The sequence below is a fragment of the Cannabis sativa genome, chromosome 1 (genome assembly GCF_029168945.1).
Source record: "Cannabis sativa cultivar Pink pepper isolate KNU-18-1 chromosome 1, ASM2916894v1, whole genome shotgun sequence".
Classification (NCBI taxonomy): domain Eukaryota; kingdom Viridiplantae; phylum Streptophyta; class Magnoliopsida; order Rosales; family Cannabaceae; genus Cannabis; species Cannabis sativa.
Genome location: NC_083601.1, coordinates 69814437 through 69886525, shown reverse-complemented (window position 1 = coordinate 69886525; position 72089 = coordinate 69814437). Strand labels below are relative to the sequence as shown.

At 38.1% G+C, this 72089-nt stretch overlaps 2 protein-coding genes across 3 annotated transcripts; one reads left to right on the top strand and one right to left on the bottom strand.

Annotated features, from left to right (window-relative positions):
- Nucleotides 1–15253: 15253 nt before the first annotated feature.
- On the top strand, nucleotides 15254–57166 carry LOC115708062 (peroxidase 4). 2 transcript variants are annotated; one of them, XM_030636234.2, is made up of 4 exons: nucleotides 15254–15584; nucleotides 16096–16287; nucleotides 16583–16748; nucleotides 56539–57166. In XM_030636234.2, the coding sequence occupies exons 1-4, from the start codon at nucleotides 15360–15362 to the stop codon at nucleotides 56928–56930; spliced, it is 975 nt and encodes a 324-aa protein (XP_030492094.2). In that variant the 5' UTR covers nucleotides 15254–15359; the 3' UTR covers nucleotides 56931–57166. The 2 variants fall into 2 exon arrangements, with proteins under 2 accessions (XP_030492094.2, XP_060964703.1); XM_061108720.1 differs by lacking the exon at nucleotides 56539–57166 and adding an exon at nucleotides 34285–34423 and having other exon boundaries at nucleotides 15259–15584.
- On the bottom strand, nucleotides 18068–19286 carry LOC133033689 (uncharacterized). The gene is made up of 3 exons (XM_061108721.1): nucleotides 18672–19286; nucleotides 18418–18592; nucleotides 18068–18318 (listed from the first exon to the last, which is right to left on the bottom strand). Exons 1-3 carry the CDS (start codon nucleotides 18770–18772, stop codon nucleotides 18220–18222), a joined length of 375 nt encoding a protein of 124 aa, XP_060964704.1. The 5' UTR covers nucleotides 18773–19286; the 3' UTR covers nucleotides 18068–18219.
- Nucleotides 57167–72089: the final 14923 nt, after the last annotated feature.

The following is a 72089-nucleotide window of genomic DNA, read 5'->3' as shown; positions in this document are numbered from 1 at the left end:
GATAGAATTCTCTTACAACAACAGTTATCAGAGTACAATAGGGATGGCTCCCTATGAACTGTTGTACGGTAGGAAATGCAGATCCCCTATCCACTGGGATGAGACAGGGGAGAGGAAATACCTAGGTCCAGAGTCAGTTCAGCGGACCAATGAGGCAATAGAAAAGATAAAAGCTAGAATGCTTGCCTCACAGAGCAGACAGAAGAGTTACGCAGATCCGAAACGCAGAGATGTTGAGTTCCAAGTAGGGGAACATGTGTTTTTACGAGTATCTCCGATGAAGGGGATTAAACGTTTCGGGAAAAGAGGCAAGTTATGCCCTAGATTTACAGGACCTTTCGAGATTCTCGAGAAGATAGGTCAAGTGGCATATCGGTTAGCATTGCCTCCAGCCTTATCAGCAGTGCACAACGTATTCCACGTCTCAATGTTGAGAAAATACGTTTCAGACCCTTCTCATATACTCAGTTATGAGAGTCTTCAGCTTCAGCCAGACATGTCATATGAGGAACAGCCAGTGCAGATCCTGGATAGAAAGGATAAAGTCCTTCGGAATAAGACCATAGCATTGGTCAAGGTTCTCTGGAGAAACAGCAAGGTGGAGGAAGCCACCTGGGAGCTAGAGTCAGATATGAGAGCTCAATATCCAGAGTTATTCAGGTTAGATTTCGGGGACGAAAACCTTTTAAGGGGGGGATAGTTGTGAAGCCCGCTTAGTTAATTTGGAAATTAGCAGTTGTTTATGTTTAATTATGAAATTATGTATAGCTATTTAAATAATTTATGATACTGTTATTTATGGAATTCAGAAATGCATGATTATGTCATCAGTAGTTTTTATATTTCGCATTTCCGGTGTCCGGTATTTTGGAACTCGGCGTTTGGCTCAGTAGAAATCACAACTTAGTATGTTGGTAATTTGGGGACGGGTTTAGACATTGGGAATGTCGGGAATGGCCGGGAATTTAGAATGTCCCAAAAATACCCCTTTAGTATGATTTTCATGATTTTAGGGTGGAGGGGCAAAATGGTCTTTTTGCCCCATTAGTGTTTTGTCTTATGTGAGTGTATTATTTGAAAAATAAATATTTGTTTAATGTTTACTTGGCTGAAATGAAGTGTGATAAGTGGGTATTTATGTTTAATTCTTTCATTTTTACAAAAATTAGACTAAGTGTTGAAAATAGAATTTTTCCAAAGAAAACACTCTCTTTTCTCTCTCTCTCTTTTCGGCCAAGGCTTGGCTGTGCAAGGGCTGGGTTTTGCTTGGTGATTTCAAGTGGTTTAGCTAGATCAAAGTGAATTTTCATTGAGGTATTTCTTGGCTTTAGTTTCTTACCTTGTTTTTCTTGAAATTTATGATGAAAATGGGTGTTGCATGCTTGAATCTTTGATGTTGTTGCTGCTGATTATTATTGTTGTTGTTCTTTGTTTAAATGTTGAAATAATTAGGTTTAATGAGATTGTATAGCATGCTTGAATCCTTGTTCTAGTTGGTTAAATGCTTATGTGAAAAAGTTATGATTTTTTTTGAAAGAAATGGTTCATTTTGTTCTGTGAAGTTGCTGGATGTTCTTGTGTGTTTTCAGAGGTGTTATTATGCTTAGTTAAGTAGAATTAACTAGGTTTGGATGCATGTTAGTGGATTTAACCAAGTTTGAGTTTTGGAACTCAAAGCTTGGTCTTTAATGGTGAATTTTGCCTCTGTGTTTTCTGGGTAGTTTTGAGGCCTTAGATTTGTTCTTTGGGGTGTTTAGAACAGGTCTGGAAAGTTTGGTACCAATTGGGGTTGAATTGGTCGAGTTATGAGAATTTTAGTTGGCTGCCTGCGAGGAACCGGAATTCCGGTTGTGCATCCGGAATTCCGGATGAGGGTTCTGAATTTTCCAGAACCGGAATTCCGGTTGGGCAACCGGTCTACCGGTTGGGGAAAATTCAGGGACCCTAGTTTTCCTCGTTTTTATGTTTTTAGGGGTATTGCCATGCTTTTTATCGATAGGGAAACTTTTAGTTCCAAGTTTTAGTCCCCGGGAAGTGATTTAGCGTGTCACTTATAGCGTTGTGATTTTTATGGTTTAGGAGCCAGTAATCCGCCACTCAGCTTCAGTTCCCAACAAGTTGACCGCACACCCGAAATCGGAATCCGTGTAAGATTAGTATAACGGTATGCATATGTAGATTACATGTTTAGCGTGCATGTAGGAAGCCGCTAGATTACATTAGTTATGTATTTAGGCTTCGAATCATCCAACCCCGTCACGTCGGTACAGACAGCCGGAGTATGACCAGCAATGAGTATGACCGGTTCGACCGATCAGCCGACACTTGGTTGGTGGTTCGGGCTATTGACTTATCCCGTCTGGTACATGTGCTGGAGTATGACCAGCCGGAGTATGACCGGTTCGACCGATCAGGAGGATACTTGTCAATAGTACCGTCCCCTGAACGTTCAAAACTCAGTACCATGTTGGACATGGCAGTAGTGGCTCAGTACCATGTTGGACATGGCAGTAGCGGGACTCAGTATCGTGTTGGACACGGCAGTTAGTTTTATGTATGATATTATTATGCTTTTCTTACTGAGTCTGTCGACTCACAGTTTATGTTCATGTGTAGGTAAAGGCAAGGCTATAGCTGATGGACCGTGAGCGAGCTTATGAGATTGTACATGTCGGGGCGGTTAGGCCTGGAGCGTACGATCCTCGGGACAGCAAGGCTGAGATTTTTGTAACTGTCGTTAGACGACTTTTATTTTGATGTAATAGTTAAACAGTTAAACTTTTGTAAATATTTTTATAATCGGGATCCCGAGTCTTTTGTAATATATTTTACAAGTTTAATCAAAAAGCAAAATTTTAATTAATCACGTTTTTCCATAAACCTCGTTGATTAGCAACGAGCTGCACAGTACGTTTAAAAATCACGTAATACGCCTAAGGTAGTTAGGGTGTTACAACTTACTTGAAGGATTGTAGTGTTGTTATTTTTAGGTGCAAGTGGTGGGACAAAAACGGTAACAGGACAGAAAGTGATGATTTTTTTCACTAGTGTCTGTGTTTCCCGTGAATGGTACCAAAATGAATCATTCATACTTGTATCCCAAGCAAATTTATTATCTTACATTACTGACCTGAAGAATGGAGTTGATTGGAATCTTGTCAATGTTTACACCCCTCGCAATGTCTGGGATTTCTCATATGAGGATGATGATGAGACAACGACTATACAAGAATAAAACTCTTCAGGAATCCCGTTAGTCATTCAACTTGCACAATTGGACGATGTCGAATATATCTGTGATGATGTTGACCCAATTGAAGTGACTAACAGGGATCGTGAGCAGCCTAATCGTGAAGATTTAGATTGTTTCAATGTTTTTAGTGATGATGAAGACACTAGTGATAGTGATAATGAAAATCATGTACCTGTTAATGATGATGATGATGATTATGATGACTTGTAGACTATAAAGTATTGTAATATTTAAACTGACCATTAAGTAATACAAATACAAGTCTCTTTTGTTAATAGTTTGATTAATTAATTATTTGTAGCTTGTATGTGTAGAATTGTTGATGCAGGTGCAAGTGGAAGTCAGAAAAAGAGAGTTAGGAGAAAGTAGAAGGGAAAAAATATTGAACAAGAACTAGCCAAGCAGCCTGCAGGTCAAAAATTGAACTTTAGATTTCATATGGAGACTGGGGCCCCAGTAGATGACTATGGCAACAAGTTTAATAATTATATCAAGTTTCATGTTCGCAATACAATTCCTATGAACCAGTTTGAGTTCGAGGACGTTAAGGATACGCTCATTCAGACTATATGGGATAGAATAGCAGTAACATTCTAATTTTTATTATAATAGATCAAACAAAATCATTATAAAAAGTTAAATATATATGACTTTAATTAATGTTTTTTCTAGACCAAGTTTGAGTTGCCAACTAATAATCATATGTTTGCGGATTACGTCACCAAATTGATGTCAAAAGGATTACGTGACTATAGAGCAGATACGAAGAAGGCTTGGAAAAAGAATATTTAAAAATATGGGGAGGAAGAAGCAACCAGGAGATCACGTCCAGATATAGTGACACCACAGGAATGGGCAGAGATTATTGCATACTAGAAAAACCCAAAATAGCAGGTATGTATTGAAAGTTGTAATATTTAATTTTTATTAACTTACGATTTTTTTCTCAATTTGTTAACAATAATTTAACTTTAAATTACAGAGAAGAGCTGAACAAAATGCAAAAAACTGATGACAGATGAAGATTCAAGGTGGATGAGGATCTGAGACCATTGTTGGTCACATTGTGAGCGGGGTTTATATTTTCAACATAGTAATATTTTGTTAATAATGTTTTTCAAATTTTTTATATTGTTTAAAAATAGGCTGATATTCAGACGGGGGAACTTCCCAGTGCTGTGGATACTTTTGCAAAGTTCCACTGCAAGGACAACAAATGGTGCGATGATCACACACAACAACTGCATGTAATTAAGTAATTTTATATTTTTAATAAATTTGTTGTATATTTTAATTTCTATTTAACTTTAATAGTTTCATAAAAAATTTTGAAGGCCAAAATGGTTGAGATTCGTGAAACTCAACCAGCATCAACTAATGTCCCGCGCCAGCACAATGTCGACCCTATCCAATTTCCTGCAGATATGCATGTTATGACACAGTTATTGGGTGAACGGTCATGCAACTTGAGAGGACTGGGCCAGTTGCCGAGACTTAAGACGGGGGCAAAAAGAGCAACTCCCAGGGCAAGTCCCTCCAGGCAGCCCACTATCACTCAAGAGGAATATGAGGTACTTAAGCAAAGGGTGGAAGAGCAAGAAGCATGGAACGAGTGGCAACAATAAATGATGATGACACGGAATCAAATCATGAGTGCATTCCAACAACAAATGATCCAATTGGCCAATGTCTTTTTAGGATTTAACATGCCTGCGATGCCTCTGATTCTACCGGTTCCACCATTTCAACCTCTTAGCTATGGTACTAGGTCCTCGTCACAGACTGCCCATCCCGGTGATGAAAACGATACTGCTGTGGATGTGTAATTTTTTAGTTTTCAGTGTACATAATATTACTATTTATGAACTAAAAATATTTTTATTTAGTTTACGATGTTTTATGTAGTTTTGTAATTACAATATAAATTTTGATTTTATAATATTTGTTATTATATTTATTCTTTATAATTTCAATTTATGTTTACTTTTAGTTTTAAATTTAATTATATATTATAAATATTTAAATTAAAAAATACTTTTGCCGGCGTACATTAACTCGCTTGCAAAAGTGTATAATATTTTAATATTATTTATTTTGCCTGCGCATTAACTCGCTAGAAAAACTATTTATTTTTTTATTATTAAATAATTTTGCCAACGACTTAATGCGTTGGCAAAACATACGCAGTAAATTGGATAACTGGCGCCAAATTCGCGCTAAAAGTTTTGCCAGCGCATTAACCCTCTGGCAAAATGTCGACAAGGACACCTCATCCGACACCAAATTGCCAGCGATGAACTTATGCCGGCAATTGAATTCGCTTGTGTAAACACTTTTGTCGGCGCAGCTACTAATGTCGCCGGCAAATGTTGATATGCCAACGAACCATTGCTGGCATCATTTACCAGCGAAAAAAGTCACTGACAAAGCTATGTCGGCGATTTCCTCTCACTTTTACTGGCAAACTTAGTCGCTGGCAAAAGTATATTTTCTTGTTGTGAGATTAGGGATGTCTACAACAACTAGTCTTCCCTTATTTTATAAGTTCCCTTGAACATTATTAACTGTCCACCGATTTAACTGCTCATCATCGATGTATTTGATTCTAAATAAGCCTTAATTTTTCATCTTGTCACTGGCGTTGCTTAACTTGTTCAAATAGTAGCACTAGCCACTGCGTTAGATCATACTCTACCATAACAGTATATTTTGCATGTCCCGTTATAAATGGCCCCATGTCTATAATTTATACACAAATATATATGCATTCGTATTTTTGTTTCCCACAAAATACACCTTGTTCTATTTTAGTAGATATATATTTATATATATATCTTTTAAGGTTCATTTGTTTGAACGTACTGGGAGTCTGAAATTAGTTCATTCAGTACATAGAGCCATTAAGAACATTTATATATATAGTTTTGTTATAAAATAATATAATGTAGATGAGAAGAAAGAAGAAGAAGATGAAGAGAAAGAGAAAGTGAATGAGAATTTTTGAGTTGTTTATTCAAATGGGGTGAACTCCTATCTATACAAATACAAGAGTCAAATATTAAGAAACTAAGAAAAAGAAAAACTAAGAAAAGAGGAATATTGATTACAGTTAATGGTGGTAATAAATAAAAGATTTAGACATCCACATAATTATTAATATTTATAACACTCCCCCTTGGATGTCCATAATAACTGTCTTATTAAAAATCTTGCTGAAAACTTGATCAAAAGAAAAATAGTATAGTGTAAACTAACTCTCCATCTTTTAGGCATTTGCTGAGATCTTCTAATCGACGAATTTCGATCTTGTCTGTCGTCTTCTCAAATGTTGATGTTGGTAATAACTTTAAAAATAAGTTTGCAAGATTGACACTTGATTGAATTTGTTGAACACCAATATGCATTTTCTTGAAACGTATAAAGAAGAATTTGGTGAAATGTGTTCTAATTCTATCTCCTTCAATGCACTCTCCTTTCAGTTGAATGATGTAAACAGTATTATCTTCATAGAGAACTGCTTGTGTTGATCCTTCTTAATTGAGTGCAATCCATATATTTCCCGAATATGCTATGTCAATGATCTCACTCCCACACATTCTCTACTTGCTTCTTAAAATGCAAGTATGTTAACATGATTTATAGTTGCCTCGTTAAAAATCTTGTCAGAAAAGCCCAGTGGGACGAAATCTAAAAGAATACAATATATATTTCATATTCATAATTATTTGCAAGTTGTCTCGTTAAAAACCATGCCAGGAAAACCCAGTGGGACAAAACCCGAGCTAAGGGAAAAATAGTGCAACATGAATATGTCTCCCCCTCATGCACATATGATCCATAATTCTTTTGGTGATAATATATCTCATAAGATTATTGTTATCACTTTTAAATTATCACCATATACAATCTTTGATCATATATTTTCTATAACTCTTCCAGAGTATGTATGGACTTCTAAATTATAGATGAGGGGTTCGTAGAAAATTAATCTTTATCCAACTAATTGTATCATTCATGTTTGTATACAATCTTGTTCATACTAAAATTTAACATTTCAAGTAGATATGAACATAACACCTTAATGATAATATAAATTTTCATTTGTGACAATGATGGTACACCAAGACCATATATTTGTTCCATCTTTTTGTATGATCTTAATTTCCATATCAAATGATCATATATCTATAATTCTTTATTCATATGAAGTACTTCAGGACTTCTCTACTAATGAACAAACTTTATACATTTAATATTTCTCAATATACAAAAGAAATAAAAGTTTGTTCATCAATTAATCAAAAACTCTTCAAGAGTCTATCACAACGTATAATTTACGAATTTATACTGCATAGACAACCATACGTATTTTTCAAACAATAATTTACTTACATGTCTTTATTTCATACAAAGATCTTTGTCATATAGTGCGCGCGACTTTGAATTTATATCACTTAAGACATGTATTAAATTGTCTTCTTGAATTTTTAGATAAGACTTATTTCAAATTCTCACTATATTAGGAGCTCCAAATAAATAACCTTTTGTTGTAAAATTTTTGTGACGCTTATAAATTCTCATAAAATATATTCCAGGCTATAATCAAATCATGATTATATTTTTTCAATATTTAAGCCTTACTTCAATCAATCTCATGTCTATGCAAACTTTGTACAACAAATCATTATGTACAAATACATATATGCAAATTTCTCATTAGAAATATTTATTTGCACACCCTACAGGTCTTACTTTACTTTATGCAAGTAAATTTTCCTGGAACGCGTCATAATATTTTGGCCAAAAATCAAAATTTTTGTCGATAATTCTCGACAAATCTAATACCATGATCCTTGCTATCTCATGTTAGTTTATTGCATATGCAAACATTCAACATCTATTGTCGACAAAAATTTCATTATATGATAGTTTCCTCCCATATTGACATAACTTATAGAGATCTCTTTAAATTACATATTTTTTAATTATGTTTATCATTTATAGGTACCTATATAGAACCACTTCAGGGATTCAATTATAATCAAATGTGTTATGTCTAACTTCTCTTGGGAGTCTCTTCTAGAGTACTGTTTCCATCACGGTTATCATTTTTATCAATACTTTATAACAATAACGTATCTCCATGAGTACCTCTAGATTTAACAACTTCAGGATAAATCAAATAAACAGTTATTAATAATTTCTACATTGTTCATTTACGCTTCAGGCGTTTTCAACTCATTCTATCTCAACTTTGAACAATATTGATTTGTAGTTGGTATATATCATTTTGAACTATATCGTTCTTATATACTTTGTGCAAGGATCATTTTTCAAAAATTATCATCGATCCCAACTGCTTCTCTCCCCGTGATCGAGAGAATGTTTTAAAATTGTGATATCTGATAATATTAATACACCTGTAGGGATTTCAATATATCACAATAAATCAATATCTATTTAAACTCATATATACTATATGACATTGAACTTCAGGTTCAATAAACTTCAGCTTCAAGTTCAATACTTAAGAACTTAATTCATTTCTAAGAATGAGTCATACATATATAATTAGAAATACATAAATTTACACATTTTGTAAATGCATGATCATATAATCTTATCACATTGATAAGAAACTATGCAATAAAAATCTAACAACGGCTGAAGATTCTTAAAGAAATATAATTTATTTATTTTCTATGTGCAAATATATGCACATTCTTCTTTTGAGCCTTATAAATTAACAATGAGAATAATCTTCTGGCTCTTCAATAAAATTTAGTCAAATTCTTTGACAATTTATTGCATATGATTAATCATGTCAAAATAATTCAATTCATGAATTCAGGTTCACTATAATTTGTATTTCAATGAAACTTTCAAAAAGTAATGTAAATTCATTACAACATAATCATTACAAGTTTTACTTTTATATACACGAATAATATAATTATATTATTCTCCAAAATATATACACTCTTCAGGAGTCACTATTATGTTTATCAAACTTTATATTTCTTCAGGAATCACTATCATCAATTCAATGATGTGTATAATTTAAAAGATACATGACAACTTCATCATGTTATTGTAATGGTCAAATAGATATAACTATAATATATCATTCATTTTTCTTGGTATCTTTTTAACAGGTCGTCTAATTTATTAATAGACTATTCATTAGTCTAATTATCATGACTTAATATATTATATATTTAAATGTACAACTAGTACATATAATAAGTTATTTCTTATCACTTTCATAACTAGATAAAACTTATATATCTAGGTACATACAAAGATATATAACTACTTCAAGTAGCAATTGTATGTAAGACTTCTTCAGGAAGCTTTTCAAATAATCATTTTGTGATTCTTTATCACTTTGATTATATGGGATCACTAACAAATATTAGTAAATTATATATCCACTTCTGGGAATATGCAAACTTGAAATTAAATAGTAACTATATATATATACATATCGTGTACCAACAATAGTTTGAAACTATTGATTTCAAGAAATAATAAAATATGTATGTATTAATTTGCTTTTGGCATTACCAATATATGTGAAATCTATATTCTTTGGAATAAAATTTCATGTCTATTCATTCTCTTCAGGGAATGATATTTAAATATTCTAAATATACAATAAATTTGTACAATTCACATTCTATTCAATAATCAAATGTACTTTTATCTTGATTATAAGTGTGTCCGTACTATAGGTACGTGACTACTATTATTCAATTTTACACATGATATATAGATTTCATGCACTTTGATTGTGTGTGGTATCTCATCTTTTGGTTGTTTCCACTTTCTTCTGTAAATATATGAGTAGTAAACAATATTGCATTCACTTCAGGGAATGACCTTGAACAAGTAGAACATTATTATAAATTTCTTAAAAATTTATTACTTGTTCATCCATAAAAATATATGAAATTATTCAAACAATTTTTTTTACGATATTTCAAAGAATATATGAATGCAGTTTTTGCATAGTCTCCAAGATGTATGCAAAATTTGATCTTTAATATATGTCACATGCAATAATTTATAATGTAAATATTACAAGTAATAACAATGTATAATAACATGACTAATTTATAGAATACGAACAATTTTTAAAGTAATTGAATTAAATTCGTATCATTCCCTGAATGATGAACAATAAATACATGCCTCATGTATTTAAATAACATTAGTCATGCTCATTATTATTCTTATACTTTGATGTTTCAATGCAATTTTCTTAGCATTCTTTTTGGGTATTCAAAACACACTATAAAATTTCATCAATAATAATCATTTTTAATGATTCTTTAGTTGTATTCACATAAATACAATCATTTTTTTCGACAAATATAAAACATTTACTTCCGGAAATGTTTGTCAAAATCTATATATCGATATTAGATTACTTTTCATTGTCCTCAAAGGATACAAAAATATATACATAAATATGTATTCATCTCTTTCATAATATATCCGTCAACTATATAATGAATATTACGTTTGCATAATTTTCAGGATATATGCAAGATTTTATTGAGGACGCATAATCTTTAGGATATATGCAAGATTTTAGTGAGGATGCATAATCATCGGGATATATGCAATATTTTATTGATGATACATAATCTTCAGGATATATGTATAATTTATATAGATTTTCTTTACTATATCATATACCCACATATATTGTAAATATTATAAATGATAAGAACATAATATATATATATGAAAACAATAATAAACATATAAATATATATATATGTATATACATATATAATATATAGATATATAGATAAAAAGGAAAAAGAAAAACAAGGATTCTTGAAATTATTTCAGTCAGATAAGTATATATATAATAATATATTTAGTGTATCGTGACCTTGAAATAATTTAAGAACTTTAACAAAATACTTACATTGAGGCTTGGGTAGAGACTCATGCTTGAAGCTTGGGCAGAGACTCATGCTTGAAGTTTGGGCAGAGACTCGTGCTTGAAGCTTGGGCAGACACTCAGACTGATAACGTGTTATAAAATAATATAAAGTAGATGAGAAGAAAGAAGAAGAAGATGAAGAGAGAAAGAGAAAGTGAATGAGAATTTCTTAGTAGTTTATTCCAATGGGGTGAACCCCTATTTATACAAATACAAGAGTCAAATATTAAGAAACTAAGAAAAGAGCGATATTAATTACAATTAATGGTAATAAATAAAAAATTTGGACATCCACATAATTATTAATATTTATAACAATTTTACTTTTTCTAATCACTTTTTTACTCTTAATATGTCTAAATGAATCATATGTGGAGTCTTAAAAATTTTAAGACATAAATTATATTTATTTTCTTTTCTAATTACATATATATGGTATTTTTTTTTCTTTGATAGAACATCAAATCATGTCATTACCATCATATTTCTTCTTATAATACTAAAAAAACGTGTGTCGTCATGATATTATACATTATATTGCTTAATATTGTGTTTATATTAGTATAGTGTAAGCATACCACTAAAAACAAATACAAAATTACTATATTATTTATATTTTTTTATTAATTTACGTTTACTTTTATAAGTAAGATAAATATTATTGCACAACAAACTAGATAAAAAACAGAGCCTACAAAAAAGCAATTACAAAGCTCTATCTGCCAAAACTTGGCAGAACCAAACTCTAGACAACATCATTTTTTTTTTTCTTTTCTCAATCTATCTACAACAGCCTTTTTAACGCTATTAACAACTTTAGAGATCATAAACACATTATGATTCCATAAGACTTTATTCCTGGCAGCCCAAATATGATACACAACAACTTTTACCACTGCTACATACACACGTCTTCTAAATCTGGTGTGCGTATCTCTTTATCCATTAATTAAAATACCATCAAGTCTAAGCTGATGAGATCCAAGACCAATCCATGCAAATCAAACAAGAGTCATTCTAGGTGACTCCAAATCTGAAAATCCTCTCCTTCGTTTGAAGACGACCATCAGCATTAATTTCTCGTTATTTTTTTTTCTGAGAAAAATGTATTTTGTTTTTTTTAGATTTAAAATTTTACAAAATATTTTTGTAATTAAAATCTTTAAGTTGTAATATTGTAAATAAAATATAAAAAAATTATATTTTTGAAAGTTCGTCTTAATTTTAATAGCTTGCATTGATCATAATCTGTATTTAATTATTTAATTATAAGTGTTAGGTTTTTGTTGGTATAAGTCAGAAAAGACATACATATAAGTTAGAATTCACGAACATATTCATGATAACAGTTAACCACGTAAATTTAAAGTAGGATTATATATTAAGCGAATCTCTTGAATAAGAGCTTTTTAAATTCTAGGTCTCCTCTACGTGTCTATGTATATTTCTATGTGGATATATTTGATTGGTAGTTTAAAATAATATATAATACATTATTATTAATTAATTATTGGACAAGTATAAAGTTGTTTAGGCTGCAACAACATGATTTAAGTCAGTTATGACAAGTTCTTATAGGTATCCTTGTAAACTAATTATTGCTATTATTAACACGGTTAAAGAAAGTATATTTTTATTCTACTTTTTTCTAAAAAAAAAAAATTAAAATACCTGTGAACTTTTTAGGTGATTAATATATTTTGTTGAACTATTAAGATTGTTCGATTCAAAAATTTCTATTAAATTCTATTTAATTTAAGTTTACTAACGTAACGATTGTCTATGTACTAAATCATGTTCTCCAAACTTTAATATGTACTAAATCATACATATGAACTTTGACAAGTATAATTAAATTATGTCCTTTAAACTTCATCGACATTAAATATATATCTGCTATCAAGTAAAATTGAACAAAGTTTTTTAATCTAATATTCTCAATGAAGGAAAATTTTTAACTTTATAAAAAACTCTGAAAAAAAGATTAAGTACATATTAAAGTTTGGAAGAAATATATTTTTGTTTTTAGGGAGGAAAAAATCTCTTAATTAGGGAAAAATATTAAAAGCTTCTGGCGTGCATTACATGCAAAGTTACTGTATATAAAATTTTACGACCCGCGTGATGAATTAAATATATATTCTCTTTTATTAGGTAATATATGCTTCTTCTTTTGAGTAAAAGGTAACTTTGAAACATAAGTATTACCAATAATTAAAAAAAGGGATTTTTTTAATAATATACTTAAAATACAAATTAATTACAAAAATACTATAACAAATCTAATTTACAATAATACCTTGCCACGTCTTCAAAAAATACCTTAATTCAAAATTAATATGCCTGAAACAAAATTAATCTAAAATTCTACTTTTTATTTTTAATTTACTTGCGTTTTCAAAAGTAATTATTTGGTTACTTAGTTATGATGTTGATAAGAAACTAATTAGTTAATTTTACATAAAAAAAAATCATTTTTATATCATATAATTTGAGATACAATTTAGTTACTTCCAAAATTTATTTGTAAACATCTTAATAATCAATTAGTTATTTTTAAGTTATATTATAGTATCTTATTATTTAAAATATATTTTGGTAACCTTAAAGTTTATTGAAACTAATGAGTTGTTATGTAATATAATAAGATACCACTTTTATATACCAATTATTTTGTATACCTTTTTGATACTTTGAAATCTATGTGTTTATTTTTAAATCATATTAAACTATTCAGTTATTTTGAATTTTTTACGTTATTTTTTTTTTATTATTTTTCTTTTGTAACAATATCTATGTTACTTTCAAGTTTATTTAATAAACTACTAAATTATAATAATAAAAAAAAACTCACATAATTTATTAGTAAAATTAGTAAACATTTAAATTATTAATTACTTATTTTAAAATTACATTTTTAGTTATCTTTTAAGTTTATTCTAGAAATTAGTCCCCTTTCATACATATAATATACAAAGTAAGCATAAATATGAAATAGTTTTATTTAGTATACTTCATAATTTGAATATTGTTTAATTGTTGGTAAACTAAATATAAAAATAAACTTTTGAAAAAAAAAAGAAAAAAACACTGAAAAAAACTAAAATGCTACCTTTGATTCAGGCTAGCAAAAAAATATATCAAAATGATTATCTTAAAGTGTAGATCACAATGTGTAAGTTTTGAGACCAAATAATTATTAGTGTAGCCAAAAAAAAAAAATTAAATGTAAAAAAAGAAGAAGAAAGAGAAAATATTATAAATCTAAATATTAATTAAATATATGTACAGTAAAAAGAACTAGGTGTATATAAGACAAGATAATTGATACAAACATTGAAATATATTGTACAAACAAAAATAAAGAATGTATGTCACAAAGATAACCAAGAATGTATAAACTAAAAACAAAACTAATATTAATGAAAACGTTACAAATACAAGAGGAAGTTTGATTGTTTTAAAAGTAACGTTATTTCTGTAATTGAGATGGATTTTAAGACTCCACATGTAAATTTCCCTTAAAAAAAATATAAATAAAGTTATTATACCTGCTATGGCTCTCTCTCTCTCTCGTTTTAGTTAGCACTACGGCTAATTAATTAAGAAAAAAGTCAAAAGTTTAACATTTTCATATTGGTCTCATTAATTTAACCATGTACTTGGCCCAATATTTCGAAGAGATCATATTATAAGACAAGTTTCTTCAGCGGGACCCTACTTTTGAAAAATAGTTCACCAGCTACTAAAGTTATGATATGACGACAAATGGCTGTGCACCACATTATGACGTTCACTATTATTTTAACATAAGAACAATATGCTTTTCCAAACATAATTTTGCCTTCTTACTCTTTAAGCAAGCAATCCAATCAAAACACTATATTTAATCTTTTTTTGGTATAATTTATGTTAGTTAATCTATTGTTTTTTGAACGTGTGAATTCTAGCTTGTAAAAAAATATCCATATATATTCGTCTGTGTGTTAGGTGACCTGCCGTGTGCAAAGCCCCAATCACCTTGAGAAGGCCGTCTATATATAAACCTCACTAAGCTCTTCGAAATTATTCATTAGCTAATTATTTACTTGATATATATAAGTATAAATATAGTAATATTTCATATATATATATATATATATCTAAATGGCTTCTACCACCTCATCACTATTCATGGCCATACTGTGTTTGGCTCTTGTAATACTCTTCATTGGGAGTAGCAGAGCTGAACTTTCATCCCCTGATTTTTACTCAAAAACTTGCCCTAAACTCTTCCCCACAGTAAAATCCAAGGTGCAGTCGGCTATTGCCAAGGAGACCCGGATGGGTGCCTCTCTCCTCCGCTTGTTCTTCCACGATTGCTTTGTCAATGTAATAATAGCTTCTCCTGTTCTCCATGCATATATATATAAATATATTCAACATTGTTATTTAATTAACCTACCTATGACTACACTAAGATATCGATATATACAAGTCATTATAAAAAAATTGTACTTATAGCTTTGGCGGTATTTGACACTATTAGTGTTTTAGAACTCTCGTAGTGGTAACTTATAAATATATGTATGTGAGGTGTCAAAGGTGGCACATTTATTTGTGTTTTCTCTTTATTTTATGCACACATCGTTCACTTCTATAGTAATTGATAATTCTGTAAAGATATATAATAGTATCAATTAAATATTTAATTTAATTTAATTAAATATTAAGTATCAATTAAATATATAATAGTATTTATATAAAGACTATTTGCTCTTAAAAGAAAAACTGTAACTTGTGTGCATGTCTCATACATATGTGATTGATACGTGTAAATTGTAATATTATATGTCGTTTTCACAATTCTTATGTCGTTTTTATTCGTATACATATCTAACAGGGATGTGATGGATCAGTGCTTCTGGACGACACATCTAATTTCGTGGGCGAGAAAACTGCTAATGCTAATCGAAACTCAGCAAGAGGTTTTGATGTCGTTGATGACATCAAATCCGCAGTGGAGAGTGTGTGTCCTGGTGTCGTTTCATGTGCTGATATATTGGCCATTACTGCTAGAGACTCCGTTACAATTGTAAGTTAATTATTAATAATAATAGCAATCTAATGATCTTTCTTACTGTAGCTCGAAAAAATAAAGTTAAGAAAAAGTGTATAGGATAATGGTTTATATATATCGATATAATTATTGGGATAGTGAACTCACACCATATATTGTTAAATCATGCATCTAGCTATACTATTAATTTGTTAAGTCAAGTCACGTCAGGATATACAGTATAAATGATGTAATACCTATAATTTAGATGGTAAATTAAAAATATGAATGATTTTATTTGATTGTATATAAAATAAATATAAACATCCAGCTGGGGGGTCCAAATTGGGAAGTGAAATTAGGAAGAAGGGACGCGAAAACCACTAGCAGAGCAGCTGCAAACAATGGCATTCCACAGCAATCTTTCAACTTAAACAGGCTGCTCTCTAGATTCAATGCTCTTGGCCTTTCCAACACTGACTTGGTTGCTCTATCTGGTAAGCTATATACATCCCTTTTAACCTTTCTTCAACACATGATAATAATATATAATCAAATATAATTTATAATAGCTCTCTTTTTTCTAATTGCATTGGTCTATTGATTATTAAATACTGTAACAGGAATATTACACACTTGTAAGTTGTTGGATAAAAGCCTTCCGTTTTGTAACACTTTCTTAATTAGTTTTATGTTTTTAAAATTGAAAAAGTGAAAACATTTTTTAAAAACATGTTTTATAAAACTGTTTTTACTTTTTAATTTTTTAATTGAGAATTAAAATTTTAAAAACAAAAAAAAGTCACTTTCAATATTTTTTTTAAACAATTTTTTTTCTTAACTAATATTTTGGACTTCGATCAGACTCGGACCTAAATCCCCTACGGCCGCAGCGCTGAACTCGACCTCTGACTTGAACCCGAACCCGACCCCAAACCTAGACCCAACGTAAATAAAATCAAAAAATAAAAATAAAAATGACTTTTACAAAACACACTTTTAATGTTTTCTGCTTTTAAAATTTAAAAACAAAAACTGTTACAGAACGTATTTTTATTTTTTAAAGATAAAATTTTTAAAAACAAAAACTTTATTTTTATTTTATAATTTAAAAATTAAAAAACAAAAGTGTTACCAAACGCCACAGCTATAATTTACAATAATTCTCATGTATCTTTTATTGTGATAATAACGATATGGATTTTCTACAACAATAATTGACAGCGTACATTAAGAAATATTTGATCAGATTCCAAGAAACTTCACATTAAAGTTGTGTATTATTAAGCTGTACTAATAACCAGATATAATTTTATATTTTGAATTTTGTTATAAAGACGACCCAACGATGGCACTTACACCTACCAAGTAGTTTTTAAGAATATAAACCTAAGTTGAGTAGCACTACTACAAAAACACCCTTTAGAGGCGGTTTTAAAGCCCTTTAGGTGTCGGTTTTCGCGAAATTCGCTACCGACGCCTATCAGGGCGACGCTAAAGGGTTTATTTGAACCGACGCCATATATACCCCTATGGCGTCGGTTATTAGCTAGGAACCGACGCCATAGGGGTATATATGGCGTCGGTTCCTAGCCAATAACCGACGCCATATGTGGCGTAGGAACCGACGCCAAAACTCCTCAGATTTCAGTTTTTTTCATTTTTTTTTAATTTAATTATATTATTTTAATTTTATATTTATTAATTTATATATTATTTTATTTAATTTAAATTACATATTTATTTAAATTTTAAATTACATATTTATTTAATTTAATTATATATTAATTACATTTTAAATTAAATAGTAATTAAATTTGGGTAAAAACATAATTTGATTTCATAAAAATAATTAAATATTACACAAACATGTAAAATTAGTTAAAAATATTAATAAGTTAATAAATCTAATTACAAGTTAATCTATAAAAATTACATAATGAAGAAAAATTCTTCGACCTTTGAACCTCAATCGTCACCGTGAATCACCGCCATCAATTGTTCGATCCACTTTCGCTGTAGTGGTAAAATTTCTGTTTTTGGATCGTATTGCTTCTTACCCCCAAACTGTTAAAAAAATTAAAAATTTATATTAGTTTATGTATATGTATATTATATATTTGTTATTATAAAATTTATATACTATGATCAATAATTAAAACTTACAGCTTTTTGATCTTCTATGTAACGGTTGGGGTTGGCACGTGCGACGATGTCAGTGATATATTTCAAAACATAAAAACCGCATTCTTGGCTTTTAGGTTGTCTTGGACAGTTTGCTTGTGAAATTCCTTGCCACGGGCCAAGATACTGATGTGCGTCCCCTATATACATGAATGCCCTGTTTGGAAAAATTATATTAGCATTTCAATTCGTTAGTTAATTTAAATTCGTTACATAAGAAGTCATTAAATAATTACCTTCCGATCATTTGTTCTATTTCTTCGGGAATTGGGCGGCCTTTTAGAGGGTTTAAATGGATAATTTTCTTTGGCGCAACCACCACTAGCGTCCAATGCATCCTAGAAAATTATATTGGAATATAAGTAAGATAGTATAAAAATAATTTGAAGACATAATATAGAAATGAACAATTAGCACTAAAGAATTTAATAAAGTTTACCCGATATTCCAAGGAATAAAGAACATTTGGTGGTTGCTGTTCATTAATGATAACCAATTAGCCAATCGTCTTGCCGCATCGTCAAAAGACTGACTCTGTTCTTCATCGCTGATCCCATGCACTGTGAGAAGCTCTGGGTCGTAAAACTTGAAAATTTTTCTCAGACCGTTGATGCTCTCCCATATGTGCCTGCCAAAAAAAAGTGTTAGTGCCTTATAATAATTTAACTATAATTTGATATAAGGTTAATTAGATTAAAGAAGAGTATACATCATTCCAAACAGCATTCCCTGGTTGCCGATGTAGTTACACGTAGCAACCTGCTGCAAATCCTCTCCAGATAAAATGATCTGGGTACGCGGTGCAATGAATCCTCGGGGGACAGAAATTGTGATTATATCACGTTTATCTTTGAGCCTTAGGAATTCATGAATCATCCATTTCAGCGAATTAGGGATCAACGCCATCTTCTCTTCCGTGAACAACTCATCTTCCCGTGCACCACGGCTTTGTGGAGAAAGCATCGGAGCTTTCCCCTTTGACGCATCACGTCTTGAGGGCGGTTGAGCGAGTGGACCCTAAACAAAACAGAACATAATATATATATATCAAATTTTATCTAAATTCTACCGAAATTTCGGCAGCATAACGGTTGTAATTGAATGATCCCAAAAATTTTGAACATGGCTGTATAACGACAAATAACACATATATAACAGTAGTTTGTTCATCCATCCCACCGCAGCACATATATTCGCAGAACCTACTTCACTACGGATGAATATTGAAGATATTCAAACTCCACTAATCATTAATAATTAATTTCAGTTGAGAAGTTACCTCGGTTGTTAAAATTAAGTGTTTAGGCCAAGGAAGGAACATCTGGTACACGTCCCTAACATATCTGAACTCTTCAAGTGGGACTGGGATTTCAGCGTCCTCTTGCAGGATTTCCGAAACCATGATCCGAGCATGTGAATCATCGTAATCCTGGCAGTGAACTTTGATCTTACCCACATGCTCGTACAAATACCCTCGGGCCACAATATTGTCGATGTTGTCAGAGCAGAGATGTACTTGCTGATTAAGGGCCGCATGGTCATCAAAATTGTATAGGATACCTTGGTCGTTGAGGGAAATGAACTCCTCAGCATAAATTTGTGGTTGTACCTCATCCTGAGGAGCGTATGGTTGTGGAACATACGCCTCACCCAGCCACCTCTCCTTCTTCTTCTTGTTCGGCAGCGTTCCTCTGCTGCTTAAGGGATTGGACTTCGGCTTTTAATTGTTCAATCTCCTTCGCTTGCCGAGCCACAACATCAGACACTTCCCTTTTCTTCCTGCCGAACAGTTGAGATGCCCTGGTCAGGAACCTACAAATCATAAAATGCAAATTAGCAACGATTTCATTTGTGTAACTAAATAAATAACATTTGAAGTAATAGCATACCCAGCAGCCCTGACACGTCCAGGATGCTCTGGTGTCCCGAGCGCCTGCGTGAGGATATCGTTTTGGCCCTGGACCTGAATTTGTCCCTGACTAAGCTTCTCCTCTAATTGAGCCTAATGCACGCATATATTCAAGCAATTAGTATATGAATTATATACACTAACTCTAATTGAATTATATATTCAAGCAATTAGTATATGAATTAATATATACTTACTATCTTCTCGGCAATTTCCTTGTCGTAATCAGTGACAAGTTTTCTACTCTTGGTGCGAGATTTAATCCAAACACGGTGGCGGGGAGGATCTGCAACTTCGAGGTCCTTTTTCTACATAACGTTATAACAATGAAATGAGTACCAATTAAATTGTATAGCACATTATAGCACATTAAATTTTTAGTATTACTTACCACAGCTTCCCGTACGTTCACCATTCCACTCCGACCACTTCGATGTCTGGATTGAATTTTTGAGGAACGTTCACGTTGCACCTTACTCAATTCCTACAATGCCAAAAAAATACATTAGATACATGTACTTGTATTTAAGAGTTTATCTTAGTGTTAATATAATTAGCGTACCAGAAATTCAGGAGTTAGTCTACTTTCAACAAATTTGCACCAATCAGCAGCGTCGATCTCCGGGTGCTTTTCAGGGACTAGTGCCAGTCGTCCCAGATCATTCTCTTTCAACGCGGGCATTATGATGTCTTTTGTCATCCTATTCTTGAAGTCTTTCATTAACTTCCCAGCTAGGATGAGACAATCATGTTTGAAGGTGTCCGGCACAATGAACCCCGTCTATTTTGAAGGAAAACAAACACTCTGCTAGAGTCAACATTTGGAGTAATAGAAAAACAAATCAAAATTCTAACAAATAATAGCTTACCTGAATGTCTTTCCAAACTTTATTTTTCAGAGTCTGGTTGACTTCTTTCCAATTTTTATAAGCCAACCCTATTGTGTAACACCCTAACTACCATAGGCGTATTACGTGAGTTTTAAACATACTGTGCAGCTCGTTGCTAATCAACGAGGTTTATGGAAAAACGTGATTAATTAAAATTTTGCTTTTTAATTAAACTTATAAACAATATTACAAAAGACTCGGGATCCCGATTATAAAAATCATTTACAAAAAGATTTAACTGATTAACTGATACAAAAATAAAAGTCGTCTAACGACCAGTTACAAAAATCAGCCTCGCTGTCCCGATGATCGTACGCTCCAGGCCTAACCGCCCCGACATGTACAATCTCATAAGCTCGCTCACGGTCCATCAGCTATAGCCTTGCCTTTACCTACACATGAACATAAACTGTGAGTCGACAGACTCAGTAAGAAAAGCATAATATTACTCATACATAATACTAACTGCCGTGTCCAACACGATACTGAGTCCCGCTACTGCCATGTCCAACATGGTACTGAGCCACTACTGCCATGTCCAACATGGTACTGAGTTCTGAACGTTCATAGGGACGGTACTATTGACACGTAACAACCTGATCGGTCGAACCGGTCATACTCCGGCTGCTGGTCATACTCCAGCCTGTACCGACGTGTTACTATATCCTCCTGATCGGTCGAACCGGTCATACTCCGGCTGCTGGTCATACTCCAGCCTGTACCGACGGGATACGTCAATAGCACGGAACCACCAACCAAGTGTCAGCCTGATCGGTCAAACCGGTCATACTCCGGCTGCTGGTCATACTCCAGCCTGTACCGACGTGACAGGGTTGGATGGTTCGAAGCCAACATACAACTAATGTAATCTAATAGGCTTCCTACATGCTCGCTAAACATGTAATCTACATATGCATACTGTTATACTAATCTTACCTGGATTCCGAATTCAGGTGTGCCGGTCAACCTGACTGGAACTGAAGCTGAGCGGCGGATTACTGGCTCCTAAACCATAAAAATCACAACGCTATAAGTGACACGCTAAATCACTTCCCGGGGACTAAAACTAGGAACTAAAAGTTTCCCTATCGATAAAAAGCATGGCAATACCCCTAAAAACATAAAAACGAGGAAAAACACGGGTTCTGAAAATTCCCCAACCGGTAGACCGGTTGCCCAACCGGAATTCCGGTTCTGGACATTCAGGACCCCCATCCGGAATTCCGGATGCACAACCGGAATTCCGGTTCCTCGCAGGCAGCAACATCAAATTTTCATAACTCGACCAATTCAACCCCAAATCACCTCAAACTTTCCAGACCTGTTCTATACCTTCCCTAGAACATTTCTAAGGCCTCAAAACCACCCAGAAAACACAGATACACAACTTGCCATTAAAGCTCAAGCTTTGAGTTCTAAACTCAAACTTGAGCAATTCCCACAATCATGCAATCAAACAAGCTAGAATCTACTAAATCATGCATAAACAAGCCTCTGAAATCAAGTAAAATCATACACAACAACCCAGCAACAGATTCACAATATTTTCACCAAAATCACATATTTAGCTTAAAAAAATCTCAAAGCTTTGAACAACACAACTAGCATGCATTCCAACCTAACTAAACATAATTAATCCAACATTTTGAACATAAAAACAACAATCACAAGCAGCAGCAACAACAACCAAATTAACATGCATTTACTCATATTTTTCATCAAAAACTCAAGAAATTAAGGAAGGGAGAAGATGAGCTAACCTAGCTTGCAAAGGATCTTAAGATGAGATGAATCAACAAGTAAAAATCAAAGGAGAAAAATCCACTCCTTGCTGCTCAATGCTTGGCCGAAAATGGAAGGGAAAGAAAGAGAGAGTTTCTTTTTAAAAGTTTCTATTTTCAACACTTAGTCTAATTTTGTAAAAATTGGAGAATAAAGCAAAGCCATTTATCTCATTTATTTCAGCCAAATAACAATTAAATAAACATTTAATTTCCAAATAAAAAGTCACTAAAAGACAAAAAGTCATTGGGGCAAAAAGACCATTTTGCCCCTCCACCATAAAATCACATAAATCATACTACAGGGGTATTTTTGGGAAATTCTAAATTCCCGGCCATTCTCGACATTCCCAATGTCTAAAACCCGTCCCCAAATTACTAACATACTAAGTTGTGATTTCTACTGAGCCAAACGCCGAGTTCCAAATACCGGACACCGGAATTACAAAATAGGCAAGCTACCGAATACATAAATAACAATAATAAATTATTTAAATAGCTATAAATAATTTCATAATTAATCACATTCAACTGATAATTTCCAAATTAACTAAGCGGGCTTTACAACTTTCCCCCCCTTAAAAGGATTTCGTCCCCGAAATCTAACCTGAATAACTCTGGATATTGAGCTCTCATATCTGACTCTAGCTCCCAGGTGGCTTCCTCCACCTTGCTGTTTCTCCAGAGTACCTTGACCAATGCTATGGTCTTATTCCGAAGGACTTTATCCTTTCTATCCAGGATCTGCACTGGTTGTTCCTCATATATCATGTCTGGCTGAAACTGACGACTCTCATAACTGAGTATATGAGAGGGGTCTGAAACGTATTTTCTCAACATTGAGACATGGAATACGTTGAGCACTGCTGATAAGGCTGGAGGCAATGCTAACCGATATGCCACTTGACCTATCTTCTCGAGAATCTCGAAAGGTCCTGTAAATCTAGGGCATAACTTGCCTCTTTTCCCGAAACGTTTAATCCCCTTCATCGGAGATACTCGTAAAAACACATGTTCCCCTACTTGGAACTCAACATCTCTGCGTTTCGGATCTGCGTAACTCTTCTGTCTGCTCTGTGAGGCAAGCATTCTCGCTTTTATCTTTTCTATTGCCTCATTGGTCCGCTGAACTGACTCTGGACCTAGGTATTTCCTCTCCCCTGTCTCATCCCAGTGGATAGGGGATCTACATTTCCTACCGTACAATAGTTCATAGGGAGCCATCCCTATCGTACTCTGATAACTGTTGTTGTATGAAAATTCTATCAACGGTAGATATTTACTCCATGAACCCTCAAAGTCCATAACACAGGCTCTCAACATATCCTCCAATATCTGAATTGTCCTTTCGGACTGACCATCTGTCTGAGGATGGAATGCTGTACTGAATTTTAGCTTTGTACCCATTGCCCGTTGCAAACTTTGCCAAAATTTGGAGGTGAATTTCGGATCCCTGTCCGAAACCATAGACTTCGGTACCCCGTGAAGTCTCACTATCTCCCTGACATATAACTCTGCCAACTGATCCACTGTAAACGTTGTTCTAACCGGCAGAAAATGAGCAGATTTCGTAAATCGGTCCACCACTACCCAGATGGAATCAAACAAACCCGTGGTCCTAGGTAACCCGACCACAAAATCCATCGTAATATCTTCCCATTTCCATTCTGGTAGGGTTAGAGGCTGCAACAACCCTGCTGGTCTCTGATGTTCAGCCTTAATCTGCTGACATGTGAGGCATCTCGATACGAATTCTACTAAATTCTTCTTCATACCGCTCCACAAGAAGTACGGTTTCAAATCTTGGTACATCTTGGTGGTGCCGGGATGCAGAGAATACGGGGTAGAATGAGCCTCCTCAAAGATCTCATTTCTCAGTTCCACACTGTTCGGAACACAAACCCTGGCTTTATACAAAAGCATCCCACTTTCTAACACCGAAAAGTCTTTGGCTTGACCAGCCAATACCTCATCTCGGACTTTCACTAACTCCGGATCTGTCATCTGAGCGACTTTTATTCTTTCCAACAGATCAGATTGCAGCGTTAAGTTGTGAAGCTGACCTACCACAAACTCAATGCTGGATCTAACCATATCCTCAGCTAGATGGGGTGAGATCTGAACCATGCTAGCTACTTGCCCGGGACCCTTTCTGCTCAGGGCATCGACCACTACATTGGCTTTTCCGGGATGATAGAGGATCTCACAATCATAATCCTTCACTAATTCTAACCAACGCCTTTGTCTCATGTTCAAATCTTTCTGAGTAAAGAAATACTTGAGACTTTTATGGTCAGTATAGATCTCACACTTCTCCCCATAAAGGTAATGCCGCCAAATCTTCAGTGCAAAAAACCACTGCGGCCAATTCTAAATCATGAGTCGGGTACCGCTGTTCATAATCCTTTAACTAACGGGAGGCATAAGCGATAACCCGATCGGCTTGCATTAATACACCCCAAACCCTGTTTGGATGCGTCACAGTAGACTACGAACTTCTCCTTGTCCGAAGGCAAAGCTAGCACCGCAGCAGTAATCAACCTCTGTTTCAGCTCCTGAAAACTAGCTTCGCATTTATCTGACCAGATAAACCGCTGATTCATCTTTGTAAGCTCGGTTAGGGGCATTGAAATTTTGGAGAACCCTTCCACGAACCTACGGTAGTACCCAGCTAAACCCAAGAAGCTTCTAATGTCTGTCACTGTCTTCGGTCTCGGCCAATCCCTGACGGATTCAATCCTCCCGGGATCCACCTTGATCCCATCTTTGCTTACAATGTGCCCTAGGAAGGACACTTAAGATAGTCAGAACTCACATTTCTTGAACTTGGCATAAAATTTATGTTCTCGAAGCCGTTGCAGTACCATTTGAAGATGTAACTCATGCTCCTCTTCTGATTGAGAGTGCACGAGGATGTCGTCGATAAACACAATCACACAGATATCGAGGAAATCCTTGAATACTCTATTCATCAGGTCCATGAATGCTGCAGGAGCATTGGTTAGTCCGAATGACATAACCAGAAATTCGTATTGTCCATACCTAGTGCGGAAAGCCGTCTTTGGAATGTCCTCCTCTCGGATTCTCAACTGATGATAACCCGAACGGAGATCAATCTTAGAAAAGACCGTCTTCCCCTGAAGCTGATCGAACAAGTCATCGATCCTAGGTAATGGATATTTATTCTTCACCGTCAGCTTGTTCAACTCCCTGTAGTCGATGCACATCCTCATAAATCCATCCTTCTTCTTGACGAACAAAACCGAGGCTCCCCAGGGTGACACACTGGGCCGAATGAACCCTATGTCAAGCAACCCTTGGAGCTGAATCTTTAATTCCTTAAGTTCAGCTGGAGCCATCCTATACGGGGCTTTGGAAACCGGTTCCACCCCTGGTGCCAAGTCAATCACAAAATCAATCTCCCGCTGAGGTGGTAACCCTGGAAGTTCTTCGGGAAAAACATCCAAAAATTCCCGAACCACTCTGATGTCTTCTGGCCGAATGGTATCTGGCCGAGTGGTGTCCACCACCACGGCCAGAAACCCTAAGCAACCGCCGTGTAACAATTCTCTCGCTGACATAGCCGAGATCACCGGGATCCGAGATCCCTGAACTGAACCAACAAATACAAATGGTTCTTCACTTTCCGGTTGGAAGACCACCATCTTCCTTTTACAGTCAATGCTCGCCGAATATTTAGATAGGAAATCCATTCCTAAAATAATATCGAATTCGACTAAACTCATCCCTATCAGATCAGCGCTTAACTCTCTACCATCTATTCTGATCGGCATAGACCTAATCCACCTATTGGAGATAACCAATTCTCTGCCAGGTAACAGGGTTCCAAACCCTGACTCATATCTATCATACAGTCTTTCCAATTTTCTAAAGACTTTGGTTGCCACATAAGACATTCTTGACCTAAACACTCACCCGGAGGATGCCTCTTACTAATGAGACACTCCATTAGGAATAACGGGTCTCAACACTAGCCTGGCGACCGTCTTGATTCTGGTTCCCTCGGAACCTCTTGTTCTGCCTCGAGCCACCGGATGCAGTGGATGATTTCCTCCTCCAGTCCATGGCCGAACCACTACCTCCCCTGCTGAAACCTGACGCAGAAGGGGTAGGAGCCCCGCCACATTCCGAAGTCCTAACTGATTCCACATACATCTAGTTGCGCCCTCAGCTCACCATGCTTCCTCCGCCATCTCAGCTTAGATGGTCTTATCGTCGGTAGTGATCATAAGGTCATACTTGATCTTCACCTTAAGTCCATCGAGATATTTTCTTTCTTACTGAAATCGGTTGGCGCAAATCCCGAGGCTAATCTCGCCAACCGGCTGAACTGAGTAATATATTCCGTCATGCTCATATTCTCTCCCTGGGTCAGGTGGGCGAACTCTTTCCTCTTGGCGCTTCAGACCGCCTCGTTATAACATTTAACGCTGAAGAGTTCCTAAAACCTTTCCCAGGTCATAGTGATAACGTCATGGATCTAAGACACCATGTCCCACCAGACCAGAGCGTCTTCTTAAAACTGAAAAGTGGCACTCACCACTCTGTCGTTCCCGGTGACACCCATAAAGTTCAAGATCTTGGTGATCACCGTCAGCCACTGCTCGGCTTTCATCACGTCCGGACCTCCCAGGAAAACCGGAGGTGCCTGCTTCCGGAACCGCTCGTACAAAGGTTCCAATCTAATGGCCGCCACCACTATCTCGGCCTGGGCAGCAGGGGCAGGTGCCACTGGAACTACGGGCACTGGAACTGCAAGAGCACCCTGCTGTCTCAACCTCTGAATCTCGAGATCTTGCTCTTCTATCCGGGCTTGCATTTCCGCAAACCGTAACTTCCCAATTCTGGGCTTCCTGATTGACTTGGGCAGCCTGCGGCGAGTTAACATCACTCCAACCGCGAACCCTGCCCCTGGGACCTCTACCTCGGCCCATAACACTTGAGGGGAACTGAGCTCCTCGACCTTGATCTGACCCGACTGAGATGCCCTGACTCCTAATATTTCGTCTGGCGTCCATCTAGCCTGAACCGCCTCGAAATCCCGAGTTGGCACTCAGGTCACGATCATCGAGAGCTTACTAATGCCGCTTAATTTGGAAATTTAAAACGAAACATGCGCCTATTCTACTATCAGGCTACTAACATGCTTCCTAACAGGCTTTTCTTTTTCATAACTGAATAAAATAAACTACTAAAGCAATAAAGGCTTACTGAACCGTGAAACGAGCTAACTGCTGATGATGATTGTACATGTCGTGACGATCTTCGGAAGACAACCTGGCGGCTCTGATACCAAATTGTAACACCCTAACTACCATAGGCGTATTACGTGAGTTTTAAACATACTGTGCAGCTCGTTGCTAATCAACGAGGTTTATGGAAAAACGTGATTAATTAAAATTTTGCTTTTTAATTAAACTTATAAACAATATTACAAAAGACTCGGGATCCCGATTATAAAAATCATTTACAAAAATATTTAACTGATTAACTGATACAAAAATAAAAGTCGTCTAATGACCGGTTACAAAAATCAGCCTCGCTGTCCCGATGATCGTACGCTCCAGGCCTAACCGCCCCGACATGTACAATCTCATAAGCTCGCTCACGGTCCATCAGCTATAGCCTTGCCTTTACCTACACATGAACATAAACTGTGAGTCGACAGACTCAGTAAGAAAAGCATAATAATACTCATACATAATACTAACTGCCGTGTCCAACACGATACTGAGTCCCGCTACTGCCATGTCCAACATGGTACTGAGCCACTACTGCCATGTCCAACATGGTACTGAGTTCTGAACGTTCATAGGGACGGTACTATTGACACGTAACAACCTGATCGGTCGAACCGGTCATACTCCGGCTGCTGGTCATACTCCAGCCTGTACCGACGTGTTACTATATCCTCCTGATCGGTCGAACCGGTCATACTCCGGCTGCTGGTCATACTCCAGCCTGTACCGACGGGATACGTCAATAGCACGGAACCACCAACCAAGTGTCAGCCTGATCGGTCAAACCGGTCATACTCCGCCGCGGTCATACTCCAGCCTGTACCGACGTGACAGGGTTGGATGGTTCGAAGCCAAAATACAACTAATGTAATCTAATAGGCTTCCTACATGCTCGCTAAACATGTAATCTACATATGCATACTGTTATACTAATCTTACCTAGATTCCGAATTCAGGTGTGCCGGTCAACCTGGCTGGAACTGAAGCTGAGCGGCGGATTACTGGCTCCTAAACCATAAAAATCACAACGCTATAAGTGACACGCTAAATCACTTCCCGGGGACTAAAACTAGGAACTAAAAGTTTCCCTATCGATAAAAAGCATGGCAATACCCCTAAAAACATAAAAACGAGGAAAAACACGGGTTCTGAAAATTCCCCAACCGGTAGACCAGTTGCCCAACCGGAATTCGGTTCTGGACATTCGTGACCCCCATCCGAATTCTGGATGCACAACCGGAATTCCGGTTCCTCGCAGCGACAACATCAAATTTTCATAACTCGACCAATTCAACCCCAAATCACCTCAAACTTTCCGGACACATTCTATACCTTCCCTAGAACATTTCTAAGGCCTCAAAACCACCCAGAAAACACAGATACACAACTTGCCATTAAAGCTCAAGCTTTGAGTTCTAAACTCAAACTTGAGCAATTCCCACAATCATGCAATCAAACAAGCTAGAATCTACTAAATCATGCATAAACAAGCCTCTGAAATCAAGTAAAATCATACACAACAACCCAGCAACAGATTCACAATATTTTCACCAAAATCACATATTTAGCTTAAAAATCTCAAAGCTTTGAACAACACAACTAGCATGCATTCCAACCTAACTAAACATAATTAATCCAACATTTTGAACATAAAAACAACAATCACAAGCAGCAGCAACAACAACCAAATTAACATGCATTTACTCATATTTTTCATCAAAAACTCAAGAAATTAAGGAAGGGAGAAGATGAGCTAACCTAGCTTGCAAAGGATCTTAAGATGAGATGAATCAACAAGTAAAAATCAAAGGAGAAAAATCCACTCCTTGCTGCTCAATGCTTGGCCGAAAATGGAAGGGAAAGAAAGAGAGAGTTTCTTTTTAAAAGTTTCTATTTTCAACACTTAGTCTAATTTTGTAAAAATTGGAGAATAAAGCAAAGCCATTTATCTCATTTATTTCAGCCAAATAACAATTAAATAAACATTTAATTTCCAAATAAAAAGTCACTAAAAGACAAAAAGTCATTGGGGCAAAAAGACCATTTTGCCCCTCCACCATAAAATCACATAAATCATACTACAGGGGTATTTTTGGGAAATTCTAAATTCCCGGCCATTCCCGACATTCCCAATGTCTAAAACCCGTCCCCAAATTACTAACATACTAAGTTGTGATTTCTACTGAGCCAAACGCCGAGTTCCAAATACCGGACACCGGAATTACAAAATAGGCAAGCTACCGAATACATAAATAACAATAATAAATTATTTAAATAGCTATAAATAATTTCATAATTAATCACATTCAACTGATAATTTCCAAATTAACTAAGCGGGCTTTACATATTGTCTGCCGACATCTGACTCCCAGAGTGGATACGAGCTTCGCGTAGCTTTTTCCACAGTATTGACCTTTATCATTAACTTCGAGGGCCACTCTTTTGCCCTGATCCATTAGTTTGGATATTTCATTCATTTGCGTCGGCCCTCGTGTAGGTATTGTGGTTGGACACTCATTTTCTGCTCCCGAATCAGATCCTGATTCTGAGTTCGCCATGTCTACACCATTAACAAACAAACTTCAAAGTTAGCTACATATATAACAAGTAGTGTATATGAAATATTAAAAGCATAAACAAATTGTTAAGTATTCAGGACCATTCACAACCACAATATAAAGTAAGCTATATATCAAGTTACCAATTAGACACGTTAAATTTCCTCTTCATCACTAACCAAGGAGGAAGATTGTACATAACTAGGAAGACAGGCCATGAACTATGACGACTACTTAGAGATCTATGTGGATTTACTCCATCCGCAGACAGACCGAGACGAATGTGTCTTGGTTCAGATTTGAATTCAGGGTTTATGTAGTTCACTTTTTTCCAAGCTTGGGAATCTGCAGGATGTCTAAGTTTTCCATCTTTCACTCTCTTGGTCTCATGCCAAATCAAATTTTCAGAATGTTCTGCACTACGATATAATCGTTTCAGTCGCGGAATCAAAGGCATGTACCACATCACTTTTTGGGGGATAAGTTTCCTATTCTCCTTACTCTTGTTTACTTTATGGCGGGATAAACCGCAAGTCGGGCAATAATTCATGTCTGCATATTCCTTACGATATAAAATGCAATCGTTCGGACATGCATGAATTTTTTCATACTTCAATCCTATAGAATTTAACGTTTTTTTCACTTCAATCCTATAGTTACTAATTACACAATGTAACTAACTAAGTTTCTCACAATTTATTCATATTAATTTATAAATTACTTAAATTCTCGTTTTAGATTAGTTCATATTATTAGGTTGTTTTGTTGATTAGAATGTTATTAAAATGTTAAATATTTTTAATAAATAAAATTGAGGGGAAAAATTTTTGGTAAAGCAATAAAGGTATTAACTAATATTTTCCCCTTTTAATTAACTTTTGCTCTTTATTTTCTTTGAAAAATAAAAATCCACATTGAACCTCTCAAATGAAAGAAAAAAAAAATAAAAAAAGAAGGATTTTATATGTTTATTTTGTTAATTTATTTAGTAACTAATTATATCTAGTTACTAATTACACAATGTAACTAACTAAGTCTCTCACACAATTTATTCATATTAATCTAAAAATTACTCAAATTTTCGTTTTACATTAGTTCATGTTATTAGGTTGTTTAGTTGATTATAATGTTGGTAAAATTAAAAAGTTTTCATAAATGTGAATATTATTATTTTTTATGTGACCTAACTTCTTATTACTATGTTATAATTAACTATATTATGAATGGTTTTAGTAAGATTTATCCTAATTCTACCGAAATTTCGGCAGCATAACGGCTGTAATTGGACGTTCCCAAAAATTTTACAAGTGCCTAAAATAACAAACAAAACAGATAAACAATACAAAATTAATCCACCCATCCGACCGCAGTACATGTATTCGCAAAACCTACTTCACTACGGATGAATATTTAATGTAAAGCCCGCTTAGTTAATTTGGAAATTAGCAGCCGTTTATGTTTAATCAGGAAATTATTTATAGCTATTTAAATAATTTATCATTGTTATTTATGGAATTCAGATATGCATGTTTATGTCTTCAGCAGTTTTTATATTTCGCATTTCCGGTGTCCGGTATTTTGGAACTCGGCGTTTGGCTCAGTAGAAATCACAACTTAGTATGTTAGTATTTTGGGGACGGGTTTTAGACATTGGGAATGTCGGGAATGGCCGGGAATTTAGAATGTCCCAAAAATACCCCTTTAGTATGAATTATGTGATTTTATGGTGGAGGGGCAAAATGGTCTTTTTGCCCCATTAGTGTTTTGTCTTATGTGGTTTATTAAATGAAATAAATGTTTATACTATTGTTACTTGGCTGAAATAGTATATTAAATGCTTGATAAACTCTTTTTCCTCTTAATTCAACACTTAGTCATATTTTAAAGAAATTTCCAAAAATCACACACTCAAAGCTCTCTCTTCCTCCCTCTTTTCGGCTTGGTGTTGGCTGCTAGGGCAGGGATTTTCTCCTCAATTTCTTGTGATTTTCTTCTCCTCTAAGTGTAATTCAATTGTAGGTAAGATCCTTGAATTTGTCCTTCTATGTTTTCTTGAATTTTAAGTGAAAATGGATGAAAATGCATGTAATTTTGGATGTTGTTGCTGCTGCTTTCTGTGGTTGTTTTATGTGGTTGAAAAGCATGATTTTTAGATGTTAATTAAGCTATTTGGGGTGTGTAATTCCTAGGTTGAGCATGCTAGAATTTTCTATTGCAAAAGTTGGATTTTCTACATGAATTATTGTGAATTTGTGGCTGTAGTTGTTGCATGATCTAGGTTTTGTTTTCTGCTATGTTTCTATGCTTGATTAGATGATTTTAAGCTAGCCTAGAGGCTTGTGAGTGAGCTTTAGCCAAGTTTGAGTTCTAACTCAAAGCTTGGAGCTCACATGGTGAATTTTGCCTCTGTGTTTTCTGGGTAGTTTTGAGGCCTTAGAATTGTTCTAGGGGAGGTATAGAACAGGTCTGGAAGGTTTCATGTGAATTGGGGTTGAATTGTGCAAGTTATGAATTTTTGATGTTGCTGCCTGCGAGGAACCGGAATTCGGTTGAGCATCCCATCCGGATGGGGTCCTGAATTTTCCCGAACCGGAATTCGGTTGGGCAGCCTATTCTGTAGGTTGGGGGATTTTTCGAACCCTAGTTTTCCTCGTTTTTGGGTTTTTAGGGGTATTGCCATGCTTTTTATCGATAGGGAAACTTTTAGTTTCAAGTTTTAGTCCCGGGAAGTGATTTAGCGTGTCACTTATAGCGTTGTGATTTTTATGGTTTAGGAGCCGTAATCCGCCGTTCGGCTTCGGGTTCCAGTCAGGTTGACCGGCACACCTGAAATCGGAATCCAGGTAAGATTAGTATAACAGTATGCATATGTAGATTACATGTTTAGCGAGCATGTAGGAAGCCTATTAGATTACATTAGTTGTATGTTGGCTTCGAGCTATCCAACCCTGTCACGTCGGTACAGGCTGGAGTATGACCAGCAGCCGGAGTATGACCGGTTTGACCGATCAGGCTGACACTGGGTTGGTGGTCCCGTGCTATTGACGTATCCCGTCGGTACAGGCTGGAGTATGACCAGCAGCCGGAGTATGACCGGTTCGACCGATCAGGAGGATACAGTAACACGTCGGTACAGGCTGGAGTATGACCAGCAGCCGGAGTATGACCGGTTCGACCGATCAGGTTGTTACGTGTCAATAGTACCGTCCCTATGAACGTTCAGAACTCAGTACCATGTTGGACATGGCAGTAGTGGCTCAGTACCATGTTGGACATGGCAGTAGCGGGACTCAGTACCATGTTGGACATGGCAGTAGTGGCTCAGTACCATGTTGGACATGGCAGTAGCGGGACTCAGTATCGTGTTGGACACGGCAGTTAGTTTTACGTATGATGTTATTATGCTTTTCTTACTGAGTCTGTCGACTCACAGTTTATGTTCATGTGTAGGTAAAGGCAAGGCTGTAGCTGATGGACCGTGACCGAGCATATGAGATTGTACATGTGGGGGCGGTTAGGCCTGGAGCGTACGATCCTCGGGACAGCAAGGCTGAATTTTGTAACTGGTCGTTAGACGACTTTTATTTTTATGTAAGGGTTGAACAGTTAAATCTTTTTGTAAATGATTTTATAATCGGGATCCCGAGTCTTTTGTAAAATGGTTTATAAGTTTAATTAAAAAGCAAAATTTTAATTAATCACGTTTTTCCATAAACCTCGTTGATTAGCAACGAGCTGCACAGTACGTTTAAAATCACGTAATACGCCTAAAATAGTTAGGGTGTTACAATTTGGTATCAGAGCCGCCAGGTTGTCTTCCGAAGATCGTCACGACATGTACAATCATCATCAGCAGTTAGCTCGGTTCACGGTTCAGTAAGCCTTTATTGCTTTAGTAGTTTATTTTATTCAGTTATGAAAAAAAAAAGAAAAGCCTGTTAGGAAGCATGTTAGTAGCCTGATAGTAGAATAGGCGCATGTTTCATTTCTAATTTCCGAATTAAGCGGCATTAGTAAAGCTCTCGATGATCGTGACCTGAAGTGCCAACTCGGGATTTCGAGGCAGTTCAGACTAGATGGACGCCAGGCGAATATTAGGAGTCAGGGCATCTCAGTCGGGTCAGATCAAGGTCGAGGAGCTCAGTTCCCCTCAAGTGTTTTGGGCCGAGGTAGAGGTCCCAGGGGCAGGGTTCGCGGTTGGAGTGATGTTAACTCGCCGCAGGCTGCCCAAGTGAATCAGGAAGCCCGGATTTGGGAAGTTACAGTTTGCGGAAATGCAAACCCGGATAGAAGAGCAAGATCTCAAGATTCAGAGGTTGAGACAGCAGGGTGCTCTTGCAGTTCCAGTGCCCGTAGTTCCAGTGGCACCTGCCCCTGCTGCCCAGGCCGAGATTGTGGTAGCGGCCATTAGATTGGAACCTTAGTCTGAGCGGTTCCAGAAGCAGGCACCTCCGGTTTTCCTGGGAGGTCCGGACGTGATGAAAGCCGAGTAGTGGCTGACGGTGATCACCAAGATTCAAAACTTTATGGGTGTCACCGGGAACGACTGTGTGGTGGGTGCCACTTTTCAGTTTTAAGAAGACGCTCTGGTCTGGTGGGACATGGTGTCTCAGATCCATGACGTCATCTCTATGACCTGGGAAAGGTTTTAGGAACTCTTCAGCGTTAAATGTTATAACGAGGCGATCAGAAGCGCCAGGAGGAAAGAGTTCGCCCACCTGACCCAGCGAGAGAATATGGGCATGACGGAATATATTATTCGGTTTAGCAGGTTGGCGAGGTTAGCCTCGGGATTTGCGCCAACCGATTTCAGTAAGAAAGAAAATTTCTCGATGGACTTAATATGAAGATCAGGCATGACCTGATGATCACCACCGACGACAGCACCACCTATGCTGAGATGGCGAAGAAAGCATGGTGAGCTGAGGGCGCAGCTAGATGTATGTGGAATCAGTTAGAACTCCGGAATGTGGCGGGGCTCCTACCCCTTCTGCGTCAGGTTTCAGCAGGGGAGGTAGCGGTTCGGCCATGGACTGGAGGAGGAATCATCCACTGCATCTGGTGGCTCGAGGCAGAACAAGAGGTTCCGAGGGAACCAGAATCAAGACGATCGTCAGGGTAGTGTTAAGACCCGTTATTCCTACTGGAGTGTCTTATTAGTAAGAGGCATTCTCCGGGTGAGTGCTTGGGTCGAGGTTGTTTTGTGTGGCTGCTAGAGTCTCTAGTAAATTGGGTAGACCCTATGATAGATTTGAATCAGGGTTTGGAACCCTGTTACCTGGCGGAGAATTGGTTATCTCCAATAGGTGGATTAGGTCTATGCCGATCAGGATAGATGATAGAGAGTTAAGCGCTGATCTGATAGAGATGAGCTTAGTCGAATTTGATATTATTTTAGGAATGGATTTCCTATCTAAATATTCGGCGAGCATTGACTGTAAGAGGAAGATGGTGGTCTTCCAACCGGAAAGTGAAGAACCGTTCGTATTTGTGGGTTCGGTTCAGGGATCTCGGATCCCGGTGATCTCGGCTATGTCAGCGAGAGAATTATTGCACGGTGGGTGCTTAGGGTTTCTGGCCGTGGTGGTGGACACCACTCGGCCAGACACCATTCGGCCAGAGGACATCAGAGTGGTTCGGGAATTTTTGGACGTTTTTCCCGAAGAACTTCCAGGGTTACCACCTCAGCGGGAGATTGACTTCGTGATTGACTTGGCACCAGGGGTGGATCTGGTTTCCAAAGCCCCGTATAGGATGGGTCCAGCTGAACTTAAGGAATTGAAGATTCAGCTCCAAGGGTTGCTTGACATAGGGTTCTTCCGGCCCAGTGTGTCACCCTGGGGAGCCCCGGTTTTGTTCGTCAAGAAGAAGGATGGATCTATGAGGATGTGCATCGACTACAGAGAGTTGAACAAGCTGACGGTGAAGAATAAATATCCATTACCTAGGATCGATGACTTGTTCGATCAGCTTCAGGGGAAGACGGTCTTTTCTAAGATTGATCTCCGTTCGGGTTATCATCAGTTGAGGATCCGAGAGGAGGACATTCCAAAGACGGCTTTTCGCACTAGGTATGGACACTACGAGTTTCTGGTTATGTCATTCGGACTAACCAATGCTCCTGCAGCATTCATGGACCTGATGAATAGAGTATTCAAGGATTTCCTCGATATCTGTGTGATTGTGTTTATCGACGACATCCTCGTGTACTCTCAGTCAGAAGAGGAGCATGAGTTACATCTTCAATTGGTACTGCAACGACTTCGAGAACATAGACTCTACGCCAAGTTCAAGAAATGTGAGTTCTGGTTGTCTCAGGTGTCCTTCCTAGGGCACATTGTGAGTAAGGTCGGGATCAAGGTGGATCCCGGGAAGATCGAATCCGTCAGGGATTGGCCGAGACCGAAGACAGTGACAGAAATCAGAAGCTTCTTGGGATTAGCTGGGTACTACCGTAGGTTCGTGGAGGGGTTCTCCAAAATTTCAATGCCCCTAACCGAGCTTACAAAGAAGAATCAGCGATTTATCCGGTCGGATAAATGCGAAGCTAGTTTTCGTGAGCCGAAACGAGAGATTGATTCTTTGCTCCGTACTAGCTTTGCCTTCGGACGAGGAGAAGTTCGTAGTTCATCGTGACGCATCCAAACAGGGTTTGGGGTGCGTATTGATGCAAGCCGATCGGGTTATCGCTTATGCCTCCCGTCAGTTAAAGGATTATGAACAGCGATACCCGACTCATGATTTAGAATTGGCCGCAGTGGTTTTTGCACTGAAGATTTGGCGGCATTACCTTTATGGGGAGAAGTGCGAGATCTTTACCGACCATAAAAGTCTCAAGTATTTCTTTACTCAGAAAGATTTGAACATGAGACAAAGGCGTTGGTTGGAATTAGTGAAGGACTATGATTGTGAGATCCTTTACCATCCCGGAAAAGCCAATGTAGTGGCCGATGCCCTGAGCAGAAAGGGTCCCGGGCAAGTTGCTAGCATGGTTCAGATCTCACCTCAGCTAGCAGAGGATATGGTTAGATCCAGCATTGAGTTTGTGGTAGGTCAGCTTCACAACTTAACGCTGCAATCTGATCTGTTGGAAAGAATAAAGGTTGCTCAGACGACAGATCCGGAGTTAGTGAAGATCCGAGATGAGGTATTGGCTGGTCAAGCCAAAGACTTTTCAGTGTCAGATAGTGGGATGCTGTTGTATAAAGCCAGGGTTTGTGTTCCGAGCAGTGTGGAACTGAGAAATGAGATCTTTGAGGAGGCTCATTCTACCCCGTATTCTCTGCATCCCGGCACCACCAAGATGTACCAAGATTTGAAACCGTACTTCTGGTGGAGCGGTATGAAGAAGAATTTGGTAGAATTCATTTCGAGATGCCTCACGTGTCAGCAGATTAAGGCTGAACATCAGGGACCAGCAGGGTTGTTGCAGCCTCTAACCCTACCAGAGTGGAAATGGGAGGATATTGCGATGGATTTCGTGGTCGGGTTACCTAGGACCACGGGTATGTATGATTCCATCTGGGTAGTGGTGGATAGATTTAGGAAATCTGCTCATTTTCTGCCTGTTAGAACAACGTTTACAGTGGATCAGTTGGCAGAGTTATATGTCAGGGAGATAGTGAGACTTCACGGGGTACCGAAGTCTATAGTTTCGGACAGGGATCCGAAATTCACCTCCAAATTTTGGCAAAGTTTGCAACGGGCAATGGGTACGAAGCTAAAAATTCAGTACAGCATTCCATCCTCAGACAGATGGTCAGTCCGAAAGGACAATTCAGATATTGGAGGATATGTTGAGAGCCTGTGTTATGGACTTTGAGGGTTCATGGAGCAAATACCTACCGTTAATAGAGTTCTCGTACAACAACAGTTATCAGAGTACGATAGGGATGACACCCTATGAACTGTTGTACGGTAGGAAGTGTAGATCCCCTATCCACTGGGATGAGACAGGGGAGAGGAAATACCTAGGTCCAGAGTCAGTTCAGCGGACCAATGAGGCAATAGAAAAGATAAAAGCTAGAATGCTTGCCTCACAGAGCAGACAGAAGAGTTACGCAGATCCGAAACGTAGGGATGTTGAGTTCCGAGTAGGGGACCATGTGTTTTTGAGAGTATCTCCGATGAAGGGGATTAAACGTTTCGGGAAAAGAGGCAAGTTATGCCCTAGATTTGCAGGACCTTTCGAGATTCTCGAGAAGATAGGTCAAGTGGCATATCGGTTAGCATTGCCTCCAGCCTTATCAGCAGTGCACAACGTATTTCATGTCTCAATGTTGAGAAAATACGTTTCAGACCCCTCTCATATACTCAGTTATGAGAGCCTTCAGCTTCAGTCAGATATGTCTTATGAGGAACAGCCAGTGCAGATCCTGGATAGAAAGGATAAAGTCCTTCGGAATAAGACCATAGCGTTGGTCAAGGTTCTCTGGAGAAACAGTAAGGTGGAAGAAGCCACCTGGGAGCTTGAGTCAGATATGCGAGCTCAATATCCAGAGTTGTTCAGGTTAGATTTCGGGGACGAAATCCTTTTAAGGGGGGGATAGTTGTAAAGCCCGCTTAGTTAATTTGGAAATTAGCAGCCGTTTATGTTTAATCAGGAAATTATTTATAGCTATTTAAATAATTTATCATTGTTATTTATGGAATTCAGATATGCATGTTTATGTCTTCAGCAGTTTTTATATTTCGCATTTCCGGTGTCCGGTATTTTGGAACTCGGCGTTTGGCTCAGTAGAAATCACAACTTAGTATGTTAGTATTTTGGGGACGGGTTTTAGACATTGGGAATGTCGGGAATGGCCGGGAATTTAGAATGTCCCAAAAATACCCCTTTAGTATGAATTATGTGATTTTATGGTGGAGGGGCAAAATGGTCTTTTTGCCCCATTAGTGTTTTGTCTTATGTGGTTTATTAAATGAAATAAATGTTTATACTATTGTTACTTGGCTGAAATAGTATATTAAATGCTTGATAAACTCTTTTTCCTCTTAATTCAACACTTAGTCATATTTTAAAGAAATTTCCAAAAATCACACACTCAAAGCTCTCTCTTCCTCCCTCTTTTCGGCTTGGTGTTGGCTGCTAGGGCAGGGATTTTCTCCTCAATTTCTTGTGATTTTCTTCTCCTCTAAGTGTAATTCAATTGTAGGTAAGATCCTTGAATTTGTCCTTCTATGTTTTCTTGAATTTTAAGTGAAAATGGATGAAAATGCATGTAATTTTGGATGTTGTTGCTGCTGCTTTCTGTGGTTGTTTTATGTGGTTGAAAAGCATGATTTTTAGATGTTAATTAAGCTATTTGGGGTGTGTAATTCCTAGGTTGAGCATGCTAGAATTTTCTATTGCAAAAGTTGGATTTTCTACATGAATTATTGTGAATTTGTGGCTGTAGTTGTTGCATGATCTAGGTTTTGTTTTCTGCTATGTTTCTATGCTTGATTAGATGATTTTAAGCTAGCCTAGAGGCTTGTGAGTGAGCTTTAGCCAAGTTTGAGTTCTAACTCAAAGCTTGGAGCTCACATGGTGAATTTTGCCTCTGTGTTTTCTGGGTAGTTTTGAAGCCTTAGAATTGTTCTAGGGGAGGTATAGAACAGGTCTGGAAGGTTTCATGTGAATTGGGGTTGAATTGTGCAAGTTATGAATTTTTGATGTTGCTGCCTGCGAGGAACCGGAATTCCGGTTGAGCATCCGGAATTCCGGATGGGGTCCTGAATTTTCCCAGAACCGGAATTCCGGTTGGGCAACCGGTCTGCCGGTTGGGGGATTTTTCAGAACCCTAGTTTTCCTCGTTTTTGGGTTTTTAGGGGTATTGCCATGCTTTTTATCGATAGGGAAACTTTTAGTTTCAAGTTTTAGTCCCCGGGAAGTGATTTAGCGTGTCACTTATAGCGTTGTGATTTTTATGGTTTAGGAGCCAGTAATCCGCCGTTCAGCTTCAGTTCCAGTCAGGTTGACCGGCACACCTGAAATCGGAATCCAGGTAAGATTAGTATAACAGTATGCATATGTAGATTACATGTTTAGCGAGCATGTAGGAAGCCTATTAGATTACATTAGTTGTATGTTGGCTTCGAGCTATCCAACCCTGTCACGTCGGTACAGGCTGGAGTATGACCAGCAGCCGGAGTATGACCGGTTTGACCGATCAGGCTGACACTGGGTTGGTGGTCCCGTGCTATTGACGTATCCCGTCGGTACAGGCTGGAGTATGACCAGCAGCCGGAGTATGACCGGTTCGACCGATCAGGAGGATACAGTAACACGTCGGTACAGGCTGGAGTATGACCACACGGAGTATGACCGGTTCGACCGATCAGGTTGTTACGTGTCAATAGTACCGTCCCTATGAACGTTCAGAACTCAGTACCATGTTGGACATGGCAGTAGTGGCTCAGTACCATGTTGGACATGGCAGTAGCGGGACTCAGTACCATGTTGGACATGGCAGTAGTGGCTCAGTACCATGTTGGACATGGCAGTAGCGGGACTCAGTATCGTGTTGGACACGGCAGTTAGTTTTACGTATGATGTTATTATGCTTTTCTTACTGAGTCTGTCGACTCACAGTTTATGTTCATGTGTAGGTAAAGGCAAGGCTGTAGCTGATGGACCGTGACCGAGCATATGAGATTGTACATGTCGGGGCGGTTAGGCCTGGAGCGTACGATCCTCGGGACAGCAAGGCTGAATTTTGTAACTGGTCGTTAGACGACTTTTATTTTTATGTAAGGGTTGAACAGTTAAATCTTTTTGTAAATGATTTTATAATCGGGATCCCGAGTCTTTTGTAAAATGGTTTATAAGTTTAATTAAAAAGAAAAATTTTAATTAATCACGTTTTTCCATAAACCTCGTTGATTAGCAACGAGCTGCACAGTACGTTTAAAATCACGTAATACGCCTAAAATAGTTAGGGTGTTACATTTAAGATATTCAAACTCAACTAACATGCATTGATAATTAATTATATATTAAGAAAAAGTTAGTTAAAGTATATACCTATAATTGCAAGCCCAAATACGCTACATACAAAATTATGCCGAACCCCTATAATATAAAGAAATACAACGAAATTACAAAATTAATTATTTCATAACTTATAACTAGTTATAAAAAATTGTAACAAGTTACTTAGTTACTAAATTATACATACATATATATAATCAATTATATCTCACACTATTATCTCAAAAAAATAAAATTATATCACACACTAATTCCATTTTAAAATTTTTATTTCTAAACTAATTTTTTTTTTTTGAAACTAATAAAATCCCTCCAATGTCATTTTATTCACAATAAATATATATTGCAAAAAATATATAAAATACAATTACAAAATTTATTTTCATAAAAAATATACACACACTATATACACACACAATATATACACACATTATATACAAATATTCAATAAAATATACAAATACATATATATACTATACATTGTGGTATAAATTATTACCTAATAACCGCAATCCGACGACCACCGTAAAAAATCCCGACACTATACACATAAAACACAATAATATTACTAATAAAATAAAAAAAACTCAAATAATAATTTACAAAAACAAAAAATAAAACAATATACATAATACAATAAGAATAGAAGCAATATTTATACCTTAAACGAGGTTGAGATTGAACAATTTCTCAACAAAAATGGGTGGCCGGATTTCACACCCAAAGTTTACTATTTGGGTTCGGATGACACTTTTAGAGGCTAAAAAATCAAAACTTTTTAGCTATATGTTATTTAGTATCGAAAATGGAGGATTTTAAAAAAAAAATGGGCTGAAATGGTTGAGAAATGGGGGAGATATGGTTGGTCAAAGTGGGTTCGGCGAGGGTTTTTTCTGGGTATTTCTTCTCTCTGGTTTTGCTGGGTTTTGTGTGAAGTGAAGGAGGAAGACGAAGCTGGTGATATATACATAGGACGACCCTATGCCGTCGGTTCCTTCATAGGAACCGACGGCATAGGGTACACGTGTCATGATCTCGTGTACCCTATGCCGTCGGTTCCTTCCTATGACGGAACCGACGGCATAGGGTAATTCAGAAAAAAAAAATAAAATTTAATTTCCAACCGCCTCTAAATGGTATAATGCAATTTTATACCTACGGTTTTTATCAAAAAACCGCCTCTAAATGTCAATTTCGAACATAGCGGGTATTTTCACACCCTTTAGCTTCCCTTTTTATAAATGGGGTTGAAAAAACTGCCTCTAAAGGCTAACATTGTAGTAGTGTAGAGAGAATTTGCTGTATCAATGTGTTATTTAAAAAAGAAAAATTGAGAATATACGCGCGCCAGGCCCCACCGATTTTAAGCCAGGGTTAAAATGTCATTAATTATTTATTTTTATTTTTTTGAAAAATACGTTTATCATTAATTAATTAATTCAGATGTATACAATCTCCAACTAGAGATGTACACATTGTGGTATATATTTGGTACAAACACTAATTTAAGCTATTTTGTATCAATTTTTAATATTTCTTTTAGGAGTACACATGGATTGGATTAGTTGGATTAGAGCTAATTTAATGAGAAATGCAAGTAAACGATACTATTTTTAAATTTATAGATAGTTAATGTAACACCCTAACTAATTTAGGCGTATTACGTGATTTTTAAACGTACTGTGCAGCTCGTTGCTAATCAACGAGGTTTATGGAAAAACGTGATTAATTAAAATTTTGCTTTTTCATTAAACTTATAAACCATTTTAACAAAAAGTCTCGGGATCCCGATTTATAAAAAAAATATTTACAAACGTTTTTACTATTCAACTTTTACATCAAAAGAAGTCGTCTAACGACATTTACAAAATCTCAGCCCTGCTGTCCCGAGGATCGTACGCTCCAGGCCTAACCGCCCCGACATGTACAACCCCATAAGCTCGCTCACGGTCCATCAGCAACTGCCTTGCCTTTACCTACACATGAACGTAAACTGTGAGTCGACAGACTCAGTAAGAAAAGCATACTAATATCATACATAAAACTGACTGCCGTGTCCAACACGATACTGAGTCCCGCTACTGCCATGTCCAACATGGTACTGAGCACTACTGCCATGTCCAACATGGTACTGAGTTTTGAACGTTCAGGGGACGGTACTATTGACAAGTATCCTCCTGATCGGTCGAACCGGTCATACTCCGCTTGGTCATACTCCAGCCTGTACCGACGGGATAGGTCAATAGCACTGAACCACCAACCAGTGTCAGCCTGATCGGTCGAACCGGTCATACTCCGGCTGCTGGTCATACTCCAGCCTGTACCGACGTGACAGGGTTGGGTGGTTCGAAGCCTAAATACATATCTAATGTAAACTAACAGGCTTCCTACATGCACGCTAAACATGTAAACTACATATGCATACTGTTATACTAATCTTACCTGGATTCCGATTTCAGGTGTGCCGGTCAACCTGACTGGAACTGAAGCTGAACGGCGGATTACTGGCTCCTAAACCATAAAAATCACAACGCTATAAGTGACACGCTAAATCACTTCCCGGGGACTAAAACTTGAAACTAAAAGTTTCCCTATCGATAAAAAGCATGGCAATACCCCTAAAAACCCAAAAACGAGGAAAACTTGGGTTCTGGAAAATCCCCAACCGGAAGACCGGTTGCCCAACCGGAATTCCGGTTCTGGAAAAATCTGAACCCCCATCCGGAATTCCGGATGCTCAACCGGAATTCCGGTTCCTCGCAGGCAGCAACCAAAAATTCTCATATCTTGACCAATTCGAACCCAATTGATCCCAAACTTTCCAGACCTGTTCTATAGGTCCCAAATAACAATTCTAGAGCATCAAACCTACCCAGAAACCTCATACACAAAAATCACCATTAATGACCAAGCTTTGAGTTCAAGAACTCAAACTTGGTTAAACCCACTAACATGCACCCTAGCCTAGTTAATTCTACTTAACTAAGCATTAAAACACCTCTGCAAACTAGCAATAACATCCAGCAATAACACAGAAACTAAACATAGCATTTTCTCACAAAAATCATCAATTTTCACATATAAATTAAAAGCTTGAACAACCTAGCTACTCATGCTTCAAACAACTCATTTAACATCAAAAATCATGCTTTGAATCCATAAATTAACAACAAAATCACAGCAGCAAGAACACTTCACAATCACATGCAATTTCATCCATTTTCATCATTTTTTTCAAGAAAAACAAGGAAAAGATTAAAGCTAAGAAATACCTTGATTAGAGACACACCACAAGCTGAAATCTACAAGAATTTTGAAGAGAAAAATCACCCTAGAAGCAGCCTCTAATGGCCGAATAGAGAGAGAGAGAGTTGAGAGAAAAAGCTTCCAATTTTTTCTATTTTTTCCAAACTTAATGATTTTTGATAAAAAGGAAAATAACATTCAACATATACACTTAATCATTTCAGCCAAAAAGGTTATTAAAAAAAATAACATTTAATTCATTTAATTCACATAAGACAAAAATACTAATGGGGCAAAAAGACCATTTTGCCCCTCCACCATAAAATCACTAAAATCATACTAAAGGGGTATTTTTGGGACATTCTAAATTCCCGGCCATTCCCGACATTCCCAATGTCTAAAACCCGTCCCCAAAATACTAACATACTAAGTTGTGATTTCTACTGAGCCAAACGCCGAGTTCCAAAATACCGGACACCGGAAATGCGAAAAATAAAAACTGCTGATGACATAATTATGCATATCTGAATTCCATAAATAACAATGATAAATTATTTAAATAGCTATAAATAATTTCCTGATTAATCATAAATAACTGCTAATTTCCAAATTAACTAAGCGGGCTTTACAACTATCCCCCCCTTAAAAGGATTTCGTCCCCGAAATCTAACCTGAATAACTCTGGAAATTGAGCTCGCATATCTGATTCTAGCTCCCAGGTGGCTTCTTCCACCTTACTGTTTCTCCAGAGAACCTTGACCAATGCTATGGTCTTATTCCGAAGGACTTTATCCTTTCTATCCAGGATCTGCACTGGCTGTTCCTCATAAGACATATCTGACTGAAGCTGAAGGCTCTCATAACTGAGTATATGAGAGGGGTCTGAAACGTATTTTCTCAACATTGAGACATGAAATACGTTGTGCACTGCTGATAAAGCTGGAGGCAATGCTAACCGATATGCCACTTGACCTATCTTCTCGAGAATCTCGAAAGGTCCTGTAAATCTAGGGCATAACTTGCCTCTTTTCCCGAAACGTTTAATCCCCTTCATCGGAGATACTCGCAAAAACACATGGTCCCCTACTCGGAACTCAACATCCCTACGTTTCGGATCTGCGTAACTCTTCTGTCTGCTCTGGGAGGCAAGCATTCTAGCTTTGATCTTTTCTATTGCCTCATTGGTCCGCTGAACTGACTCTGGACCTAGGTATTTCCTCTCCCCTGTCTCATCCCAGTGGATAGGGGATCTACATTTCCTACCGTACAACAGTTCGTAGGGTGCCATCCCTATCGTACTCTGGTAACTGTTGTTGTAAGAAAATTCCACTAACGGTAGGTATTTACTCCATGAACCCTCAAAGTCCATAACACAGGCTCTCAGCATATCCTCCAATATCTGAATTGTCCTTTCGGACTGACCATCTGTCTGAGGATGGAATGCTGTACTGAATTTTAGCTTCGTACCCATTGCCCGTTGCAAACTCTGCCAAAATTTGGAGGTGAATTTCGGATCCCTGTCCGAAACTATAGACTTCGGTACCCCGTGAAGTCTCACTATCTCCCTGACATATAACTCTGCCAACTGATCCACTGTAAACGTTGTTCTAACCGGCAGAAAGTGAGCAGATTTCGTAAATCGATCCACCACTACCCAGATGGAGTCATACATACCTGTGGTCCTAGGTAACCCGACCACAAAATCCATCGTAATATCCTCCCATTTCCACTCTGGTAGGGTTAGAGGCTGCAACAACCCTGCTGGTCTCTGATGTTCAGCCTTGATCTGCTGACACGTGAGGCATCTCGAAACGAATTCTACCAAATTCTTCTTCATACCGCTCCACCAGAAGTACGGTTTCAAATCTTGGTACATCTTGGTGGTGCCGGGATGTAGAGAATATGGAGTAGAATGAGCCTCCTCAAAGATCTCGTTCCTCAAGTCCACACTGTTCGGGACACAAACCCTGGCTTTATACAAAAGCATCCCACTGTCTGTCACTGAAAAGTCTTTGGCTTGACCAGCCAATACCTCATCTCGGATCTTCACTAACTCCGGATCTGTCGTCTGAGCAACCTTTATTCTTTCTAACAGATCAGATTGCAGCGTTAAGTTGTGAAGCTGACCTACCACAAACTCAATGCTGGATCTAACCATATCCTCTGCTAGCTGAGGTGAGATCTGAACCATGCTAGCCACTTGCCCGGGACCCTTTCTGCTCAGGGCATCGGCCACTACATTGGCTTTCCCGGGATGGTAAAGGATCTCACAATCATAGTCCTTCACTAACTCCAACCAACGCCTTTGTCTCATGTTCAAATCTTTCTGAGTAAAGAAATACTTGAGACTTTTATGGTCGGTATAGATCTCGCACTTCTCTCCATACAAGTAATGCCGCCAAATCTTCAGTGCAAAAACCACTGCGGCCAATTCTAAATCATGAGTCAGGTATCGCTGTTCATAATCCTTTAACTGACGGGAGGCATAAGCGATAACCTGATCGACTTGCATCAATACGCACCCCAAACCCTGTTTGGATGCGTCACAATAGACCACGAACTTCTCCTCGTCCGAAGGCAAAGCTAGTACCGGTGCAGTAATCAATCTCTGTTTCAGTTCCTGAAAACTAGCTTCGCATTTATCTGTCCAGATAAATCGCTGATTCTTCTTCGTAAGCTCAGTTAGGGGCATTGAAATTTTGGAGAACCCCTCCACGAACCTACGGTAATACCCAGCTAATCCCAAGAAGCTTCTGATCTCAGTCACTGTCTTCGGTCTCGGCCAATCCCTGACGGATTCGATCTTCCCGGGATCCACCTTGATCCCGTCCTTACCCACAATGTGTCCTAGGAAGGACACCTGAGACAACCAGAACTCACATTTCTTGAACTTGGCGTAGAGTCTATGTTCTCGAAGTCGTTGCAGTACCATCTGAAGATGTAACTCATGCTCCTCTTCTGACTGAGAGTACACGAGGATGTCGTCGATAAACACAATCACACAGATATCGAGGAAATCCTTGAATACTCTATTCATCAGGTCCATGAATGCTGCAGGAGCATTGGTTAGTCCGAATGACATAACCAGGAACTCGTAGTGTCCATACCTAGTGCGGAAAGCCGTCTTTGGAATGTCCTCCTCTCGGATTCTCAACTGATGATAACCCGAACGGAGATCAATCTTAGAAAAGACCGTCTTCCCCTGAAGCTGATCGAACAAGTCATCGATCCTAGGTAATGGATATTTATTCTTCACCGTCAGCTTGTTCAACTCTCTGTAGTCGATGCACATCCTCATAGATCCATCCTTCTTCTTCACGAACAAAACCGGGGCTCCCCAGGGTGACACACTGGGCCGAATGAACCCTATGTCAAGCAACCCTTGGAGCTGAATCTTTAACTCCTTAAGTTCAGCTGGAGCCATCCTATACGGGGCTTTAGAAACCGGATCCACCCCTGGTGCCAAGTCAATCACGAAGTCAATCTCCCGTTGAGGTGGTAACCCTGGAAGTTCTTCGGGAAAAACATCCAAAAACTCCCGAACCACACTGATGTCCTCTGGCCGAATGGTGTCTGGCCGAGTGGTGTCCACCACCACGGCCAGAAACCCTAAGCACCCACCGTGCAATAATTCTCTCGCTGACATAGCCGAGATCACCGGGATCCGAGATCCCTGAACCGAACCCACAAATACGAACGGTTCTTCACTTTCCGGTTGGAAGACCACCATCTTCCTCTTGCAATCAATGCTCGCCGAATATTTAGATAGGAAATCCATTCCTAAAATAATATCAAATTCGACTAAGCTCATCTCTATCAGATCAGCGCTCAATTCTCTACCATCTATCCTGATCGGCATAGACCTAATCCACCTATTGGAGATAACCAATTCTCCGCCAGGTAATAGGGTTCCAAACCCTGATTCATATCTATCGAAGGGTCTACCCAACTTACTAAAGACTCTGGCCGCCATATAAGAACGTGTAGCCCCAAAATCAAACAGCACTGAATAAAGCGAGTCGTTAATAAGAATCTGACCTGTAACAACTGATGGGCTGGCATCTGCATCAGCCTGCGTGATCGCGAATACCCTGGCTGGAGTGGGTATCGCTGGAGCCCTCGGTGCCTCTGACCGGAGCTGGGGACATTCCCTCTTGAAGTGCCCGGGCATGCCACAATGAAAGCATCCCTGCCCCTTGCACTCTCCCCGATGGTGCCTCTTGCAGCTAGGGCACTCTGGATAGGAGAAGCAAGTCTCATTACCACCAGGACGACTCCCTCTGTTCTGGTTCCCCCGGAACCTCTTGTTCTGACTCGAGCCGCCGGAAGCAGTGGGTGCCCTCTTCCTCTGATCAATGGCCGAACCACTACTCCCCCTGCTAAAGCCTGATGCAGGAGGGGTAGGAGCCCCGCCACCAATCGGAGTACTGGCTGACTCTGACATGCACCCCACTGCGCCCTCAGCTCGCAGTGCCTTCTCCACCATTTGAGCGTAGGTGGTGCTGTCGTCTGTGGTAATCATCAGGTCATGCCTGATCTTGGGATTCAACCCGTCCAGATACTTCTCCTTCCTGCTGGAGTCGGTTGGCACAATTCCCGAGGCTAACCTCGCCAACCGGTCAAACTGAGTAGTATACTCAGTGACACTCATGTTCTCCCGCTGGGTCAGGTGAACAAATTCTTTCCTCTTGGCGCTTCTAACCGCCTCATTGTAGTACTTCGCGTTGAAGAGTTCTTGGAACCTCTCCCAAGTCATGGTGGTGACGTCATGGATCTGAGACACCATGTCCCACCATACAAGGGCGTCCTCCTGGAACTGAAATGTGGCGCACACCACTCTGTCGTTGCCGGTGACACCCATAAAGTTCGAGTGCGGTGATCACCGTGAGCCACCTTTGCTCGGCTTTCGACACATCCGGACCTCCCGGGAATACGGAGGTGCTTGCTTCCGAACCGCTCATATAAAGGTTCCAATCTGTGGGCCGCCACTACCATCTCGGCACGGGCGAGGGGCAGGTGCCGCTGGAACTACTGGCACTGGAACTGCAGGAGCACCCTGCTGTCTCAACCTCTGAATCTCGAGGTCTTGCTCTTCGATCCTGGCTTGCATCTCCGCAAACCGTAACTCCCAGTTCGGGGCTCCCTGATCGGCTGGGGGAGCCTGGGTAGCCTGTGGCGGGTTCTCATCACCCCGACCACGAACCCTGCCTCGGGGACCTCTACCTCGGCCCCTAGCAGGTGGGGGAAACCGAGCTCCCTCTCCCTGATTCGACCCCACCGAGTTGCCTCGACTCCTGGTAGTCCGCCTGGCGTCCATCTAGTTAGAACCGCCTGCGAAACCAAGAGTTGGCATATCAGGTCGTATTCAAGGCGAGCTTACTAATGCCGCTTAATTTGGAGATTAGAAATGAAACATGCGCCTATTCTACTATCAGGCTACTAACATGCTTCCTAACAGGCTTTTCTTTTTCATAACTGAATAAAATAATCTACTAAAGCAATAAAGGCTTACTGAACCGTGAACCGAGCTAACTGTTGATGATGATTGTACATGTCGTGACGATCTTCGGAAGACAACCTGGCGGCTCTGATACCAAGTTGTAACACCCTAACTAATTTAGGCGTATTACGTGATTTTTAAACGTACTGTGCAGCTCGTTGCTAATCAACGAGGTTTATGGAAAAACGTGATTAATTAAAATTTTGCTTTTTCATTAAACTTATAAACCATTTTAACAAAAAGTCTCGGGATCCCGATTTATAAAAAAAATATTTACAAACGTTTTTACTATTCAACTTTTACATCAAAAGAAGTCGTCTAACGACATTTACAAAATCTCAGCCCTGCTGTCCCGAGGATCGTACGCTCCAGGCCTAACCGCCCCGACATGTACAACCCCATAAGCTCGCTCACGGTCCATCAGCAACTGCCTTGCCTTTACCTACACATGAACGTAAACTGTGAGTCGACAGACTCAGTAAGAAAAGCATACTAATATCATACATAAAACTGACTGCCGTGTCCAACACGATACTGAGTCCCGCTACTGCCATGTCCAACATGGTACTGAGCACTACTGCCATGTCCAACATGGTACTGAGTTTTGAACGTTCAGGGGACGGTACTATTGACAAGTATCCTCCCGATCGGTCGAGCCGGTCATACTCCGGCCGTCGGTCATACTCCAGCTGTACCGACGGGATAGGTCAATAGCACCGAACCACCAACCGGTGTCGACTGATCGGTCGAACCGGTCATACTCCGCCGCTGGTCATACTCCGGCTCGTACCGACGTGACGGGGTTGGGTGGTTCGAAGCCTAAATACATATCTAATGTAAACTAACAGGCTTCCTACATGCACGCTAAACATGTAATCTACATATGCATACTGTTATACTAATCTTACCGGATTCCGATTTCGGGTGTCTTAGGTCAACTCGACCGGAACCGAAGGCCGAACGGCGGATTGCGGCTCCTAAACCATAAAAATCACAACGCTATAAGTGACACGCTAAATCACTTCCCAGGGACTAAAACTTGAAACTAAAAGTTTCCCTATCGATAAAAAGCATGGCAATACCCCTAAAAACCCAAAAACGAGGAAAACTAGGGTTCTGGAAAATCCCCAACCGGAAGACCGGTTGCCCAACCGGAATTCCGGTTCCGGAAAAATACGAACCCCATCCGAATTCCGGATGCTCAACCGAATTCGGTTCCTCGCGAGCGACAACCAAAAATTCTCATATCTTGACCAATTCGAACCCATTTGATCCCAAACTTTCCAGACCTGTTCTATAGGTCCCAAATAACAATTCTAGAGCATCAAACCTACCCAGAAACCTCATACACAAAAATCACCATTAATGACCAAGCTTTGAGTTCAAGAACTCAAACTTGGTTAAACCCACTAACATGCACCCTAGCCTAGTTAATTCTACTTAACTAAGCATTAAAACACCTCTGCAAACTAGCAATAACATCCAGCAATAACACAGAAACTAAACATAGCATTTTCTCACAAAAATCATCAATTTTCACATATAAATTAAAAGCTTGAACAACCTAGCTACTCATGCTTCAAACAACTCATTTAACATCAAAAATCATGCTTTGAATCCATAAATTAACAACAAAATCACAGCAGCAAGAACACTTCACAATCACATGCAATTTCATCCATTTTCATCATTTTTTTCAAGAAAAACAAGGAAAAGATTAAAGCTAAGAAATACCTTGATTAGAGACACACCACAAGCTGAAATCTACAAGAATTTTGAAGAGAAAAATCACCCTAGAAGCTGCCTCTAATGGCCGAATAGAGAGAGAGAGTTGAGAGAAAAAGCTTCCAATTTTTTCTATTTTTTCCAAACTTAATGATTTTTGATAAAAAGGAAAATAACATTCAACATATACACTTAATCATTTCAGCCAAAAAGGTTATTAAAAAAAATAACATTTAATTCATTTAATTCACATAAGACAAAAATACTAATGGGGCAAAAAGACCATTTTGCCCCTCCACCATAAAATCACTAAAATCATACTAAAGGGGTATTTTTGGGACATTCTAAATTCCCGACCATTCCCGACATTCCCAATGTCTAAAACCCGTCCCCAAAATACTAACATACTAAGTTGTGATTTCTACTGAGCCAAACGCCGAGTTCCAAAATACCGGACACCGGAAATGCGAAATATAAAAACTGCTGATGACATAATTATGCATATCTGAATTCCATAAATAACAATGATAAATTATTTAAATAGCTATAAATAATTTCCTGATTAATCATAAATAACTGCTAATTTCCAAATTAACTAAGCGGGCTTTACAGTTAATGTCACTTTTTTAAAATAATACAGCAAATGTCCTTTTTGACTTTGAAATACCTAAAATACCCTTCATTATAGGAGATGTTTGGAATGGGTTAATACTAACAAGGGAATGGTAATGTGAAACATTACCTTGTTTGTTTTGAGTGTTTAGCCTTAGAATGTTATTCCCTTAGTAATATAACTACCCTTAAAGAGGGTAATGTTGATACTTTAAAAAAGGGTAGGATTGAATCATTACCTTATATTATATTAATTTGAATAGCATTTTTGAATTAATAAATAAATTTAAATACCAATAATATTATCATTTATTATAAATAAAATATTACGATATATATTTAGTTTGTGAGATCGATTTTTTTAACTGAATTATTTTTATATGATTAGCAATAATATATGTATATTCATTATATATAAATTTTATGCGGATGGTGTATACATAAATGACATAGCAAATAAAAATAAATAATATAGTGATAAAATATATTGAAATATTGATTTTAATTAATAAAAAATACAATAAAATTTAATAGGGGCTTTTTCATTTTTACACTTCAAAACAATTTTTTTTGTATTTTTACGAAATTCCACATAGAAACTCCTATTGCAACTAACGCTGCAACCTAAATTGCAACAAAAAATTGTAAAGAAACTCATATTGCAATTAACGCTACAACCACTTTAGAAACCCAAACCGTAAATTTGAAAAAAAAAAAAAGTTAAAAAACAGTATATGGGGTAATTCCCCAATTTAATATTTACTAATTAATAAATAAATTTCTTTAATAAATAATTATTTTATTTTTAAATATAATTAACATTAAATAAATATATAAAAAATATTTTTATTTTAATTTTTTAAAATAATATATAAGATTCCTGTACTCAACCAAACAGTCTAATTTAATTAATAGGAATATGATTTCATATTACCCTACACAACTAAACACAGTTTACACATTTCCCTATAATCATATTCTCCTTCATAATATTCCCTATAATCAAATTATTTTGAACACCTCGTACCAAACGCTCTATTTCTATTCTTTTAATAGAAATTATGAAAAACAATAGATCAAAACCTCTCTACTGAATTTTTGTCAACTAATTTTTCATTATATAAAAGGTATTGTATGTTTTATTCTTTTAGATTTTGTTGTTGTTGCTGTGTCTAATATGTTATTTAAGCATATAATTAGTTTTTTATTAATATATCGTATGATATACATACAATATACCTTACGCCAATATACATATATCACCAACTTAAACTAATATACTATTAAATGAATTGTTTTCTACAATATACAGTAGCATACAAAAACTTATACCACAATCATAAGCAGATATACCATAGTCAAAAATTAATATACCACCAGCATAGTGAAAAAAAATTAATTTAATATTCCACAAATTTTTTTTTCTTGTTCTTTCCTTCATAAAATACCAATGAATATAAAATCAATATACCTCAGTCAAATATAAATATACCTCATACTTAAATTAATATTTAATAATTTTTTTCCTTTCTATCCTTGACGATATATATATATCACATACAAACGATTTACCTTAGACCAATATAAATATACCATAAACTTAAACTAATATACTATTAAATGATTTTTTTTCCACGATATACAATAGCATATAAAAATTATATTCTGCAATCATAAGCATAAATACTGTAGTGAAAAATTAATATACCACCAGTATAGTGAAAATATATGTATATATATATATACCAAAAACTTAATTTAATATTCTACGTTTTTTTTTTCTTTTTCTTTCCTTCATGATATACTAATGAATATAAAGACAATATTTCCTAGTGAAATATAACTATACCTCAAACTTAAACTAATATTCCACATTTTTTAATTTCCGTCTTTCGTTCATTATATACTATAGCACATTAAAATAATATACTACAATCTTAAACTAATATACTACCTTTCAGCTATTTAAATAAAAAATGTATATATATATACTACCTTTCAGTTTTTTTTATTATATTATTGCACATAAAAACGATATACTATTATGTAAAATAACTATACAAAACTTTTTTTAAACTTTTAACAGAATGGACATTTTGTTAATTTTTTTAAAAATGGACATTTATTAACTTAATTGTTGGATTTAGGGCCATTTTGCATCTTGGCCTCTAATTTAATAGGTCAATTCAATAATTATGGTTTGGGTAAGTTATAAACTGTTTAATGTTTTTTAGTGTACAACCCAACCCTACTTAGTACAATAATATAGGGGATGGATTGGGTTGAATTCATTGTGTTAATATGAATATTTTAGGCTTTAATATTGTTATTACAAACATAATAAAATTATTTTAGCCTAGTGCATAAAAAAAAAGATACATATAAATACATAAATGTGTATGTAAATATAGGGTTTAAAAAAAATTAAGGTGGTAATATTATCATTGTGTGGGTAGTAAAATTAATATAGTTATTGATTCTTATATTAGACTTGTTGGTAGAAATAATAGAGTAATTATTGAACTATGCGTTAATAATATATTTTGGTTAATTTATTTTCTAAGTTTATCACAATTAATTTATAAAAATATATAATGAATATTTGTATGTATAATTTTGTCAAGAATTGGGTTCGGTTATATAAAGTTAAATGTGTTAAACCTATAACCAACTCATAATCATATAGCTTATCACTTGTTAGCTCAATAAATCATGATACCTAACATAATTATCTACTACAAAAAATAGATTGGATTGGCCGGGTTGAATGATTTAGCCCATATTTTGTGCACCCCTAATTCTTTTAATGTATAATTAATTACAAAATTTAATATTGATTAATATTTTTATTAAAAATGGAAAAAAATATATATAATTACTTTATGATTAATTTATTATGTAAAATAATAATAAATAATTGTAAAAGATTTATAATTTAATGCTATAATTTAATATAATAATATAAATATATATATATAGAAATTAGTTTAATTTTTTTCTTCTATTAAATTTAGCAAAATATATTTTATGTATTTGTGTGTGCCAAATTTACATAAATTTTTGACACACAATTGGAACATATTTTTTGTTAGATAAATGTTAAAGGGTACAAGTGGTGCCTAACACCTTCCTATGTGTTAATATTGTTATTGATTTAATTAAGTATCGAGTGTCATATAGATTAATATAATAACTTTCAGGGAATATCACTAACTAATTGTAAAGGGATATGTCTAAAGATGTTAGGCACTACTGATACCCAATAACAACGCTCTTTTTGTTATACATGATAGTTACATTTTAGTTTTACATCATTTATTTGCATGCTTTTATGTTTGACTGGCGACTGAAGAGTAAATATCATGAACACAAATTAATTAATAGTATAAGAATTTAACTTTTGTTAAGTTATATATATATATATATAAACAGTTTAATCCATGTAATAAAAGTAAAAAAAACTTAAATCATTTTATGATTTTTATTATTATTTCTACAGTTTAATTGTATATTTATAATCTTGCCTTGTAATCATAAATGGTATTTTCATAAAAATGATGTGAAATTATTGTAATTTAAAGAAAATTCCCTTGTTCTAGCTAGGCCTTTCTTATTGGGTATTGTTTTTTCTTGGATTATTACACTACAGGAGCCCATACAATTGGGTTAGCAAGATGCACATCATTCAGGGCTCACATATACAACGAGAGCAACATCGATGGTTCATTCGCAAGAACAAGGCAAGCCAATTGCCCAAGAACCACTGGCACTGGTGACAACAATTTGGCCCCACTCGATCTCCAAACCCCGAAAGCCTTCGATAACAAGTATTTCCAAAACCTCATTCAGAAGAAAGGACTACTCCACTCTGACCAAGAGCTTTTCAATAGTGGATCAGCTGACTCCATTGTCAGATCCTATGTCAATAGCCAGACCAGCTTCTTCTCTGATTTTGCCTCAGCCATGGTTAAGATGGGTGACATCAGCCCCCTCACTGGATCCAATGGAGAGATAAGAAAAAATTGCAGAAGAGCTAATTAATAAGATAAACAACTCAATAATGAATAAGCTTTCCTATGTACGTGTACGTTGTGTGTTTATTAATTTTCCATATTAAAGGGTTCTGATGGTAGGTTATGGGTTTGGTTTCATATAGATATGATTATTAATTCTCTATGTAATTCTTCAAACTTTACAGTGTTGGATTTTGTGCTCTAAATAAAACTCATTTCACTATAATCAGATTTGCTAATTAATAAAGATCAAATATTATTTTATGTTGCATGGTTCACATGATTTATTTCATGATTATATTTAATATATAAATTCTATTAAGTCCAGAACATATGTATTTGTTCATGATTATAGTACTGTCAGCACAGTGGAATATAATCATGATTATATGTTCAAAAATTTAATTCCCTGATTTGTCAGTTCACTGGATTTAGACTGGCATGATAATCAGCGATATGTATGCTTACACCTTGGATAAGTGTTATGTCCTTTCCAAGGTGTTGACTTCGCTTTTAGCCAACGAAAATGAGTCTTTTTAATAAGCGATAAACGATATGTCGTAATGAGAATATATATAAGAAAGGAATAATAAGACGTAAGAATTTTATAGAGGTTCAGCCCCGAGCAGTTCGTTAATAACCTAATCCTCGTTATTTGTATTGACTTAAGAATAAGGAAGAAGTTTCCTTTTCTTATAGATCTTACAACAGTATCTCTGAATATATAATTCTTAGATAATAATTTAGCCTTAGCTTAACTGCGTATAGGCTTATAATTTTCCCGGTCCTTTGTCCAGTGAACATTCCTCACTATTTATAGGGCTGGGAAACTTGAGGAGGAAGAGTTTTTTCTCTCGTTACAATGCGCATAAACAGAAAGATCGTGTGATCAATGCTGAATGCAAGGATCGTAGGATTGAGGTTGAATACACTGATAGTGGGATCGTGTGTATGCCACATCCACATAAGTTGATCCCTGAGTTGTAGGGATTGAGCTGATGACTCAGGTTGCGAAAGCTGAATTCGCTAAGTGTTGATCGCCTTGCACAACTTATTGAATATTTCATTCTGGATGTGCCAGCGAGGCGTCCCGCTTGACCTATCGTTTCGAGCAGATGCTCCAAGTGGACTCCACGTGTCACCATTCTCGTGATGCCACGTGATGTCGCCCAATTAGTTACACTGCGGTCGCGGTAGTAAACAGGCTATATGTCGTATCCACAGGGAGGAAAAATACACTCAAAAGGACAGTTAGTAATTTTACGAGAATAAAATAAGAACCTTGAATGTGATGTGAGAATATTGAGAAAATGATTTTTAATAATTAAACAAGTAATTAAAATGAGAAGTGATCAGAAAATTATTATGGAAGACACAAGCTTTGTACATGCAATTATATTTTCCTAATAAAATTGATTCTTTAACCGCAACTATAATTCTACACCATTAATTATAGTTAGAAAATGTGTATAATTAAGCCCACTAGAAAAATATGTTCTCTAATTAAATTAATACTACTTCTAAAAATACTATCATATTATATAATTTAAATCGACAAAATACCACCGGCAGAATGCAGTAAAAATCATATAATATAATAAATACCCTAATAATTAATAGCCTAAATTACATAAGAAGAGCATGACTGAACTTATATAAAAGGTACTATTAAATTTAAAGTGCAATTTAGAAGAAGAGAAATTTAATATAATAAATGTGGAAATGAAGAACAAAGAGAATCAATATATTAGAAAAATAAAAATTACATGAACTTACACTTGAGCCTTGCCAAAGAAATTAGCCTAGAAAAGGCATTGTCTTTACACCAAAATTAATAAAGTAAAATAAAGAAGAAGGAAAGAAAAAGATAAAATTATAGTATAATAACACTACTAAAATCTGATGTCTTCACTGCTCAAGATAGTTCTATTTATAGAGCCAAATTTAATCCCATAACTAATCAAACGTGTAAAGAATAATGGAAAAATGGGAGCAGGTGGCAGACGTGGCCGCTTTGATGGAGTAACCATGAAGCTATGTATATTGAAGATGGGCCACTACGTCTATAGAAAGAACATGGAATCTGACCACATGTTGCACCCGTTAGTGAAGTACTAACACTTCAATCGTGGGTCCACTTCCTCCTCAATTGTAAGAGATCAAGGTGACATGCTAATTTTTGTCCACTTCAATTAGACTTGTCTCAAGTAGAGTCCAAAAGAAGAATAGCATGATATGAGTTACAATTCACATTTGATGGGCTTGTACAATTGGGCTCTAGTTTTATTTACACTACTTTCTTGCTCAAAATCTATAAAAATGACACAAAATTAAAGTGAATTAAATATTTCCAACTAATATAAATTTATTTTTAAAATTAAGAAATATTTAATTTATATAAATTATATGTGCACAAATAAAGCCTTAAAATGAATCAATTCGAGCAATTATCACAACGTCAGAGTGCCAAATTTGGGATAACATTTGCCCCCCAAGTCTGTACGGGACCTCTAAGGTTGCGTGTAGACTTATTCTGAGCTGGCTCTGCCTTTGGATGGGGACACGTGTCGAGCATGACCGTTCGAGACTCGATGTGAAGCTGACTGGGCGTCCTTTCGGTTTTCGGCTAATTAAAGCTCTGACAATTAATATTTTGAAAATCCAAATTTCTCTCTCCATGGCTGACGGTTGCACTTGATTACTTTTGATTTCCCATATTCGCTTTTGAGGCGGGAAGTCGAGGCGTCTAAAGTTCCTTTGGATACAGTTACCCCTTTGCCTATAAATACTCATCGTACTGGCACATAACCCCTTTTATCACCCTTCGTTGTTAAGTAAACTCAAGAGCGAAAAGAGTTTTCTGGCTTCAAATTGCCAAAGTGCCTTCAGACGATTGCCGGTTTGCTTGAACTCAGACATTCAAATCTTTGAGTAAGTTTCTGATTCCCTTTATGCTTTTCTTTGCATGTTTACGCTTTCAATGCAACTATGCTGTAGAAAGAATGCTTAGGAAACCCAAGCATTAGAAACTTCTGCGACTCTTCTTTACCATGTCTTCATGTCGGCTTTCAGCCGTAGGGCTTATTTTTGAACCGCATTGTGTCTGTCTACCATCTTGCTTATTCTAAGCTTCATGAACTTTTTTGCCCTAACTCAAGAAAACTTTCTGACATATTTAGTTTTGACTTTTCTTTAAACATAGTCGTTCTTTAATCTATTGAGTACTCCTGGTCGGCATATTTGCTTGTTTTTCGTTTAATACTCCGTCCAACACTCATCTTGTGTGTTGTCTTCTGTAGATGAACCCAGGTGAGTCTTGGGAACTCGGGCATCAGATCGACTAGGATTTTCTTCAACTTCTGCACGAGGTTCATCCTCGTCTTCGTGCTAGTCCTCCTTCTAGCGAAGGAAACTCTTCTGACCTCGTACCCATCCATAGGATGATGGCTCGTACAAAGAAAACCACGCGTCTGGCTGACGCTTCTGATCCTCAAGGGGCTTGGCTTGCCACTCTGCCCGACGCCGAACAGGATTCGGCCGTCCCGATGCAGGAGGACCGTGAGGGGGATGCTGAGGTCCAGGAGGTTGAGGAGCTGGACGAGGTGCGTCCGGGCAATCCTTCTGAGGCGGAGGGAGAGGAAGAGGTTGAACCCCCTAACTTTGGGGAGTACAACGAGGCTGGGCAGCCAGTCGATGCTAACAGAGACGTACTGGTTGAGGGCGTGGACTACGTCAGTGAGGAGCTTGCTAAGGCAGTTCCTCATAGGAGGCAGGGTGCCTTGGGCTCCACGTGGGTAAGTCCTCCGTCCAAGATTTTGGATGCACGCCTTCGAACTCTCGACCAAGACGGGTACCTGGGCCGCCCACGACAATCGTGCCACAAATCCTGATAAGGGAATGTGCGCCTGATCGGGGGGCTCACAGCCAGCAAGGGGCGCTGATGCCCTTGCACAAGTACTTCAGGGATGTGGCAGACTTCTTTGGCCTTTGCCCGACCCAAATTACTCCAAAGGGCATTAAGTATTTGTCTGCTCTCTTCGTCCTCTACGCTTCCGAAGGATGGGATGCTCCTTCCCCCCACGAGATCGCTTGGTTCTTTGACCTAAAGTCTACCCCCAAGCAAGGCAGGTCGGGGTACTTCTACTTCTCTCAGCCGAGGTTCAAGTGGTTGAGCGGCACGGATGACAAGGCCACCAGCAAAATAGGGCATTTTGTTGATGAGTACTTCATGGTGAAGGATCCGAGTATCACCCGGACTCGGTTTCAGTAGATTCTGACATGTCACCGTCCTCTCCTCACCCTTGCTCTTAGGGATAGAGCTAAAAAACTTTCCCGGTTGCCTGAGGAAGGCAGGAATATCATCCAGTTGACCTCCGATGATAATCTGGTGAAGTATGGGCTTTACCCTGAGGACTTTTCTCCTAAGTAGAGGAAGTCTGGTGCTGGCCGGTCTGAACGAGATCATCAGGAGGATGAGCTCATTCAACTTAAGCGTGAGGCTAAGTTGAAAGGAGGTGTCAGGGCCAAGCAGTACGCTCATGAGCCTTTGGATCCTGAGGATGAGGCTGAGGCTGAGGCTGAGCAGGTGACCCCATTGAAGAGGAAGAAGAAACTTCCGGCCACGCCCAGGCCTGTTGAACATGCAATTCGCATAAGGGAGCCCATTTCACCTGTTCGGCCATCTCACCCCTTTGCTAGAAAAGGGAAGGCTGTCATGTCTAAAATAAAATCGATGTCAGGTGATGATGGACTTCTGAATCTCTGTGCGGGTGGTCACCTTGCATTTTTCTTTACTTTTGAGCTTCTTGACTTTCATGCCTTGTGTTTTCTGATGGCTGTTTTCTAACAACACTGTTTTTGTTCTGTGCAGACATGTCTTGGAAGATGCTCGATTCTCTAAGGACGAGAATGGGTGGAAGCTCTAGCGCCTCTCCTCCGGCCAGAAAGTCTAAGGGCGGTGAGGGGTCCTCGGAGAAGAGACCTTCTTGAGAGGTCGTTGACCTTTTCGAGGAGCTGACTGCTGCAAACCCTTCTACCCCCAAATCTGCCAAGTCCATGGAGTCTGGACCACCAACGGCTAGGTCTGAACTGGTCAGGAGTGTTCCTGAGTAGGTGCAAGCAGCAACTCCACCTTTGCTCGTGCTGGCCCACTATATGAACCAGATGGTTCCTGAGGTCAGTGAGCAACTGGTTGGTGCTAATAGTGACTCATCTCTAGATGTGTTGGTGGGCGGACTCCTGAAGGAGCTCACCAGGGTAAGTCTTTTTTGATACTTCCCTTTAACTTTCCACACTTAGCTCCATATGCTGACTTTTTTCCTTTGTGCAGGCCGGTTTGAAGTTGGCTTACACTTACTCCCGGGCTAAATCTGTTACTTCCAAGAGTGAGGCTCTGTCCGACACCTTGAGGGCGGAGGCAGACTTGGCCAAAAAGGAAGCCGATGAGGCCAGGGCAGAAACTAGAGCTGTTCGACTGGAGTTGGGCAAAGCCAACAAGAAGCTGTTTGCTGCCAAGAAGAAGATCTCCGTGCTGACAAAGGATCTTGAAGCTACTGATCGCTTTGAGTAGACCATCGAGATCTTATTTGCTGAAGTTAACAGTCTTCAAGATGAGAGGACTTCTCTGCGGCAAGTTCTTCTTCGGATGAAGGAGGAGAAGGATGCCAAGGTGGCCGAGGCGGACAGGTTGAAGGAAAAGGTCAATGCCTTGGAGACAACCGGTCTCGAGCTCTTCTTTGACTTTTGGAAGGCTAATCCCCATGCTCATTTTGACTACTTGGGCGAGGCTAAGGACATGTACCTTGAGTACTGAGCGGCCCAAGTTGCTTATGGTGGGAACGAGGCGGCTGCTTCAACCTCCGGCCAAGCTGCTTCAACCTCTGTCCAAGCTGCTGATGCGTCTCCTATTCGAACAATAGATCCTCCTGCTCTAGCTGGCCCAAAAGAACTGAACCAAGAGCCTGGGACTCCAACTGTTTAAACACTTCTCTTTTTAATCTCCTTTTTACATATATATCTTATTCGGCCTCAAGGCCCTTTTTAAGAAATCATGACCGAACAAGCGGTCTTTAAACTTGGAATTATTTTTCATTTTTTGGACAACGGGCTGACCGGGCAGCTTTTATTCCCGGTACAATGTGCTTTTGTCATCCTTAATGAATTTCATTCTCTGTTTGTAATTGCCGTGTAATTGTGATTGTTTTATTTTTACCAAATGCTTTGTACAGGTATAGGTGCCCCCCAAGTGACCGAGCAGACGTATGACTCTTGGTCACTTGTCTTTCACAAATATATTGCTTATCTGTTCAGTGTTTTGGGTTCCACTAAACCTTTTGTACGCATTTTAGGTAATTTATAATCATTCTAATTTTTTCGACTCAATAGAATTGGAAATACTATCTTTATTCATTTATTGATCGAAAATGTATTTGTTACCGTAGTAACTTACATCAGAGCTAGTGATCTAATCTGATCTTTTAGCTTAACATGACATAAAACAAATAAGAAACTGTACTTTAAAGTGGTCTTGCCGACCTGAGTACTTTTGTTTCTAAAACCTTTGCGCGTAATCTGCCCAGAAGGCCATTCACTTAGAAGCGAATGTTCATTTAGTACTTTAAAGTGGTCTAGCCGACCTGAGTACTTTGAAGTGGTCTAGCCAACCTGAGTACTTTATTGGTAGTATTTCCTTAAATGTTCTCCATTCCAGTACCGTGGCACTAGAATGAGTTGCATTTTTTCGTCATACTTACCCAATTTGTATGCTCCGGAGTCGAGAACTTCGACCACCTGGTATGGTCTTCCCAGTTAGGTCCTAGTAAACTTGACGTGCTGTCTTTGGTGTTTAGGAATAGCCTTCTTAGGACCATATCTCCGACAAAGAATTTCCGAGCTTTCACTTGTTTGTTGAAATACCGAGCTACTTTTTGTTGATGAGCTACCAACTTTAAGTTTGCAGTTGCTCATTTTTCTTCGATTTCATCAAGTGATTCTGCAAGGAGTATGTGATTGGTACCTTGATCGTACGTCAATCTTTTGTGGGAAGGTGGCTCGAGTTCGACGGGCAGCATATCTTCATAACCGTATGCCATTGCAAATGGTGTGTGACCGGTTGCTATTTTTTCATTGTACGGTTTGACCATTCGGGGAGTTCTTCTGGCCATTTTCCTTTGGCATCTTTGAGTTTCTTTTTTAGTGTATCCTTCAAGGTTTTGTTGACTGCTTCAACTTGACTGTTTGCTTGAGAATGTGCCACTGCGGAGAAACTTTTGATGATACCATGGTTTGCACAGAAATCAGTGAAAGATTGGCTGTTGAACTGCTTGTCGTTGTCCGAGACTAGTTTGTAGGGTAGTCCGAACCGACATATGATGTTCTTCACTATAAAGTCTTGAACCTTCTTTGATGTGATGGTTGCGAGTGGTTCGGCTTCAGTCCACTTTGTAAAGTAGTTGACTGCTACCACTGTGTACTGCACCCCGCCTTTACCTTTAGGTAACTGTCCGATTAGGTCAATTCCCCAGATGGCAAAAGGCCACGGACTTTGCATCTGTGTCAGCTCCTTGGGCAGAGCTCTTGGTATCTTTGAAAATCTCTGGCATTTGTCGCACTTCTTGACATAGGCTCTTGAATCTTCAACCATCGTTGGCCAGAAGTAGCCCTGCCTTAGAATTTTCTTTAATAAGCTCTGTCCGGCTGCATGATTTCCACAAAATCCATCGTGAACTTCAAATAGAAGCCCTGTAGCTTCATCTGGTGTGACACATCTGAGTAATGGCATCGAGAATCCTCTTCTGTACATGACCCCTTATACTATGATATACCGTACTGCCTTTCTTCTCTTTTTCTGAGCTTCATTTCAGTTATCTGGGAGTAACCTAGAGTTGAGATAGGCTGCTATTAGCGTCATCCAGTTTGGAGATGTGTCGATCATTTCGATTTCTTCCGTGCCAGTGATGCTAGGCTCTTCAAGGAACTGGAAAGGGACCAGGTTTGCCTTGTCACTTATATTGCTGCTTGCCAATCAAGCTAATGCATCTGCGTTGTATTTTCTTCCCTTGGAATTTGTCTGAGGCTATAGCTTTTGAATTGTGCGAGCAGATCATGTATTTTGCTCAAATTTGCTATCATCTTTTCTCCCCGAGCCTCGTATTTGCCGGATAGATGATTTACCACCAGTTGTGAATCACTGCAGATCTCAATGTGTTCGGCCTTCATTTCCTTTGCTAGTTTAAGTCCAGCGATTAGGGCTTCGTATTCGGCTTCGTTGTTAGAGGCTTTGAATCCGAATTTAATCACTGCGTGCATGTGTTGCCACCTAGGTGTGACAAGGGCAATTCCTGCACCAGATAATTGATCTGTTGCCGACCCATCCACATGTAGCTTCCAGGTCGGTTTGTCTTCAATATTACTTGGCTGTGGTATTGGCTCGAGATCGCTTTCTGGTATGCTTTCTGTTTTGCCTGTGCAAGGCTTGGCCTTTGATAGCTGTTCGGGGTTGGAAATTGATTTCGTACTGACCCAATTCTACCGCCAACTTGAGAAACCGTCCAAAGGCATCTAACTTCTGCAGTATTTGTCGTAGTGGTTGGTCGGTATACACTCGAACAAGATGAGCTTGAAAGTAAGGCCTCAGCTTTCTTGTTGCTAGAATGAGGCAGTAGGCGAGCTTTTCTATCAACGGTTATTAGCCTTCGGCCTCGATGAGTCTTTTACTGATGTAATAGACTGGATGTTGCACGCTGTCCTTTTCTCTGATCAGTACGGCACTCACGACATGCTCCGTTACTGCTAGGTATATCCCCAATTCCTCAGCGTCCAGAGGTTTAGAAAGGACAGGAGGTTTTGGGAGCTGTGCCATTAGATCTTGAAAAGCTCTTTCACATTCTTCTATCCACTCGAACTTTTTGTTTCCCCGCAGGATGTTGAAGAATGGAACACATTTATCCGTTGATTTTGACACGAATCTGCTAAGTGCGGCGATTCGACCAGTTAGGCTTTGCACCTCTTTGGTTTTTGTTGGCAAGTTCATATCCAGGAGGGCTTGGATTTTTTCTGAATTGGCTTCAATTCCTCGAGCAGTGATGATGAAGCCTAGAAACTTTCCCGAGCTAACTCCAAAGGAGCATTTTAAGGGATTTAGTTTCATGTTGTATTTCCTGAGGACTTTAAAACATTCGTCCAAGTCGTCTATGTGCCCCCCAGCCTTTCTGGATTTGACGAGCATATCATGTATGTACAGTTCCATATTTCGATTGATCTGGTCTTTAAACATCTTGTTGACCAATCTTTGGTATGTAGCTCCGGCATTTTTAAGACCAAACAGCATGACTTTGTAGCAGTAGAGACCCATGTCCGTCCGGAAACTTGTATGTTCTTGTCTGGCAGATGCATTTTGATTTGATTATAGCCCAAATAAGCATCCATGAAGCTTAATATTTCGTGCCCAGCTGTTGCATCGACGAGCTGATTGATTCTTGGAAGTGGGAAATAGTCTTTAGGGCATGCTTTGTTGAGGTTTGTGAAATCAATACAGACTCGCCATTTCTTGTTTGGCTTAGGCACGAGTATGGGGTTCGCGACCCAAGCCGGGTAAAAAGCTTCAATGATGAAGTTGTTGTTGCGCAGCTTTTCAACTTCATCTTACAAGGCTACTGCTCGTTCTTTATCCAGCAATCTTCATTTTTGCTGAACTGGCCAGATGTTAGCATAGATATTCAGGACGCGTGAAATAATAGAAGGATCGATTCCGACCATATCCGCATGTGACCAGGCAAAAACATCTAGGTTTGCTCTCAGAAATTTTATCAACTCTGATTTTACTTCAAGCAACAAACCCTTTCCAATTTTTAGCTTTCTGGCCGGGATAGCTGGATCGATCTTGATCTCTTCTAACTCTTCCACAGGTCCAACATTGCTGCTTGGGTCCCCAAGTCGAGGATCCACATCTTCATCCTCGCCTTGGGAAGTTTCCTACTTGGGAATGTTTTTTCCCTTGTCTAGGCTCTGGCTGGAGGATATTTCCTTCTTAGCCTTAGCCACTGAAAGGTTGTAACATTCCCGAGCAGATTGCTGATTCCCTCTAAGACACCCTACCCTATTTTTGGTTGGGAACTTCAGGCACGAGTGAAATATTGATGTGATAGCTTTTAAGTCATACAAGGCTGGTCGGCCAAGCATTACATTAAAATCTGAAGGAACATCCAATATTAGGAACTGTGCCATGATAGTTATGCTCGTCGGAGCTTTTCCAACTGTGAGGGGTAGCCAGATTTTTCCTAGAGGTGCAACTCCTTGACTACAGAAACCATAGGCAGGCTGGAAGCATGGAGTTAGATCCTTGAGCCGGAGCCCCATCTTCTCGTAAGCAGTCTTGAACAAAATGTTTGAAGAAGCTCCATTATCGATCATGGTTCTAGCCACCATTTTGTTTGCTATTTGGACTTCCACGACCAGCGGGTCATTGTGCAGGAATCTGATCTGGACAAGATCTTCATCGTTGAAAGTTATGGTTGGCTCTCCTGCGCGTGGAACTTTGGACTTCCTCTCTTCCACGGGCAGGATCACTTCTTCTTGCTCATACTAAGCTGTTCAGGCATATCACTCTCGAGCTTTGCCCATGTCCCCAACGATGTGTGGGCCTCCAACAATGACGTGAAAGTGTCTATCTATCGGTGGAGGTAACAGATCTTGGTTGTTCTGACCTTGGTTGGCCTTGACATACTTTTTTAAGTGCGGGTTGTTTTTCTTGATCAGATATTCTATTTCCCGCTTCAGGTTGTAGCATTTGTTGGTGTCGTGGCCGTAATCTCCGTGGAACCGAAAAAATTTCGTCATGTCCCTTTTGTTGGTATCTTTCTTCATGGGCCCGGGCTTCTTGTACGAAATTAACGACTGAGTTGCCATATACACACTCTCTATATCTTCAGTTAGAATAGTGAATGTAGTGTGTTTGGCATGATCAGGGGGAGTTTGTCCGGATTTCTCGGTGATTTTCATTTCTTCCCGTTTCCTTGCTTGTGGTTGTTGCCTGAACGCTTGCCACTTGAATTGGTGAAATAATTGGGAAGTTGGGTGGATGTTCCAGTGGAAGGAGCCTTCGTTTTGCCCAACTTTTGCTCACCTTCTGCTCGTTGAATTGCTTCTTCGAGCTTGATGAAGCCTTCGGCTTGGTCAAGGAAATCACTCATTGAGTCGACCGGTCTGTTTTTCCTTACATCCTTCCATAGTTCGCCAAGGACATCAATGCCCCCCAGTATCGCGGATAACTTTCCATCCTCGGTAACCCGCGACACCTTGGTCGCTTCTGTCATGAATCTTCTTATGTATGCCCGGAGTGGCTCGCCTGGTCATTGTTTTACTTTGACCGAATCTACCAGATGCAATGGGAGCTGAAGTGAGGAAGAGAATTGTGCATGGAATTCCGAAGAGAAGGTTTTCCATGACCTAAACTTTACAGGAGCCAACTTCAAATACCATTGTTGTGCAGCTTCCAACATAGTGGCAGGGACGATTCTGCAACATACGTCCCCTCGCACTCCTTGTAAATCCATTTGCATCTCAAAATACTTGAGATGGGAGACAGGATCTTCTCTCCCAGTATACATCTTCCATGTTGGCATTTTGAACTTGTGAGGCAGTGGCAGGAGATTGATCTCTGGTGAGAAGGGAGTTTCGCGAGGACGATCTAACTCAAGATCATTGTTACGCTGTCCGACCATGCCAGGAAACATATTCTTCAATTCATCAAGTTGGGCCTGTACGGCTGGGCTGACTTGATTGGCGTTTTGGTAGTTTTGAATTACGTCAGCGTCCTTTTGAGCGGGAATTGGAGTATGGGCTCCGAGATGCACGATTGTTGTAGTATTCTGCTCGTCTGTCCCCTTCTTCTGTTTAGATCGTCCCTTAGGTCATGGGTTGTTCCCAGCCTATCGAACACAGAAGAGCCTGGTTGCCTTAGCGATTGATTCGCTTGGTTGACAGGCGGAATGGCTCCATTATTCTGATTGGATCTGTCAGGTATGGCTCCTCCTGATGAATTCCCGGACAAGGTCTGCCTGCCTACCTCTTGGCCCACGAGTGGAACTCGTGACCGGGGATTGGACGGCTGACCATTGGTTGTCTGGGAGGCCTTCATGGTTGGGTCATCCTTCGTTTCTCCCAGGGGAATGACGCTCGACGTTTGTTGGCCTACAGTCTGGTATGCTCTTCGTATCAGCACCGTAGCTTGCTGACTACGATCTTCGATCTCTGCATGGTGAGCCCTTAATGCCTCCATCTCTTTGTCTCTCCATTCAACGAACATATGCCTCTATTCATCAAACACGAGATTTACTGTGGCACGCAGTTCCTCCTGATCATGATGCAGAGTATTGCTATGACCCTGCATGAGTCCAAGCGCAGCACAGAGATTTTGCAATTCAGTTTCGTCTCCGATGGTCATTTGGGCATTGATTCCTGGTGGAATAGTCGTGTTATGAATGCCCTAGCTGTATGCAGAACTGTTATTCCCAGTCTCTTGCACACCAGGCGCAGTTTCAGTAACAGGAGTTGTCCCACCATTCACCATGCTTCCCGTCTGTCAAGGATTGATATCTGGTGGAACCCTTGAACTCCTTGGGTCCTGCAATGTCGGATCCCGCATTTGTGAGTTTGCTGGGTCAGACAGGCCTATAAGAGTTTGCACCATCATGTCGAATGTCGAAAAGAGCGATCTGCGATTCTGCTCTCATTGAAAGCACCAAAATGTTGACTTCACTTTTAGCCAACGACAATGAGTCTTTTTAATAAGCGATAAATGATATGTCGTAATGAGAATATATATAAGAAAGCAATAATAAGACGCAAGAATTTTATAGAGGTTCAACTCTAACAGTTCGGTAATAGCCTAATCCTCGTTATTTGTATTGACTTAAGAACAAGGAAGAAGTTTCCTTTTCTTATAGCTCTTACAACAGTATCTCTAAATATATAATTCTTAGATAATAATATAGCCTTAGCTTAACTGCATATCGGCTTATAATTTTCCCAATCCTTTGCCCAATGAACATTCCTCACTATTTATAGGACTGGGAAACTTGAGGAGGAAGAGTTTCCTCTCTCGTTACAATGCGCATAAACAGAAAGATCGTGTGATCAATGCTGAATGCAAGAATCGTGGGATTGATGGTGAATACACTGATAGTGGGATCGTGTGTATGCCACATCCACGTAAGTTTATCCCTGAGTTGTAGGGATTGAGCTATCGTTCTGAGTAGGTGCTCCAAGTGGACTCCACGTGTCACCATTCTCGTGATGCCACGTCAGAATACCAAATTTTGCGATAACACAAGGCATTGGTAAAGTTTACCAGTATCAGATGTATGGAGTATACATTGGAAGGGACTGATATTGAACTTGGATTAGATATGATAAATTTACCGTAATATCTATTCAATTCAATATCACCTAGTTGATCCTAGATCAAATGATCTTAATCCTAACATTATTAGGTTTGATCTCAAGAGTGTTATTTGTGTTCTTTGATTTGTTAGTTAAGCCTACGTTTTGGTCAGGGTGATACATACATTTTGGGAACATGATAGTACAATTGAGTGGGAGTGCTAATCATAGATATGGAATCTATAGCTTCTATCTGGACATAGAAGTGAAACGATGATTTCCTTCAAGCTTGCTAAATAGAGATAAATGATAGAGCACTCATTTTAGTGATTACATTAGTTCACTAAAATATCATTTATAGGTGGCCAAGTGTTTTAAGGATAAGATACATTGAAAGGGTGTAACGGTAATTTTGTCCCTATGCAATGTAGATCATCTATAAAGGATCATTAATTATTGGGATTATAATAATGGATAATTAATAGTGTATCTATATCGTGGAACATATAGAGCGTTCTATGTAACTGAGAGTGCAATTCCAAGTTCTATGGTGGATGCAATGAGGAATTAATAAGTTAGTGAATTTACTTGGTAAATTCTAGATCTGCTTATGGGAAGCTCAGTTTTATAGGCCCATGGTCCCCACACTAGTTGAGACAAACTGCTTGTAAGACTCAGTTAATTGATTTTAGTTAATCAATTATAATTCTAAAATTAGACTATGTCTAGTTTATGAATTTTTCGCTAAGATATGGCTTGATTGTGAATAAATAGTGTTTTGGGGTTTATTTGTTAATTAAGAGACTTTATGGAGTCTAATTAATAAATATTATAAATGACAATTTTATTTGATAATTATTTTAATTATTAAATAAATAGTTTTGGCATTTATAGGGTTGAAAGTGCAAAAAGTTGTATTTGTGAAAAATAGATAAAATAGTTGAGAAAAATGACAAAGCCCAAACTAAAGTAGGGCCCATCATATGGCCGGCCATTAGGTGAGATTTTTACTCTAATTTTATCAATTTTTTATTCCTAATAATTCAACCCTAACCCTATTGAAGAATAGTATAAAAGGAAGGCTATGATCCCATTATTCAACTAATGCCTCCAAAGCTAAAAACCTAGCTTTTTGATGAGACATCTTCCTTCTTCTTCCGCTTCAATTTCAAAACTCTATAGCCTATCTTCACAAAATATCTTCAAGCCTTAGTGATTGAGTAAGTGCCCACACACATCAAGTTGGTCCTCAATCATAGTGTGTAAGACTGTGAAGAATCCAAATTCAAGGAAGGAGTTTCGGGCTCAGATCTTTGTGATACTCTGCTGCAGAAAGGATACAAGGTTAGAGATCTGAGTGGAAGGATACAAGGTTAGAGATCTTCAAGCCTTAGTGATTGAGTAAGTGCCCACACACATCAAGTTGGTCCTCAATCATAGTGTGTAAGACTGTGAAGAATCCAAATTCAAGGAAGGAGTTTCGGGCTCAGATCTTTGTGATACTCTGCTGCAGAAAGGATACAAGGTTAGAGATCTGAGTGGAAGGAGTCATTTAATTCTGCTGCAATCACTGTAGGGTTTATCAAACTTTATATGTGTTTATTTACATTGTTTTAGAAATTCATATTTAGGATGCTAAACAGCATAGATGGTAGTAAATCTAGATCCTGGTAAAATATAATCCAACAACTAGCCTCAGAGTCAGGGTAATGATGTACTTTCATGAAATATGAATTAAAACGATGTTTGTGTTGATTTGGATAGTTTCATGATGGTTTATGTTTGATGATTGTTTGGAAATCGCAAT

Bases quoted from the DNA above. Each gene is read 5' to 3' on its own strand.
- LOC133033689 (XM_061108721.1), bottom strand. From the start codon at position 18,772: ATGCATTGGACGCTAGTGGTGGTTGCGCCAAAGAAAATTATCCATTTA. The intron at 18,593-18,671 runs GTAATTATTTAA...TTTTCCAAACAG, and splicing joins ATAGAACAAATGATCGGAAG to GGCATTCATGTATATAGGGG. The intron at 18,319-18,417 runs GTAAGTTTTAAT...TTTTTTTAACAG, and splicing joins ACATAGAAGATCAAAAAGCT to TTTGGGGGTAAGAAGCAATA.
- LOC115708062 (XM_030636234.2), top strand. From the start codon at position 15,360: ATGGCTTCTACCACCTCATCACTATTCATGGCCATACTGTGTTTGGCT. The intron at 15,585-16,095 runs GTAATAATAGCT...CATATCTAACAG, and splicing joins TCCACGATTGCTTTGTCAAT to GGATGTGATGGATCAGTGCT. The intron at 16,749-56,538 runs GTAAGCTATATA...ATTACACTACAG, and splicing joins TGACTTGGTTGCTCTATCTG to GAGCCCATACAATTGGGTTA.